Source organism: Abramis brama (assembly GCF_963993115.1).
Source record: "Abramis brama genome assembly, chromosome: 7".
Taxonomy (NCBI): Eukaryota; Metazoa; Chordata; class Actinopteri; order Cypriniformes; family Leuciscidae; genus Abramis; species Abramis brama.
Genome location: NC_139969.1, coordinates 6839775 through 6911863, shown reverse-complemented (window position 1 = coordinate 6911863; position 72089 = coordinate 6839775). Strand labels below are relative to the sequence as shown.

General features: G+C 38.9%; 3 protein-coding genes and 4 long non-coding RNA genes across 9 annotated transcripts; 5 read left to right on the top strand and 2 right to left on the bottom strand.

Moving 5' to 3' along the window:
* Nucleotides 1-8628: 8628 nt before the first annotated feature.
* LOC311086753 (uncharacterized protein) lies at nucleotides 8629-11473 on the bottom strand. 2 transcript variants are annotated; one of them, XM_084119803.1, is made up of 5 exons: nucleotides 9996-11473; nucleotides 9864-9911; nucleotides 9480-9776; nucleotides 9300-9389; nucleotides 8629-9221 (listed from the first exon to the last, which is right to left on the bottom strand). In XM_084119803.1, exons 1-5 carry the CDS (start codon nucleotides 10081-10083, stop codon nucleotides 8680-8682), a joined length of 1065 nt encoding a protein of 354 aa, XP_083975929.1. In that variant the 5' UTR covers nucleotides 10084-11473; the 3' UTR covers nucleotides 8629-8679. The 2 variants fall into 2 exon arrangements, with proteins under 2 accessions (XP_083975929.1, XP_083975930.1); XM_084119804.1 differs by having other exon boundaries at nucleotides 8629-9218.
* A 6000-nt stretch (nucleotides 11474-17473) lies between these two features.
* On the top strand, nucleotides 17474-21153 carry LOC311086763 (uncharacterized protein). Its single transcript, XM_084119816.1, has 5 exons — nucleotides 17474-17746; nucleotides 17898-18017; nucleotides 19549-19589; nucleotides 19972-20028; nucleotides 20211-21153. The coding sequence occupies exons 1-5, from the start codon at nucleotides 17575-17577 to the stop codon at nucleotides 20337-20339; spliced, it is 519 nt and encodes a 172-aa protein (XP_083975942.1). The 5' UTR covers nucleotides 17474-17574; the 3' UTR covers nucleotides 20340-21153.
* A 5021-nt stretch (nucleotides 21154-26174) lies between these two features.
* On the top strand, nucleotides 26175-30135 carry LOC311086994. 2 transcript variants are annotated; one of them, XR_014607159.1, is made up of 3 exons: nucleotides 26175-26233; nucleotides 28438-28762; nucleotides 29099-30135. It is a non-coding gene; the product is annotated as an uncharacterized lncRNA (long non-coding RNA). The 2 variants fall into 2 exon arrangements; XR_014607160.1 differs by lacking the exon at nucleotides 26175-26233 and adding an exon at nucleotides 28017-28283.
* Nucleotides 26191-27771, bottom strand: LOC311086995. The gene is made up of 2 exons (XR_014607161.1): nucleotides 27655-27771; nucleotides 26191-26636 (listed from the first exon to the last, which is right to left on the bottom strand). It is a non-coding gene; the product is annotated as an uncharacterized lncRNA (long non-coding RNA).
* A 3022-nt stretch (nucleotides 30136-33157) lies between the features above and the next one.
* Nucleotides 33158-55693, top strand: LOC311086758 (CD48 antigen-like). Its single transcript, XM_084119810.1, has 8 exons — nucleotides 33158-33175; nucleotides 33389-33464; nucleotides 33570-33716; nucleotides 34197-34463; nucleotides 34621-34749; nucleotides 36034-36077; nucleotides 54561-54686; nucleotides 54899-55693. The coding sequence occupies exons 2-7, from the start codon at nucleotides 33410-33412 to the stop codon at nucleotides 54648-54650; spliced, it is 732 nt and encodes a 243-aa protein (XP_083975936.1). The 5' UTR covers nucleotides 33158-33175; nucleotides 33389-33409; the 3' UTR covers nucleotides 54651-54686; nucleotides 54899-55693.
* Nucleotides 55694-62209: 6516 nt separating this feature from the next.
* On the top strand, nucleotides 62210-64383 carry LOC311086267. Its single transcript, XR_014607033.1, has 3 exons — nucleotides 62210-62408; nucleotides 63033-63074; nucleotides 63512-64383. It is a non-coding gene; the product is annotated as an uncharacterized lncRNA (long non-coding RNA).
* Nucleotides 64384-65954: 1571 nt separating this feature from the next.
* On the top strand, nucleotides 65955-66780 carry LOC311087562. The gene is made up of 4 exons (XR_014607298.1): nucleotides 65955-65994; nucleotides 66297-66338; nucleotides 66436-66492; nucleotides 66594-66780. It is a non-coding gene; the product is annotated as an uncharacterized lncRNA (long non-coding RNA).
* The last annotated feature ends 5309 nt before the right edge of the window (nucleotides 66781-72089 follow it).

Here is a 72089-nt window from a genome sequence, read left to right as displayed (position 1 = left end):
AAGACGATCAGAATAAAGACGTACGATTCACCTACGGCAAAGTTGTGACGAAGCTGCACTTTAGACCAGTGAGAAAACATTTGTTTTAAAAATGGCTTATCTCACACCGTACCAGGACGATCCCCACCGCTACATATCATATTATCAGGCCCAGACGGGTCACGGAATGCCGGGCTATGCCGGAAGCGGAGTCATGTACGGTTCCGGTTTTGCGTCAGGGATCGGGGGTCTCTTTCGTGGATTATATCGTATGGCAATACCGTTTCTAAGAAGGGGTTTTAGTATTGCAAAGCCACACATAAAAGCTGCGGCAAAAAATATAGTAAGTGACGTAGTTACCAGTGCCTTGTCAAAATCATTTAATAATAATGATAACACCGAGAGACAGAGCGGCCAAGGTCTTATGGTCATGCGCAGAGGGTTGAAGCCCCCTGGGACCCGTATGAGGAGGGGGCGTGGTCACGGCGTAAAGAAGACTAGACGCGTCACGAAGAAACGCCCAGTTGCAAAAAAGAGAGGAAGAAGCCGGACGAAGCGTGTAAAAAGATCTACAAGTTTGAAAAGACGAAGCAACACTATCTTCTAAATCATGTCACTGATTCATGCAATGTCGGACGAATGTATTAAATCCGAACTGGATATTTTTACCCTTCCTTTAACTCAGACAGCTATTGAGAAAAACACTTATGTGGAAATCCCCCCTATGTCAGCGATTAATGATGCTTCTCCGATTGAGTTTTTCATTGCAGGGACTGGTGAAGATTACACTGATCTGAATAATACATTATTATATACTCGTGTTAAAATAACGCTGCCAGATGGGACTGATCCCCCGCAGGGAGCTCCAGTGGGACTTCTTAACTATCCTGGTGCATGTATTTTCTCGCAGGTGGATGTGTCGCTAGGAGATCGGTTGGTATCACAGTCGTCCAACACTTATCCTTACAGATCCATTCTGGAGATGCTTATTAATTATGGAAAAGATACCCTAGAGAACAACTTTTCAGCAGGATTGTTTTACAAAGACACAGCAGGGCACATGGATGCTACGGATCCGGCAGGTGCAAATGCAGGACTGACAAAGAGAGCTGCGTTTACTGACGGTGGCAATGTTGTTGAGTTACTAGCTCCGATACACAGCGATATATTCTTTCAGCCAAAATTACTTTTGAACGGAGTTGATATTCGTATTCGTCTAACTAGAGCAAAAGACGAATTCTGCCTTATGCGCGGGGACGCGATCGATTATAAACTAAAAATAATCTCCGCCTCTCTCTTTATCAAAAGAGTGTCTGTCTCACCATCGCTCAGATTAGGACACGCCCAGGCTCTGCTGTCAGCAACAGCAAAATACCCGTATGATAAAGTCTGTGTGAAATCCTTTTCTGTGCCGGCAGGGGCGCGCGTCTCAAATCACGAAAATCTCTTCCTTGGAACTCTTCCGAAATCCATTATTATAGCAATGACGGATAACGATGCTTTCACAGGATCATACGAAAAAAATCCATTCTCGTTCAAACATTTTCATCTTGAATATTTAAATCTCACCTCAGACGGTGGTCATGTCCCATACCGTCCGCTACAGCCACAATTTAATCTAGGCAACGCGGTAAAAGAATATTATCAGCTGGTTACAGCCACGGGGCGGCATCTGAAGAATCAGTCTCTCGCTATAGACAGGGAGGATTTTCTCAACGGATACACGTTGTATGCCTATAACCTTACGCCAGATTCAGAGTGCGAGCAGCATGTGTCTCTGATTAGGTCCGGCAATATCAGGTTGGAGGCCCGTTTTAGAGAGCCTCTACAAAACACAGTAAACATTTTAATTTATGCGACCTATGATTCTCTGCTTGAGATATCACACAGAAGACAGGTGTTGGCAGAACACTACTGAAGAGTTTGAAATGAATACTGTAGAGCTAACGGAAATTATGGATAACATTACGTGTAATGTAAATTTTTTAGGAGTACTCGCTAGCGATCATCTTCCCAAAGAACCGCTGACAGATCTCCCGGCTCTATTAATTTGTAATACGGATCGATCGGACGAACCGGGACGCCACTGGTTAGCTATGTATATGGATCGAAACGGATACGGATGTTTTTTTGACAGTTTTGGGAATCCTCCGGATTCAGATTTTTTTCCACCGTCCATTCTCACCTTTCTAAAAAACAATTCTACACAAGTTCATCATTCTACCAGACAAGTCCAAGATTTTACATCAGTCACCTGTGGACAACATTGTGTCTTTTTTCTGTATCATATTTCACGGGGTGTTGAGTATAAGGATATAATGAAATTTTACCATAACAATAATCTATTAAGAAATGATACTATGGTGTCTCTTTTTGTGAAAAAATTGAAACCGATGGTTTGTGTTAGTAAAAGATTTAAATGTATCCAATGTGTACAGTCTGGTAAAATGTTCCAGTCTTATTAATTCCTGTGTAACGAATAAATAAAGAATATGTAATGAATAAAAGCGAGTCGTAAGCAGATGAATAATTTCATTTTCTTTCTTTTATTTGACATCAAAAACAATAACACATGGATGTTAACAACATAATAACATACATAGTTTTAAAAAAAAATAAAAAAATAAAACACAGATACAAAACCTCTCACACGGTTATATTTTGTTAAAAATTCATCCATTGGTAGGCATCTACTCTGGGGGAGTTAAATACGTTTTCATCAGGATCGTGTGCATGTGTGTGCGTGTGACGTTTTTTCAATGACTTAGTAGGTACAGCACCAAAGTCATCCGCGTGTGTTTTTGTTTTAATCGTTTCAATCATCCGTCTTACATTATGATTGGTTACAGTCGAATAAGGAATCTTTAATGCCGCAAATGCATCCAGAAACTCATACCATCCTGGAGGGTGTCGACTGTTATGTTTCATTTGTGGTGAAGTTAGAGTTTTTACCAGATCAAATATATGGGATCCTGAAATGATTCTCCCTTTATAAATAAATTCTCCATCATCTGTCCATGAAGACACGTGTTTGGCTTTGGACATTTTATCCATAATATATTTGACATTTTTTAAGCGTCTCTGAGGAATATTGTTTAAAACTTCTGAGACAATAGGGTCCTCACTGACGTCATCATTCCTAACATCCGGGGTATGGGGGATGACAGGTGTCTCATGTTCCGGGGATGTAAGAGTTAGAGTGCTACTTTCCATATCACCATGTTTTACCACGTTTAAGAATCGTTGTAAAACACTAGTGTAGAGCTTGGATTTTTCGTAAGTGTTCAAATCATGCCTCTGCAGTATATCTCTAATGGATGAGTCCAAGTCATTCTCCACAGTCGTATGAATATTTTCACGAGGCTGGGCAGTTCTTAGTCTATCCAGCTGATGTTTTGGCACGAGATACAATTTCTCGGCGTGTTGCATTTTTTTCTCTTCAGATTTAGTTTCTAGTTATTAGACTAGAAATGAAAGGAAGTGCTACGCTGAGTAGAGGGAGCAGAAAACCCCCTTTTTGATTAATCATACGTCTCTTCCTGCTGATATTAATCTTTTTATTTGCAACGTATTTTAATTCTTTTTTTCTTCTTTTTAAAGTCCCGTGTTGTTTCGCAGTTAGAGGGATCTTGCCATGAATAATATTTAGAGCCACTTCACATAGAGCTAATATTAACTCGTCGGGTGACGATTGCAGAATAACACGTCGCTGCTTGGGCGAACTCTTGTATAATAATTTTAAGAGGTAGAGATTTCTGGAAAGCCGTGTGCTCATCTTCACTTTTGGAGGTAGACCACCGGATAGTCTGACAGTAAATCCGCTCTGAGCCGGAATTTTTCAGGTGTGTGTGGTTTATAATCGATTAACAAATAACTGTGAGGTCGTTCAGTTGCATCGTTATATGCTTCGATAAAAAACCTAGCATTACCAGGAAACATTTGCCGACCCAAAATACCGATCTGCTGCTTATCGCGAGGATTTTTAAATATTATTAAATAATTAGTATTTAGACCGATTGTTCTGCTAGATTTACCCTGGAAAAACAGATTCTGTATTAATAGCAAACAGCTAATCTTCATATGATGCACTAGTCGTGTAAAAACGTTTTCGACCTCAGGGCTGGACGCTGCTTGACTCATAACGTCGTCCATGATAAGGATGGATCGTTTGGCAGGGGGGAATAAAGACTCGTCATCCAATTTCTTTGGTATACCTTCAATGAATTTAATATCAAAAGCATGTGACATTTCATCATACATCGATTGCCAGGATGTATACACATACACAAAATTGTCAAACTTGACAGAGCACATTTTCTCTGAATTATACATTAGATTTTTCACAAGAAAAGTCTTCCCAGAACCACTTTGTCCGGCTATTATAGCCGAGAAAGGATGCTGCATTCTGTAGTCAAACACATCTGTTTCACACATTTTTAAATATATTACTAGAATCCGTAAGGTAATGTGGTATAGTCCTGCTGAAGGACTCTCTTATCGTACACTACGGAGAATTTTTTCACATCTGATCTATTGTGCAGTGTGAATCCCCTCTTGTTTCTTGTGATGGTGTCTGTTTTTGCTAACAGATGTAATTTGACACCTGTTTCGACATAGTCTCGCACAAGTTCGGTCAGACTCTGTAGTGTAACTATTTCTGCATTCTTTGCATTGAGTGTAATACCCTTCGCTTTGAGACACGAACGGCCATTGACTGTTTTAAATGCATATGATTTTGGTCCTGATGAGACGAACTGCAAAATGCTGTCATCAGGATCTAGCTCGTTTGTGAGCTGACCGAGATAAGATCCTGTTTCTGGCATCCAATCATCTTTTTTTGATACAAAAACCACTGAATCTGTATCTGAATAAATCGCACGCCTGTCTAACTTCTCCAAAAGATTATATAATTCAAGTCGACCCCAACAAGTCGTGAAAGCACCCACGAACAAATTCACGTCGTGCGTGGGTGCTGGGTCTTGCGTTAAGCTAGAGCACTGAATCATTGCCACTGTGTCAGATACGAAAGAGAAATGACGTATTACGTGGGCGTGGCTAAAGAGACGTTGAGTGAAGTCTTCCGGATCTGTTAGGAGCTCTGTGGTTGGCAGATGCGTGCGCAGAGAGAAACGACCCCATAATGTGTTCAAGATGAGCTTAGCAATGGATCTTTTTGCCGGATTTTTTATTATTTTAGAGACTTCTAGCTGAACACCCTCTTTCTCGAGATATTCATCCACGTAAGATTGTTTGTCTGTCTCTGTCACAACATGAGAAGGAAATCCTGAGGCTTCCTGTTTGAATTTTAGGAATGTTTTGACATAACCGGTGAATAAGCTGTCAGATGTGTGTGGAAAATGCCAGATCTCTTGTATTTTTATTATGCGATAGCCTTGTTGAACAGCCTTCTGGAGCTCCGCGCTTACCCAAGTGCCTGTAATACATCTATCAGCCTCTGTGTGGCAGCATTGTGTATCCTGAATCTGATTTTCGGCACACGTTCTACAGAGAGGAAACATTAATTTGCCCCCACATCTGTAAGGCAACACGGGGTGATACAATCCTCGGGGCGGTAGAACTATGGCTTTGACGAGACCAAAATAGCTCTCTATCTCTTCAAAGTCCTTGAAGATAATTTTAGGGTGACCGATAGGATACGTTTTAGTGGCCTGAACAAAAGGGTATAACGATGTGAAATCATAATAATCGATTCTCTCATCTTCAGCTGCTTTGTGATACAATTTGTACGCATTTGTTCTCCCTCCGTAAATTGCATCACGAGGTTTCAGTCTCTCGGGCGCGTCATAAGACTCCATAAACCGGATGACGTCAGGATCTGTCTGTTTTAACCCCTCCCACTCACAATCCCAAATACAAATGACACGCATGCCATACACTTTATCTAGTGATTCTAGTTTTGCATCAGTTTGCCTCCTAAGAGTACCGAAAGACACTTTTGATAAAGGGTTAATTTCATCTGATTTAAAACGACAGTCGTGACCGTGGAAAAAGCATCCTAAGTACTCATATGCAGTTTTTAACCCACAATCAGATTCATGAAATCCATCGAGGTGATATGGGCCTACCGCACGTTCTCCGTGATTTAAGGCATGCTCTATATTAATGCCTTGACTAGTTTTGATATACTCTAACCACTGTATGGATACGTTTGAGAACGTTTTATACTGATTTATGTATGCGTGGCTGTGTGTTAGAGCCAGCGTGTCGCGAGGAAGAAAATTGGTTTTGAACGTTTTCATGCATGTTCCTGCCAGCGTTATTGATTTAAAAGGATCAATGTTTGTGATAGTGAGGAATTCGGTTCTGTAGCGTTTGCACGCTTCTCGTAGAATAACAACATCGTTCCGACAGTAGAAAGCGAGTTCTTTTTTGAAGTCAAATACGTCACCTGCTACACCTGCATACCACTCATTAAACTGTGCGCGCTCCTCTGTATGCATCGAATCATATCCGTAAAACTCTTTTGCAGGATATGGTCCGATATATTCCTCATTTTCAGGCTTATTGAAACGATGTGGAAAGAAACCCTTTTCACCGACACTCAGATTTAAGGCCTTGGGTATCTTTGTGAGTTTAAACGGGATGAATTGCCACGAGTCTATAAAACGCTGTTTAAACACCCTATCGTACATATATAGAATTCGACACCCCTGCAGAATAACTTTAGGAGTTATTCCTTCGTTGCTAAGATACTCTAACAGGATGTAGGAATCAAATCCCGATGCGTTGTGAGCTATGAAAGTGTATTCTGCATATTTTGGACGTCTAAAATGCTTAATTAGACGTGCCACACAATCTGTACCACCGGCTTCAAACGTCTCTCCTCCCTGTGTCATGGCGCAAACATAGTTAGCCACATGTTTATCATTCTGATACCTAGTCTCAAAGTCATAATATATGTATTTCTCGACACATAGTTCGGGTTTTAGAGGCTGTATGTAGCACTCATGAACACCTTCACTTACCAAAGCCTCATCACAGTGCATGCACCTGTCAGATTTACACTTGTGGGGTTTTCCACCTGACGGCCTATAAATGGTGTGACATTTTGAGCAGAATTTGATCGTGTCACATTGAGATTTTTCATTAGATGTGCCCTCTTGTTTATGTGTTTTGTAGCAGAAGATGTTTTTACAGAATCTGAGACAGTCTGGACACTGTCTACTTTTGGTTGGATGTGTTCGACACTCGTTTGTCATGCATATTTTACAAACAAACTTGCAATTGTGTGTTCTCCTATCTCTATATCCTTTAAAACAGTATGGACAGACGTATGGAGATCCAAGAAAACCCTTCAAATTTTTTATTAGATGGAAATGTCCTTCGTGATTAAATAGATGTACGGTCTTTGGGTGAATTTCGTCTGTGTTTTTGTAAACCTGCATCTTTCCTGAACAGTCTCTGTGGAAAACTACAATTTTTACTCCTAATTCTCTTTCGAAAATGTTTAGATCATGAAATCCTATTTTATCATACGTTGTAAAACCGCATTGTGTGTGGATTTGAGTCGCCGGTGTTTGCAACTGTTGGTCTGTGAATTCAGGATTCAAAAAATAGGCAAGACAGTAGCTCAAGCACATTTCATTGCCGATGTTTACAGGACTAAATAAGTGCATTTTATTCCGACTAATACTCTCACTTATTGCAAGGTCTGTGATTTTCCTACAACCACCTGCAGATTTATCTCTCACAATTGAGATTTGTAATGTCAAGGTCGAATCTGTCGATACGTCACGGTTGCTTTGAGCTGCTTGTTCTATCTGGCTTATGAAAACTGATGCGTCGTGGTTGCTCTCAGGTGTTAAAACAGCATTTACAGAAGTTGCAAGTGAATCTCCAGCTAATGATATGTTCATATACCCTGTTCGCCCTGCAAACTGTTGAGAGAAATCCACAACATCATTCAAGATATTTTGCAAACGCAAATTGTACTCTGCAAAATCACAAGCCTCTATTCCACGGAGATCTAGCGGTCTGTGTAACTGCACACCATTGAAACGCGGTCTTGGTGTTATTGTAAAATCAGCCACCCGTCCTCCTTCGATCATTAATCTGTCTATTTCCTCCTGACTTAGTTCCATACGCCCCATATTCGTTTGAGCTGATCCATCACCACCTGTCTGTATGGTCTCATCTTCATCATCCACGAACGGATCTAACCAGGATCGCTGTTCAACTAAGATATTATTTAATCTCTCTCTATCGGAGAGGTCTGTAGTATTTAGCGCTTGTAGTTGATCCCGTATTAAAGAGTTGAGTCTGTCGTTATTTTCAGTGGTCGTACGTCTTACTCTTGTTCGAGATACATTTTCATTTTCAGATTCGGGATGTGCTCTTTTTGAAAGCATTTTGATGTTTTTTTATTTTAAAATTGTGTGAAACAGAAGCGTAACATCAAATATAGATCATAATGTTGTTAATATGTATACATTATAAAAGTAGGCTATCAGTAAAACAAAATCACACGCACGTAGCCTATAAAAGTATCACTCAAATGAATTAAATGAATAAATGAATAAATGAATAAAAAAAAACAATACCAATAACAGTTCCAAATGAATAAAAAATAATAAAAAACGACAGAGAAAATCATTTAAAACTAAACTAAACACAGATGTATATAATGAAATATAAAATCTCACACGTGGTAATATTTGTAATATTTGTTAAAAAAAAAACCTATCTTCTTGGATTTTGTGAATTGGTCCAATTCCGTTGAATAATGTTCAATCTTTCAGAGATCAGAGATAAAACAGTTGTACGTAATGAATCATCATTCCTCACCTCTGTCAGCTCTTGTTGGAGTGAAAACACATCATTGCTTATTTGTCTGATTTCGTCCGATGTTTGATCGTGACATCTCCCAAAAAACTCCACAGCGTTTCTTAATTCATTCGTATGGTGAGCTTGCTGATCTGAGATTCTGTGGAGCAGCGCTATAACTTCTCTTTGTGACTCGGAAACGATCTTCTCCGTTTGATGATATGATAGTGGCGATGAAGCTATTTCCAAGACACGTTGAAAGTTTCTGTTGGCTATGCGTAATGTGGTATAATTTAGTCTTTGAAGTTCTCCAACGTTGAATACTGGTGTGAAGCAGCGTTCATCGTCTCCTTCATCATCACTGCTATCTGAAGATTCCCTTTCAGAATTGATGGTGTTCAGAACGGCTTCTTCGGATTCGAAAAATATGTCTGCGTCTCTTTCGTCTGAGATTTCTTCTAGAGAAAAAAACAATCAAACATGTATTATACGGCTTATTTAATATAGATAAAATATAATGACCCATGAAATCTTACCGTCTTCCGAAAAAATCGGACTCTCGTGAGAATAATCCTCAAATCGTTTTTTGCCTCCAGTTGTTGATGAAACAGAATCAGTCTTTTCTTCTAAAAACAACATTATTTTTTTTAAATAAAAAAATAAAAAACCAACAAATAAAATATTATGATTAGACAAAAAAATAGTTTTTCCCTTACCGTCGTCCGGATAGATGAATTCTTCTCCATAAATTTCCCGAAGACGTTTCACCCCTCGTGAACCATCAAAGATGTTAGCACCTCCACTGTTTATCAAACGGATAGGAGAATTCTCTTCGACCGCTGGTGAAACTTGTTCGATGCTCTCTGCCTCTCTGGAGGCTTGAGGTAGAGGTGTCGAGTTTGGGGTAATATCTTCGTAAATCTGATTGGTCGGGGTTGAAATATTATCCAATGGGTGTGTTGATGGCTGCGTCGGAGGGGTGGTGCTATGAGTCGGAACGTTCTCTGTAATTTCTGTTGAAATAATGAGTTGGTTTTTTTTATTTAAAATATTTAGTAATTAGAAAATATTAAAAAGACATGACAAAATATATTTCGTACCTTGTAAAAAGTCGTCTGCCGATACTCCATTTGGAAATGATGCATCATCTGCGAATAAAAGCATTTATTGAAATATCTTTTCAATATTGTGGGATATAATGTATAATGTATAATTTATGATGAAAAACTCACATATTTCGTTCAAAATCTCGGCTAATTCAGCATCAAAATATTGGTCAGGTATAGCTGCTTCTTCTGTTCCCTGATAATCTGCAGACATAATGAAGCTAGGATTCGCAATTCGACGTTCAGTCTCCTTCGATGGTTTGGTGCGTGAATGAATGAATTACTTTGCTTCCTTTTAAAGATTGTGCGAGGGATTTGAAAAACACATTTCTCCCGCTTATTTTTTTCAAAGAAAACATCCCTTTTTTTCACAAGCGTGAAGTCTTCGTCGTGATTTCTACAACTAGAACAACATATGGTCGTTTTGTTTACATGTCCGGATAATCTTTCCCGGATACAGCCTGTAATAAAAACTAATTCTCGCTCGACAAAGCATAAAACAGCTTGATATCAGCGCAACTGCAGACCTGATGGATCCGACCATTTGTGTGTGTGTGTGTGTGTGTGTGTGTGTGTTGTATAACCTTAAAAACTATGGCCTAAACTTTAAAACATAGGATAACTTTGTGACAATTAGACATTTCATATGAATGTTCAAAGTGATTAACAAATAGCATTTCACTGTAAGTTTGCGCTCCTTTTTAAACATCTCATGTGACTGTGACGCTGTGGGAGGGGGATTCCCGTGAGTGATGTCATTTTTTACACACACCCTTAAATCGAAATTGACCACTCACTTTTGAGAGGGGTGTGTTAGGGGGTGTGGTCTCTTCGAGCCGTTGCACCATGATTCTCTGGTCATTTCCAGCTTGGACTCTGAAGTGACCGGTCGCTTTTTCTATTTGGGAGCTTGAAGGGACTGTGGGAATTTCCACGGTGACATCTGTTGTGGGTGGGGGTAGAGGCGGAGTCTGACTGTGTCTCTCTGTAACCTTCAGAAAATGTCACTCCTGACAAATCTTCGGCGTGTGTGGACATTTTTTCACTTTGCTCCAGAAAAATTACACAAGGAAAACACTTTTGTCTTTAAACCCCCGAGTCTTTAACAAATGGTATGTAAAAACGCAAGGCTTTTTAAACTGTGTTTTATGTAAAAGTTTTACAAAATACTATGTGAAAGTTAAATGCTTACAAATCAACATTTTAAAAATGATCTTTTTTTTTATGTTTTTAATAGCTCTTTTTTAGAGAAAAATGATCTTTTTGTAAATGAAAAAGTTGTTTTAATGTTTTAATCTTGAAATAACATCTTGAAATAACTCTTTTAGAGAAAAATGTAATTTTAACTTATTTCATTGATGTTTTAAATGTACATATGTCTTCTTTAATAAATAAAAAACACTGATCTCATCTCTGGCTATGTCTTTATTGTACATTTCTTAAAAAGTTTTAATATACACCCGTTTAGAACTACTGAGCATGGGAGATTTTCCCACGCTTCAGATGTTCAACCCATAAGGAGGCGTGCCACAAGTCCGATTTTCCCACGGTATACTGTACAGTCCATAAGTGGGAGGAGCTAGCGTGGGAAATTCCCACGGTCAAAAAGGGGGCGGGGCTTAGAGGGTCATAAATCACTCAAAAGTGACAGTTTGTATCCCTCTATACTCTCTAGTGAAATTAAATGTAAAAAATAAATATTAAATATATAATAAAATAAAATCATAATTTATCTGCCAAAGTTTCAGTCTGTACATGCTGTAAACAGCTATAGGAATTTGACAGCTTACAATAGAGTGATGTATGATGTAGCAAATTAGCTCTATATGAAATATTAATAATCAATAATAACTGGTTATAATTGATTATGAATATTTCATATAGAGCTAATTTGCTACATTTATGGTGGAGAATGAATAGGGCATGATTAAACAAAGGTTATGAGCTTAAACCACTGTCAACCTAAAAGTGTGTATTTGATAATTCTAGTCAGAATAGGACACAACATGCGATACCGCATTAAGGTCGCTAGTTGCTGGCTTGTTTAAATGCGGATAAATGATGATTTGAATTGACGTCTCTACTGTAATTGAAAAAGTCTTAACACATTTAAGCATATTTTCAAATGGTATCAGTGTAAGGTTAATATGATTTTAGCGAAGAAACCCTAATTTCAGTATTAAAGCGTAAGTCTGTTTTGACGAAGGAATCTCAGCTCAGCGGCATATAAACTGTACCAGAACTGATTATTCTGCTTTGGTTAAAGAATTCCAAATGCAGTATTGCTTAACCTGTTTCTGATGAAGGAATCTCAGTACAGTGTTATATAAATGTAAATATGGGCGATGCTCCCCTTTTTACAGTGTAGAAGCCTTACAAATTCATAGCTGCCAACTCTCACGCATTCACCGTGAGACACACGCAATTTACACTTTTCACACGCTCTCACGCCACACATCCATTTTCTCACGCACAGAAAAATCGCAAAGCAAAGAGGACCGACATACTAGACAGAGCAGGTTACTTATGATATAAAAAATCTCAGCTCTCAGATTCTGTCACTTTTATTACGAAATTCAAACAATAAATACCGTTTTGGCGCTTGTAAATGTGACGCGACAGATCCCTAGCAGCACGTGAACCGATCATCTCTACTAGCTAGTAAATAAACACGAATGAACACCGTTGAAAGATACAGTACAACTTACCGAAATGTATATTCCTCATACATAATATCGACCAATCAATCAAACAAAGGGGTCAATAAAACAGCTGGAGAACAATTAGGGTAGAGTGGGGGAAAACGCCCCCCTTAAGGAAAATGTGACCTTACAGTGAAACAAAACATAAATGTGAATCTAGAATTGCCATCCCGGTTTTGAGTGACTATGGCAGGAGTTATTCACCAACTATTAAAATTGCTCAGCCTTCATAATTAATTAGCATTTTGACTGAAAATATTTTTGTACAAAGGGGGCGTTTTGCCCCAGCAGTGGGGTAAAACGCCCCCCAAGGTGGGGTAAAATGCCCCCTTTCTTACAAACCAGTTTGCTTGATAGATCAACAGCAAAATTAACAGACAATAGTTTTTAATCTCTAAAAGTAAAAGGCAAGTAATGTATAAACATGTATATATATTAATATTTATTTCAGCAATGTCCAAAATAGCCAAATTTAACTACCTTCCATCAGTGAGCTAACTTTGCTAGCAAGCTAGCTAGTTAATGTTCACTTGAGGTAATTTTTTTATGTTTTGTTCAAATATTTTGATTTTACCACCTAGTGCATTAAGTGTAAAACAAAGGATTTGATAGACAGAAATATTTTATTATAGTAATTATGATAGAGAGAAACTATGCTCCCAGGGGGGCGTTTTACCCCTCAGCGTAGGGGGCGTTTTACCCCACAAGCTATGACTTTTTAAAAAAAATGTTTAATTTTTTTAATATAATTATATTCCTTATAAATAACATATGATCTCAAACTACAGACTTCACTATTCATCTATCATACATCACTGTGATATCATGCAGAACAATATTCTCTTAAACACTTGTTTACTAATATCTGAAAATTATAGCATTTACCATGTAATCCTCTTCTCTTCAAATATGTTGCTGGTATCAGCTTCTCCATAGAGATTTGTATATCCCCGTTATCAACGTAGTGCATAGCAACAGTAAAAACCTATATTGACTACTTTTAGTGGTTATTTTGGGAAAAACAGGTGGGAGGCGTTTTACCCCAGGGGGGCGTTTTCCCCCACTCTACCCCTATGTCACATAACATTTACCTCAGGAAAGCCATTTAATGACCATAGCACGTTAGTTGGCTAGAAAAAAAGAGCTATAGAGAGTATTTTGCTAAAAATGTGTACTATATTGCATATTTATTATATTTTTACTTATATCATTAAATAAAGTTGTTATTATATAATAAAAAAAGCAAAAACATTTTTTGTTGTTGTTATTTTTTAAATTAAATAATACTGCCAGCTGATAGGGCTCTCTGTATGTTTACAGCATTAGGTGAGTTGTTTTTTTCTTGAGAAAAATGAATGCCTATCTTGTGTAGCCTACCTAATATTTATCCAAATGAGTCAATATTAAATCAAATCACAATAATTGAATTGAAATAATAAAAAAGCGTAGCTTACCAGAAATTGAACCATGTAAACATTGTAACATGTTGTCACTAAACCTAATAAAATTCAAATTATAGTTAGATTGATGTCATTCATCTAAACTTTATCTGTGCATTTAAAAAGCATAGCTACCTGGTGATCAAAACTGTGTCTCACTCACTGAAACTCTGAAGTGCATTGGTTCCCATGACAACGACTTGTCACAGGAAGTGCTAACTCTAGATAGCACGTGTTACCTTCCGACGCCATTTTGTAAACAAACAGCCGAAGTGGCTAAGCTAACCCAACCTAGCAGCCCTTCAGCTTAGGCTAAGCTAACTAATAACTTCAACAGTTAGTTGTTAGCATCATTTACATGAAGCCTTTAACTACAGCTTGTGTGTATGCACTGTGAATTATCTAAACCATTTTCCTTTAATCCCATTTCTGGTTTCTGAATTCTCACTTTCTCTTTCCTTAACTTTTATTCTTCTCATCTAATTTCACCTGCAGTTTTCAGGTGCATTCCTTACTGAACGCTGTTCAGCTAAATTTGCAGTTACTTTGTTAATTAAATCTAAACTTAATTACATGTAAACTGTTTAGCTATTTTTAAAGTTATTGGGAACTTTCAATGGCACGTTGACTAAACTTTATGGAGGGACAAACACATGGTATGGTCTTGAACACGCAGCAGCTGTGACCAACTATAGAATGATGTCCAAAGCAAATCTAATGGTTGATCATAAGTGCAATCGATTATTCCCAATACTAGATCATTCAGCTGTTTTAATCACTTTAAATCTTTTTATTAAATTTAATCATAATAGAAGTCAGCTATTAATTTTTTTCATTTAACCCTCTTGTTCTAGTGTGGTTTTATTTCCCCATAAAACCGCAAAAGTAACTAGACAACATTCCTTCTTGATTTGTTTATTTTCAACAGTTGCTTCAATTTTATGAGCCAGCTACACAAGTAATCCAGACGATTGCTATGGCATAATTTTGAGTACCACTAATAAACACAATCTAATCGGAAAGCTGTCCTCTTCCTCTTTCTTTCTCTTCTTCATTTGTTCAGAGATCAAGCCTGTTGTATGCTATCAGTAAGTTCTGATAAATAATTTGACCATAAGAACCATCTTAAGTCATTTATTAAATCTAGGCTCACGCTCTTCTAGCAAAGCCACTCAGATCCACACAAATCTGAGCATCCTGCTATTTGCAGCTAAGATAGTAATAATCAGGTACACATTTCACTTGCTAACCACACCTGGCAAAACCTAGCTGTACATTATACACCTAGCTGTCTCACTTTGCCTTTAGCTCCAAATTCTGTTTGATTTTGCATTAGTCTCTTGCCCTTACTCTCACCACAAGTGTGCCAGAATGTTGCAGATGCTCAGCCTAACTGCCCAGATGGCAGACCAAAAGGACTGGCTAGGTGTTTTGAAGAACACCCTTTTACCCACGGCTGCTGACGACCTTCAGCACAAGAGCCAAATGCAACTGGAAAACAAGGGAAGACAATTAATGAAAGATGACTCAAACCAGAGGTATGACCACAAATATCTGACTGAGGTTATCTTCCTGGCCCACAACCTCACAGGTTTGATACAGGAGGTAAACAACCTCAAACTCCAGATCACAGAGTCCCAAAAGGAGCTGACACATGCTAAAAGCCGCATAGACCAGCTAGAGATGGAGGCCCAGGACAGACACAAGGACCCTGGCAGAAGAGAGACACAGGAGGAAATCCACAGTCTTCAAACCGCACTGACAACTGCTAAACAACAAGAGCAGTTTGAAAAGACAGCCAGAGAGGACCTGGAAAAGGAACTCTTTCACACAGAGTCACTGTTAAAAGCAGCAAATTATGAAATCTTGGAAAAAGATGCAAGAATCATGGCCTGTGAAGGTCAACTGAAGGTGTCCAGAGCTGAAATTGAGGCACTGACCCAGCAGCTGGACAACACCAAAGATGAACTTGACATGGTCCAACGAGAACTGAGACACTCTTACCTGCTGCAAAAAGAACCACAGCAGGAGAGACATCTCACTCCCCCACTTGCAATCAGCAGAAAAACCTCCCCCAGCCAAGCACAGAGTTACCAAGGGGGGAGACAAACCCCTCTGCTTAACATGTCATCGGACAATTTCCTTAAAGCTTCTGCAGCCGCAGAAGGAAAAGGACTGATTCAAATAAATCCTGAAACGACACATGTAGTGACACTCAAAGACCTCAACCGAATGGCCAGACAGATACAAGTACATATTCAAATGCCCTGCTAGAACACAAAGGGTCGTAAAATTTCCCTCCAAAGGGAAATCTTCTCATTGGCTCTTGCACCTCCAGAGGTTGTGCCATCTTCACGCTTTAAAGTCAGTGGCTGTTTCTCAATTCCAAGAACGCAGAGAACGGACTTGTGTTCTCGTGGAGACCGGTCTTGCCAAGCTTCCTTGGAAGAACGAACTCGGAACCGGCCGCAATGACTTCTGGGACACCAGGCAAGTACTAGCTCAAGTCTGCATTCGATGCATCCTCGGTATCAAGAACACATCCGGGTTCTTTCATGCGTCCTCTGTACTTGCGTTCTTGAGAATTGGGTCTGAACTTCGACGGTTAATGATGACGTAAAACGAGAACACAAGGACGCAAGATCGCTGAAGAACGCATATTGAGAAACACCCACTGATCAGCTTTTAGCTCTCTCTTACTCCCTTTCTGAAATGCTGACGTGAAGAATTTGCTGAACTAGAAGCCTCTAAGGACCCACCAAGCTTGTGCCAGGCTGCGGCCTTGTCTTTCCATTCACCAAAGATACTCTGACTACCACTGGTTCTCTCTCATCAAGACCACATCAGCAAAGATCAACTGGAGCCTCAACAAATTGCATCAGGACGGTTTAATTCAAATGGGCGAGACATGCAAGTATCAAACTTAGTCTCATTATTTGATACATTAAGTACCCTTACCCCTTTAAAGAAAGGCGTGTTAGAACTAAACTGATGGTTTGCTCAAGGCTGACAATGCTATAACTTCTTGCTTTCCTGTATTCTGCTTCAGCTCTTTTTCCCTTGGTAAACTGTATGCATGTATGTGTGTGTATGTTAGAGTAGTTTAAGTGTTTAGACTAGTTAATAAAATCTTGTTCATGTTACACGTAAAGTTGTCCGTGTCTCAAGCTCATAACTGGAGTCACTAATCATTTAGATCTTGGTTACTGCTCTTAGTAGTATTGTAAATTAGGAAAGACATTTCCCATGCCCCGGAAATGTACATTTCTTAGAGTTAATAAACAATTGATCCTGAGTGTTCATGGGACAAATAGGTTCATTGATTGTAATATTAATTTACGACAGTAAATTAATTATATTAACTAATCCAAATATTCATAATCAATTATAACCAGTTATTATTGATTATTAATATTTCATATAGAGCTAATTTGCTACAATGATATTGTTAAAAAATAAATGTGTGTTTCAGACGCTGTTGATGCTCCTGTTCTGACTGTAAACTCACACTGGTCCAGCAGTGACTCCTGTACTGTGAACTTCACATGCAGAGCTCATGACCTCATGATAAACTCTAGCTATCAGAACAACAGATGCTCTCCAGAGGAAGTGACATCACAAATCAACACTCTCATCCTGAACTGCAGTGAGGAATCCATCATCTGTAACTATAGCAACCCTTTTAGCAGCAAAAAATTCAGAATAAACATTACACAGCTCTGTGTCAATAATAAAGGTATACACACACACACACACACACACACACACACACACAAAAATCTAATATTTAGTTTTGGTTGACTATGTGTAATCTAACTGCTGAATTGATTGACCTCAGAATACCTGAACTGTCAACTGTAGTTCTTAATAATATGTCTCATTTTCAGAGGACAACAAAGGTGACGACGAGACTAAGCCACCTCTCCTTTTTTGGCCATATATTTTGGTGGCAGTGTGTCTTTTTTTGGCAATTGCACTAGCATTTCTCTACAGCAAGTGTAAAAAAGGTATGTTGCCTTGTACATATTTTCCATATGAAAAACAGATCTCACCATCGATTCATCAGTAAGATCAAGCACTTTTGTACTGAAATAAGCAATTGAAAAGTAAGTTGACAATAGGTTAACAATTTTTTTTTAAAGTTTAATTCTGCAGAATACTGTGTGCGACACATCACCTTGAGGGGCGCACACCTTTAATACTTATTATCTCTACTGAGTATTTTTAGATCCTATATTCACCTGAACACAATGCAACCTTTTCAGGTTTAAATGTCACAGTGTTTTGCACAAACCTAGGTTGAGGACAGAAATTAATTTGTGCTTGGCCAAAAAAGAAGGAATGACAATAATTATTCAAAAGTTTAAGCAAAAGAGCATCAAAAGAGTAGCATAAGATCAAATGTGATGCAAAGGATTACTAAAAACTAATGTAATAATAAGTATCTTATATCTGAAATGTTTTACAATACACCTGATACATGATGAAACCTTTTTCTATAGACCTTATGCACCAGAGAAACGAGGGTGCCGCCATCTTTAGAATATTGTCTTTGAACTTCCGGTTTAGCGGTCGCTCTGTATATTTCTATGGCATTGCTGTCCAGAAGTAATTCGCTTTTGAAGTGGATTTACTTAATGTAAAGTTAACGAAAGTTATCATGAGGATTGTAATGTTTAAAGCAGATGACTTAACAAATGTCAGTCGACCGGGAAGATTTTAAAACGAGCCGTTCATTAATAAACATCCAAGATCGCTGTGAAAATACAGACCGGAAGTCAAAAGACAACGAGCGCAGCGCTGAAAAAGGGGCGGGGCTACATAAAGTCTATACAGTCAGATACAGAGGGACAGTGGACTACAACATAATACTACAGAGAATCAGTTTAGAATTCACAGCCAATATAAAAATCTCTTTTGTGTGTACAAAAATCAATGTAGCATCAGTTCTGGCAGGTCACGTTAGTCAAGCTCGCATCAGCTGACTCTCAGCTGATCCATGTCTACCTATAGGAATACGACGCCTATCACGGTATACATATATAAGCTCCTTCAGTATTATCAGCAGCTATCACATTTCTCAGGAGCTCATTACCCTAATTTCCCCAGTTCCTCCTCTCACCCAGTCAGGTTTTGGCATTCTGATTCCCCTTGAATCAGAATAAATTCTCGATTATGTTGTACATTAAAATCTTGAATTAATGATATCTGCATTACATTCCTGTTGGTTCTGTTCTGTTTACCCTAAGGGAGGTTATTGCTGCTCTCCCTGCTCATATCCATGCTAGGCTGCATGGATGCGCAGGGAGTTCTTGCCCAGAACAGAACCATACGGCCAATCCAAACTGTATGCTAATTGTCATTCGTATATGACAATAGTGGTCCTGACAGAACTGCATGCTAAATTTAATTGAATTTTAATTAGCTAAAAAAAACAAAACAACAACATTTAGCTTTTTTTAATAAATTAATGTTCTTTTTTATTTGATACATGTCTTTGTTTATATACTGTATTACTGAACATTCTAAACCTCATAGGTGCTCAAGAAGCAAGTAGTACAGTCTATGCTCAAGTTGAGGTAAGATTCAAATTACTATTCTTTTATTCATGTTGGAAATATCTTGGGAGAATATATCATAATGCATGCCTTTCTGCAATATTTAGTTATTTGTTTGCCTGGAGGTTTTTACACATAAATAAGTGATTCTCAACCTTATCAGAACATATGCTGTATATCCTTATTTTATTTCAAATCACCATACATACCATCTAAACATGACATAAATATGGCAAATATTTGGCAATATTTGACTGTTTGATAAATACAGCAGATGTTTAATAATGGATCACAGCTTAATCATGATCTTATGTGACTTTTGTGCATGCAAACACTTGCTACTATTTTTTTTTTTTTTTTTGATAGAACATTATAAATAAAGTTTTTCGTTTAAATATTTCAGGCTCAAGAAATGCAGAAAAACAACAGTGATGGTCATACATATGATGTTCCAGAACGGGTGAGAATAATCTAAAAAGTTAACAGGCTAGATTCTGAAAAAGGCTTTTATGAAATGCTTGTTCTATAAACTGTAGGTTAGTGAATGCTCTATTACATTTTCTTTATTTAGTTTAGTAAATGTTCAGCTAAACAGGATTATTCAGGGGACATTTAAAAACAAAATTATTTGTATTTCATAAGGTTCAAGACCAGACACAAGAGCAAACGGGAGATAATCGACCCAACACAATCTACTGCACAGTAGGACAACACCAAAAACCTGCAGTCCCTGTCGAAACAATTTATTCAGTGGTGTGCAAACAGCCATAACCAAACTCCATTTGGAACCTCCAAACACTATGCTGATGATGCATAAAATGAAACTGTGGCTGCTTGTCTCATGGGGAAGTTTCACAAGGGCTGATCTTAAATGGCACCCTATCTTATCATGTCTGCCATGCCATTATATTATAGAAAAAATAATAAGAACAGTATGCATTTAGTAAGAACTGTTATAATAAGATAATAATAAGAACTGTTCATACATGCAGTATGAACAGAGCATTTATTTAGTTGTGTTGGTTTCAAAATCGAGATCCAAACTGTCTTTATTCTATTCTGAATTTGATTTTGTACACATAACTTCCAAACTGAGGTAAAACTAACCCCAGTTTGCCCCACATGAAAATCAGTAGAATAAAACTGAAGATGGATATAATATTGACCTCATCACCTTCCATATTATATTTAACAAGTATGCATTTCAATTTAAATAGGTATAAAGCCAGACAAGTTAATGCAGTACAAATGCAAATCCAGTAATTTAGCCATACGCTGCATTTACCTGGGTCACTGTGGATGATTAGCGATCCAATAGCAATGTACAGAATTTTAGTTGGATGTGGTAGATATGTGAACTCCAATTCAACATTTAATTCGATAAATCACGTCATAGGACAGAACCGTTTCAAAGGAAAACGAAAATAGTAATTGCATCTTAAAACTAATGCTTATTTTTTTTCTATAATGTGTGTAGCCTTCTAACTTTTTTAAATGTGTATTTGTGTGAACTGTTGTTTTAACTCTAATGTGAAATGTTTTGTAGAACTGAAACTAAAACCAAATAAACACTTTAATAAATAAATCATGTAATATTTTTTTCTAGAAAGGAATGCAGAAATACTGCACAGAACAAACTTAACTGCTTAAGACAGCATGTTAGAAAAAAAAAGTAAAGAAATCTAATCATTTTTGGGGTGCAAAAATAGTAGTATTGTCTTCATCTCATTAATGAAGAACAAGAAAATCAGTACAAACACAACCCCTCCACTTAGGCTACACCAAAGTCCCGTTCAAGTCCAAAATCACAAGTATTTTTAGTGCATTTTAACATAACCACTAGATGGCGACATTGTATCTTATTTCTGCCATAGGTAGGCTTATGTGGAGAGATTGTTGCCTGCTCTCAACACTGGATATGAACCGAGATGTTGGAGGTGAAATATGGCCTGTTAGTGTTTCCATCAAAAGGAGATAATGATAATGAGATAGTGTGTGAGGTGTGTGAACTCTAAGTGAAATGTTTTTGACACTCTGATTTTTTTTGTGCGAACCCAGTTTAGCCGGACAGCGGGCCTACGAAGACCCGTTGTCTCACAGTCATACAGAACTAAACAGAAAGACAGACAGACAGACAGATGGATGGATGGATGAATATAATTGCGGACAGTAGTGACCGGTGGGATTAAATGGGTTAATTCAATATGAAAAAAAAGTGTGTGTAGTTGGCCACCAGGTGGAGACATTACAGTATCATTAAATATGAATTAAGGAGTATTGTACAGCAGGCTATATGGACCTGTTTGATTCCACCTAGTATGAAAATGCGTTGTTGGCTATTCAGTTTACAAGTGTTCATCGCTAAATACAGGTGGAAACGGGATCAAAACAAACTAAATTTAGAAAATTAACTGAGATCAGCAGCTTTGAAGCATCAGCTAGGCTATATAATGAAAGCAATGTAATCTGAAAATACATGACCAAATGTAGAAACACTCGTGTCACTGACCACATGATATGATCTACCCTCAATACAGTTATGCTGAAAGGTTTTGAACTTAAGCAACACTTGATGTCTTCATGTCACTGCATTAGATAGGCCTAACAGAATATCAAAACAGGTGGCATTTATTTAAAGGGACACACACACACACACACACACACACACACACACACACACACACACACACACACACACACACAAAACCTTTCAATTTTTTATCCTTTTTTTTATACATAGCATTCCTGTATTCAAACATTAGAGCATTGTAACACTATAAGGTCATGGGTTTGATTCCAAGGGAATGCAAGATCTGATAAAATGTACAGTATACTTTCAATACAATGTAAGTCAGTTTGGATAAAAGCTTCTGCAAAATGCATTCATGTAAATATACTGTTCAAAACACAAGACTAAATTTTGTACCACTTTGTTGTTGTGAAACGTTAAGTAGGAAGTGAGGGCAACTGACGAACACACCCTAAACCACCAAAATAACTGACTGAAGTCACTGCTCAAAAAAGAGGCCAAGAAAATTTAAGTTAGTTCTGAAGAAAGAATTAGCATCATTTGTTTCCATATGCTGCTTGGTTTGGCATTTTATTTTGTGTGGTTTAAGTGTGCAAATCTTTATATACTAGGTAATATGACCATACATATCATGCGTGTTGTTTCCAGTGTGTTTTCTGTTTTTGTTGTAATCTAAGTTATGAGGATATTTTAATTTCTCTTCCATTCATTCTGATCAACTTTTGTTTCATTTGTGTAATAGTGCACTTACACACACTGCTGTTGCTGCGTATTCTTTGTGGATTCATTAAAAACTGTTTTTGATCCCTATTCCTTTTGTTGTGCGCTTCACTACAGAAACCATACTGTAAACGACAGCGTCATAGGGGCCATTTGTTCAGGAACTGACACCCTGTTGCACTGAATATTTTTGATGGGCTAAAAAGAACCAGTTCATAACTATAACTTGTTCATAAATTCAATTTCATTATTTATATTAGTTTTTCATTTACACCTCAAAAAAAAAAAAAAAAAAAAAAAATGCATGCATCCACAGACATCCCAACCTGCAAAAGGTCATTTCAGGGCCATTCCCTTTTTTCTAGGAAGCACTTCCTTTGTGAGTTTGCAGAAGGAAGATATGGAGAGCAATTTTAGTCGACTATTACTGTCACGACCGCCAAGGTAATAAGCACAGGATCCAAAGTGCAGCAAAGTGAGGTGTTTAATATCAAAAGGGTTATCCAAAAAGCGAAATCCAAAACAGGCAAAGGTCAGAATCCAGGTAGGCAAATAACAAAAACCAGAAACAGACAAGGCAGGGCAAAAACTCGGGCAACAGACGCGGTGTAACGTTAAACATTGATTCACAAAGAACACAAGACAAACAGGGCTTATATACATGAATGACAAGGGGATAACAAGAGACAGCTGGTGATACAAAATACAGACACCTGGGTGCAAATCACAGACAGAATTGTGGGAGATGAAGTTCCTAGTGCAAGACACCGTGGGGGTAAGGAGGACATCTAGTGGGTACCCGGGGAAACACAACCAGACACTGTGACATGACCCCCTCTCTACGGAGTGGCTCCCAGACACTCCAAGACGGAACACAGAACAAACCAAGAGATCAGGAGGGAGGTAACACGGTGGAGGATCCAGGGGAGGGACGGGGGACCAGGTCCATGCAGGGGAACAAACACGGGGGAACTAGGATAAGACAGGGGCCAGGGAAACATGGACAATAGGATGGGGAAACAGGGGAAAACCAAAAGTCTCTCAGGTGGCCGGGGCCAAGCGAACAATCCATCGGGCGGTCGGGGCAAAGCGAACGACCCCTCGGGCGGCCAGGGCGGAGACCTTCCCTCGGGCGGCCAGGGCGGAGACCTTCCCTCGGGCGGCCAGGGCGGAGACCTTCCCTCGGGCGGCCAGGGCGGAGACCTTCCCTCGGGCGGCCAGGGCGGAGACCTTCCCTCGGGCGGCCAGGGAACAGACATCACCGGCTCGGGCACTGGAACTCCCACCACCGGCTCGGGCACTGGAACTCCCACCACCGGCTCGGGCACTGGAACTCCCACCACCGGCTCGGGCACTGGAACTCCCACCACCGGCTCGGGCACTGGAACTCCCACCACCGGCTCGGGCACTGGAACTCCCACCACCGGCTCGGGCACTGGAACTCCCACCACCGGCTCGGGCACTGGAACTCCCACCACCGGCTCGGGCACTGGAACTCCCACCACCGGCTCGGGCACTGGAACTCCCACCACCGGCTCGGGCACTGGAACTCCCACCACCGGCTCGGGCACTGGAACTCCCACCACCGGCTCGGGCACTGGAACTCCCACCACCGGCTCGGGCACTGGAACTCCCACCACCGGCTCGGGCACTGGAACTCCCACCACCGGCTCGGGCACTGGAACTCCCACCACCGGCTCGGGCACTGGAACTCCCACCACCGGCTCGGGCACTGGAACTCCCACCACCGGCTCGGGCACTGGAACTCCCACCACCGGCTCCGGCACTGGAACTCCCACCACCGGCTCCGGCTCAGGAACAGACACTGGCTCCGGCTCAGGAACAGACACTGGCTCCGGCTCAGGAACAGACACTGGCTCCGGCTCAGGAACAGACACTGGCTCCGGCTCAGGAACAGACACTGGCTCCGGCTCAGGAACAGACACTGGCTCCGGCTCAGGAACAGACACTGGCTCCGGCTCAGGAACAGACACTGGCTCCGGCTCAGGAACAGACACTGGCTCCGGCTCAGGAACAGACACTGGCTCCGGCTCAGGAACAGACACTGGCTCCGGCTCAGGAACAGACACTGGCTCCGGCTCAGGAACAGACACTGGCTCCGGCTCAGGAACAGACACTGGCTCCGGCTCAGGAACAGACACTGAAGGTTTGAAGGGCGTCTCCAGGATCCGAGCTAAACGCTCTAAATAGCCGATCAGTGCCCCCCCGGCCATGAGAATGGGCATCTCCCGATCTGTCTCCGACTGGGCAGACGTGGCTTGAACCATCTCTGGCTGGGCAGATGTGACCTGAACAGTCTCTGACTGGGCAGACGTGACGTGAACAGTCTCTGGCTGGGCAGACGTGACGTGAACAGTCTCTGGCTGGGCAGACGTGACGTGAACAGTCTCTGGCTGGGCAGACGTGACGTGAACCGTCTCTGGCTGGGCAGACGTGACGTGAACAGTCTCTGGCGTGACAGCAGGCTGTACAGGCATCATCTCGGACCCGTGGTCGAGGCCGAGAGGTTTCCTCCTCCTCCGCCGTCTCTGATGGTGAGTGGACGGCTCTGGACTAGGTGGAGCCTGCTGCGGGGAAACCTCTGGATCGATGTGCGGCCAGAACGGGTAATGGAACGGGATCTCCTCCTGCCCACCTCCACCTCCTCTGCGACCTCCGCGGGTACCGCGAAATTTTACCAGGCGGGTCCCCACGAAAGAATGTTCACGGGGGGGAACATTAACCGACTTGGTTTGCCCGGTGTTCTTGCGCTGTGGCTCAGGGGAGTTGACCGCCATTCTCTCCTCCATAATCGGAGCCCACAGTGCAAAGCATTCAAAAATGCTCATTCTGGGTTCAGGTGCTGATGGTCCTCCTTGTTCCCCTCTGGCAGCGGGGAAATTGCGGCGGGCGCTCATACTGCTTGGATCCTAGAGGGTGAATCAATCTGTCACGACCGCCAAGGTAATAAGCACAGGATCCAAAGTGCAGCAAAGTGAGGTGTTTAATATCAAAAGGGTAATCCAAAAAGCGAAATCCAAAACAGGCAAAGGTCAGAATCCAGGTAGGCAAATAACAAAAACCAGAAACAGACAAGGCAGGGCAAAAACTCGAGCAACAGCCGCGGTGTAACATTAAACATTGATTCACAAAGAACACAAGACAAACAGGGCTTATATACATGAATGACAAGGGGATAACAAGAGACAGCTGGTGATACAAAATACAGACACCTGGGTGCAAATCACAGACAGAATTGTGGGAGATGAAGTTCCTAGTGCAAGACACCGTGGGGGTAAGGAGGACATCTAGTGGGTACCCGGGGAAACACAACCAGACACTGTGACAATTACAATGGCTTTTATTTCAGTACTTTTTATTTTTTCAGCAACTGCTCATCTGATCACCACTACAGGTACCATACCTTTGTATGCTATTCGTATTACAAATTTGCAGATTAATAATGATGGTAAACCTGTAGAATTAAGAGTAAGGAAGCATTCAGAACTTTCTGTATATGCTTGCTTTATATTCTCATGTAATAATCATAAATCAGGTTCAGAAACATAGCTTATTTGTCATATTTTGCTTATTACTATGATTATTATTACTACTGCTATGATTATTAAAGAGAAATGCTTTAAAAACATTGATTAGATATTTTTTGAAAGTGGTGAAGGACTTCTGGTTGGCTGTTCGGGTAGGGTTGAGAAGATCATTTTTGTTGAAGATTACTGAAGATCAGGAAAGTGATTTGGTAATGCAATGTGTTAGTGCTGAGGTGTTGTTCACTCCATTCACTTTGTGACGACAGGCCTCTGTAAGTAACAATAATTTGCATAAGGAAGTGTAAAAGAAGTAAGGGTTAAATTTTTTTATTTTTTTTATTTTTGTCTTATTCTCTAGTATAAAAACACACATTTAAACATCCTTAAAACAACTACTTGTCTACGGTTTGTGCAAGTAATGCTTCATCATGTGACCAAAAAAAACAAAACTTACATTTTAACTGATGATGAAGCACACATTAAACAATGAGAATTTCAAAAAGTCGTGTCCACACTTGTGCTTTTAGAAATCCAATTTGTTTTCTGGTTTTCTTTGTTTAGTCAATTTTGCCTCCATTTATGAAATGTAAAGCACTTGAGCAGGGACAAGTGGAGGTGAACGATTACCAATCGGTGGGCACTTCAAAACCAGTATGGGCATTTTTCATTACTTAGAATCCAATAAGGTAACTGATAAACTTGATTTTAACAGCAACAGCAATAAACGAAGAAAAAAAAAATAGTAAAGGTAAATAAAAGTAACCTCCACACTTAAACTGAAAAGGGTAAATGTTGGAGACACTCACCACAATACAATTAAAATACAATACCACAGAGTAGAAAGTTAAGCAGTTATCATGTTCTACAAAAATTGACTAATTGATATAAGTCATACATTTGCTTTTTTTTATGCGCATGCTCATACTAGTAGTAATACTTACTTATAAAGAAGTGTAAATTGAGCTATAATTCATTAGGCTATAAGCATGGGTTTCATAGTGTTACCAATTTTTTTTTATAAAATGTGATTAGTAAAAGTGTTGTTTTTTTTGTTAATTCAACATTTTTGTATGAATGAGGAATCCTCTAATAGATGGTATGGTCCACACAAAAATCTGATTTCACCATCATTGAGCCCATCTGGGATTACATGAAAAGACAGAAAAAAAACTAAAAAACTAAGACTGAGTCCATAATAACTGTGGCACCATTTTCTAGATGCTTGTAGAAATCTTCCTACAAAGCTACCTAAAAATGTGCGCAAGTTTTATAATTATAATCCTCTGACCTTTTCCTCTTTGGTAATATCTCAGCCATCTCTCTTTTTTACTAATCTCCCTCTTGTTCACACTCTTTCTCCTCTACCATCATGAGTGTATAGATCCCCTTCTGCTGATTGGCTACATGGTTTCGGTGCTCCGTGGATCAGTTTGATCCACTTTGTTTTTTCTCCTGTGTTTTCCTCTGTGACAGCACAGAGCCAGGACTATGTACAAACACAATATCTATTTTTTTACAGCACACAAAGACATCTAGCAAATATTCAGTAAATTATAAACACTGTCTTTGCTATGCAGAGTCTGTCCATCAGTTTCTTGTCAAAAGAAACATTACAAATAATTTCAATATGAAATATCAAGACAAATGCACTTTCAGGGTCGCACAGCCATACATGACAGCAGTTTCTAACCTGCAGCGTCAGGCCAGGAGTCTCAGACAGGAAGTTTGGGGAAGAGCTGACGAACACTTAAGCCACTCCTCACCACTAACCTTAACATAGCTAAAACAGCAAGCTCCACCCTAATGAATGCATAACCTAACCCCTGCCCGCCACTAAAACTATCCCCACTGAGTGTCTTGCTACCCTAATGGCTAGTCTGAGGCTGCTGGTCTGGCATTGCTGGTAACTGCTATAAGGTCTGTAGCGCACATGGGTAGTAAATCTTACTTTCATTATGACAACAAATCCACTAGGATTCATGTGTGTCAGTATACCAGTATACATCATCAAAATTCCCTACGTAGTGGACCTGATCTATTACAAACTAAGTTTCCTTTTCTCTCCCTGCAGTGTCCTTTGCTGAAATCCAGCCCACAAATCTGTCTGTGCATGCAGGAAAGCTTGTTGAGCTTGTTCAGAGAGAACCGCTTCCAAAGTTTTTGCTGCTAATGTGGATGAAAACATCATTTGGCAGCAATATCTCAGAAACCATCATAACATACGATAAAAAAGAAATCGAACTTCCTTATTCTTACAAGGACAGAGTGGTGTTTAGTAATACAACCTTCTCTCTAACACTTGAAGAACATCCAGAAGACAGACAGTGGACTCTACTGCACAACAACAATTGGGGAAGAAACTAGAAAAGTTTGTCAGTACAACGTATCTGTTGTTGGTAAGTGTAGACTTTAGGACCTCACAATACACAACAATAGAACACTATTCAAAGCAGATTCTGCTCTAAGAGGGTAGTGAGATTATTTGAATCTGGACTCTCTTACCATCTATTTTATTTAAAAAAAAATGTTGCTGTTATCTGTAACAGTTGCATCCCAGTCAACCGAAAGATTCAGCTGTGTGCCCATTAATGTTAATCTATCCCCCACTTGACAACAGTATATTGTTATCCTGTTGTGAATCACTCATAAGACATCTCTCAGCTTTTTTGTTAGAATGTTAGATCTTATTTTCGATCTGCAGTGTATAATGATGCATCTTTTCTTTTTTTCAGAAAACCATGGATCACCCACTACTATTGTACCTTGGATATTGTTCACTTCTACTCTCAGTACAATGATGATGTTCTAAATTTGGCTATAAAATTTAGTTGCATGTTGCAAAATAAAAATGCAACATGAAATGTAAGCTTAGCGTTAAGTTCTGCCAGGAAGACTCAATCAGCGCGTCATGTATTAACTCAGTTCTAACCAATCACGTGTTAACACTCTCAGTATAAAACATTCGTCTGAGTTCGCAGATACTGACGGCGCCAATTACCTCCATCCTCCCCAACCACCTCCAAGATGGTCCTCTCCCTCCATCCTCCCCACCACCACCAGGATGGTCCCTTCCTTTACCTCCTGCCTTCATCTTCAGGCGGGATTTGCAGATTCCGTTACCCTCGCATTGCTTGCTAAGGACGGGGCCTACGCCAAAGACTTTATAAAATTATGCTTGCTGAGCTATTAATAAATTTACACTTGTTATATCATTTTATCTCCCGAGTCTTTCTGGTAGAAATCCAATGCCTAGAAATCCCCAAAAAGTGTCTGTGTACTTTTTTCGCTGAGTTAAATATCTCTGGACCGGAACTGACAGATGTGAATCCAATAAGGCCTAATTGTTGCGACAAACACAACAGATACTGTATATTCATCTCAGAGAAGAATGTACATGGATTGCATTTCATATTGGGTTTTTGTTCATCTTGATTTCCCACAACATGTATGCTTTTTCTGGGTGAGGCAGAGTGAACTGCAGCGCTAATAGAATTCAAGGGCCAATGGCCAAGGTAAAGATTTTCATAAAATAATAGGCCTGCATTAAGTTTGTTTTTCACCAAAACCTTTCATGTGCCTCCAGATTACTTGGGATATACGGCACATATTGCATGGGATCATTCTGTGATAATTTTGCGTCTCTTTTAAAAAACTTGATCCAGCCCAGCCGGTACGGATATGGTAATAATTTCAAAAATAATTTTCCACTGTGGGACCTATAACAGAGCTCTTTGGAATGTAGCCTAATACAAATGCACCAGGCCTTGGTAACATAGGAGTTTACAGACTGAATGAGATGCAAATAGTGACCGCATTATTAATTAAGATATATATATTTTTTTTAACTACCCCCACAGTGTATGATTGCAGAACGTGTGTATCTTTTTATTGAACGTTGATGGAGCAACACATTTTGTTATGAGGTGGCAAGAGGGGCTCACCAGCATGGGGCATAAGGTATTCAGTATGAATACACATACTTTAGCTAAAGTAATATGTTTTTCATCATATCTAAATTAAAACTTTTCAAAACAATCACTTCAGCAAAGTTTGTACAATTTTATGTTTAGTTTGATAAAATAATTTTGTTTAATAAATACACAAATTCAATAAATATTAAAATATGTTAATTTATAAAAATACAGAAAAAAATATTATAAATGTTTGTTCAGCCCAACTTACACCTGTCCTGAACACCCAACTTAATAAATTATACTGACCATCTGAATTTACCAATTGGCTTTATGCCCAGCTGCACTACTTCCTGAACTTCAGCCAGCTCCTTTGTTTCCTGTCTGCCATTATTGGACAAACTGATTAATCCAGGTGTGCCTGACCTCAGTAACAATAATCAGACACACCTGGATTAATCAGTTTGTCCAATAATGGCAGACAGGAAACAAAGGAGCTGGCTGAAGTTCAGGAAGTAGTGCAGGACATAAAGCCAATTATATGCCAACAAATGGAAAAGTCAGCCTGCTTTTTATTACACATCTATGACATAAAAAAAAAAAAAAAATCAGATCAGGTTTCCCAAACATCCTCCGATGTCACTGGTCAGATAAACAGATAGTCATGCCTCAAACTCCCACCATTAATAGTTTTAAATGAGAAAACCAGACCTACTAGTCAAGCTCACATCAACTGACTCTCAGCTGATCCACATCTACCTATAGGAATACGACGCCTATCACTGTATACATATATAAGCTCCTTCAGTATTATCAGCAGCTATCGCGTTTCTCAGAGATAATAAAGATAATAATAACCCTCCCCCCTCCCCAGCTCCTCTCGTCAGTCAGGATTTGGCATTCTGATTCTCCTGAATCAGAATAAATTCTCGAATGTTATGTTGTACTATAAAATCTTGAATTATTGATATCTGCATACATTCATGTTGGTTCTGTTCTGTTTACCCTAAGTGAGGTTATTGCTGCTCTCCCTGCTCTTATCCATGCTATGGCTGCACGGATGCGCAGGGAGTTCTTGTACAGAACAGAACCATGCCGCCAATCTAAACTGTATGCTAATTGTCAATCGTATTCAACGATAGTGGTCCTGACAGAACTGCACATTTGTCCTTCTCTTTGCACAAATGTTGTTAAAACTAATTTGCAGGGGCTTAAGTATTTTTTTTTTAATACATTTTCCAAGTTTTACACATGCTTTATCTCATAATTAGAACAATCAGTTGCCAAACTCACAGCCTACCAGGGTTGCCAAGTCTCCGGGTTTCCCACGGAATTATAATAATAAACTTTTAACAAACAATACCTTGCAATAGGTAAAATGTGTAATGCATAATTGTGGCTGTAAAATATGTATTGTGTATGGGAAAGTTAGTTTTGATTGATGTCTACAGAATCTATACTGTATATATACAATATATATTGAATGTAGCCTAAATATTGTATTAATACAGTTAAAGGAGAGCAATGCGAGTTGCTTTTGTAATGTCACAATCATGTTGCATTGTGGTCTGTGGAGCTGCTCAGCTGCCTGAAGACTGTCAAAATCAAGGGGTAAAGCATCTCTCCAAATAAACTTCCCTCATCCACTTGAAGAAGGACCTTTCCAAATACTCACACTTGTGGTCTTGGCCACTTGAGAGCGCATGCACGCGGCAGGAAGTAAGTGCGCAAGACTGTACCATGTCTAAAAAATGCCAAAGCACAGTGCCCTTAATGCACACTAAACCCACGCTTTCTTGAATACTGCATTAGAGCGGTATTAGAGGTCAAGCGTATCCCATCATGCATTAGGTTCGGGAAATCGCAAGCCCCAAAATCGTGAGATTGCAAAGAAAATATTTCACTGTAAGTTAGATTAATCATATATTACATGTAGTTTGGTAGTAAAACAAATTGTTTAAGTGTTATTTTATTGGTGAAAAGATGAGTAGGCTATGTGTATATTGTACAACATTTGCAACTGCTTTTTTTAGTAGCACCACAATTTTAAATTGTGTCTTCTGTTACAGGGACTACTGACCAGACACTTAGAAGTTTCTAATTTTAATATGAAAAGTATTGAAAATCAAAATAAAGCTCTGTAATCGTTTGCATTTTTGCAACACTATAAGTGTGTCCTATCGGGTAATCAAAAGTTCTGCACACATTTGCAGTCTTCACGCCTAGTTGAACACTTGGGCCAAATCCAGGAAATACGTCATGTAAGTACCGAAAGGCCCGAAATTTAACGCACTTCAAAATGGCGGTGCATGGGGATTCCTCCGAGAGGAAGTGCTTAGGGAGGTTCACAAGTGCATGTCTAAAAGTGGAGTAAAACGCAGCCCAGGAAGTGAAGCGGCATGATCACCTGCATGAAATAAATGCGTTTTTTTATGTTTTATTTGTCAGTGTGATTTTGTTGTTTGCAGTTGTAAAGCACACGAGATGCACCAGTTACAGTACATTGAAGCTTTTATGCACAGGGGCTACATAACATAAAAAAACTCATCCAATATAATCAGATCACATGTATTTTCCTTTTAAACACAGTAGCTGGCATTTATTGCTCACTTTAAACATGATATGCATTTAAATTAAAAATAAATGTTTAGTTCATTTAAAGTTCATCTTAAAATCTCATATTTTTTCCAAAGAATACATATGAAACATCAGATCTATGAAGTACAGAGATAAAGACAAGAGCTTAGATCAGTATTTTAAAGAAACTTTAAGATCTGAACTTAGATATACATAGCCACACTTGCTCTCACAACTAGAGCTAGTTCCTGTGGTAGAATATCTGGTCACGACTTGAAGAACACAACTTCCTCTCTCTTTTTTCAGCAGGTTTTTGACACGGTTGGTAGCAATTCTGGTTATTCAAGTAACAGCACTTTTCAAACATATATGATGCTTGAAAAGAGTTTTAAATAGGCTCAAAATTTTAGAAAAGACAACATATGTAGATGTATATAGTTGATTGTATGTTATATATTCCAAGGTAAGTGACACTGCCTGGACAGTTTTAATAAGGTGATATAAAACGCTCAGTTTTCTCTAATATAACCACAGCAGGACAGGCAGTTTATTGCAATGGCTTTTGGTCATCTGCTCATGATCTTCACGGCCATGCTGATCTTCAACACAGGTACGAAAATCCTTCTATTACTGCATAAATGGACACAGAATATATACAGTAATTGGATGAATGAAAAATTAAAAAATATTGTGACATTCATTAACAAAAAAACAGTGATTCTTAGGGACAATGTGGTTTTCAACCAAACAACCTTCTCTCTAACACTGAAGAACATGCAGAAGACAGACAGTGGACTCTATATAGCAAAAATATATGGATCTCAGAATGAAGATTTTGCTGAGTACAGAGTATTTGTTATAGGTGAGTCTGAGTTGCAATTAAGACCATATTTAAAACCAATATCAAGCCAAATCTCATTTTAACAAATGTTTTCGGTTCTTGGATATAAAAGAACAGCCAAAAAAGTGTCAGTGTTTGATCTCTCAGTAACAAGAGAACAAAAATGCACTGAAAAGACTATGTTGTTTGATCAAGTATAGCCTATATGACTATTTTATGTGTATCAACTTACGATTATGTAAACAAAAGTTAGAAGTAAAGGGTATGTGCTCCTGGAACTGTTTAAAAAATACTGACTAAATGAAATTTTTTCTTCTAAATAATCTTGCACTGTCTCAGTGTTTTCTGAATGTAGAAAATGCACATTATCTTTGCAGTCCCTAACGAGTAAGTTGTACAGTCACACCTTTAAACTAGCTACACAAAAAAGTTAGTAAAAAAAAGAAAAAAGAAAAAAAGCAAGGTCTGTAATGCAGCAGTTTTCTTAAATATGTGTTTCAGATCCAGTGGATTCTCCTGTCCTGAACTGGAACATCACCATGATCAGTGTTAACTCCTGTATTGTGAACGTCACATGTAGTGGTCATGACCGTGCAATCAGCAACAGCTACCACAGCAACAACTGCAGTCAGGAGGAAGAGACATCATTTGAAATGCAGGCTCTAACCATGTATTGTAAAGAGGACATAGTTATTTGTAACTATAGCAACCCAGTCAGCTGGAAGAATGACACAATACAGATTAAACAACTCTGTACATCTTATGAAAGTAAATAACCGAACCACCAACCACATGCAAAACCTATACATTTTAGACAATTTCTAGTCTCTTATAATTAGTTTATTAGCTGTTTATTCTCACTGCTGTACCTAATATATGAGTGTGCTGATGACTGTAGTTATAAAATTGATGTCTTTTGTTTCAGATAAAAGTATTGAAGAAAACAACAGTTCTTTTCCTCTCCTTTGGCTCATGGTTATTGTTATTAGTGCTTCACTGATGATTTTAGTTGCAACTGGCGTACTATACTGCTTTTGCAAGAATCATATCAAAGGTATGTCTGTCTTATCTCAAATATTGTATCAAATGAACAAAAGACAGTGCTTTATTCTTAAACCTGTACCCTCAGAATAACAGATTTTTTTGGAATTCAAAGTTGTTGGTCATGTGATATGAGGTACCATCCATCCATCCATCCATCTTCTACCGCTTATCCGGGGCCGGGTCGCGGGGGCAGCAGTCTAAGCAGGGATGCCCAGACGTCCCTCTCCCTAGACACTTCCTCCAGCTCTTCCGGGGGGACACCGAGGCGTTCCCAGGCCAGCCGGGAGACATAGTCTCTCCAGCGTGTCCTAGGTCTTCCCCGGGGTCTCCTCCCGGTGGGACATGCCCGGAACACCTTCCCGGGAAGGCGTCCAGGAGGCATCCGGAAAAGATGCCCGAGCCACCTCAACTGACCCCTCTCGATGTGGAGGAGCAGCGGCTCTACTCTGAGCTCCTCCCGAGTGACCGAGCTTCTCACCCTATCTCTAAGGGATCGCCCAGCCACCCTGCGGAGAAAGCTCATTTCGGCCGCTTGTATCCGGGATCTTGTCCTTTCGGTCATGACCCACAGCTCATGACCATAGGTGAGAGTAGGAACGTAGATTGACTGGTAAATCGAGAGCTTCGCCTTGCGGCTCAGCTCCTTCTTCACCACGACAGACCGGTACAGGGACCGCATTACTGCAGAAGCTGCACCGATCCGCCTGTCAATCTCCCGTTCCATCCTTCCCTCACTCGTGAACAAGACCCCAAGATACTTGAACTCCTCCACTTGAGGCAGGAGCTCTCCACCAACCTGAAGCGGGCAAACCACCCTTTTCCGACTGAGAACCATGGCCTCGGACTTGGAGGTGCTGATTTTCATCCCAGCCGCTTCACACTCGGCTGCAAACCGTCCCAGTGCATGCTGGAGGTCCTGGTCTGATGAGGCCAACACGACAACATCATCCGCAAAGAGCGTACGAGGTACCAGTTAATTCATTTTTTTCTTGCACATAGATTACACACTGAATACAAAAATGGTGAGGTAGTCATATTTAAGTATACTACTGAATACTCAAATATGAAAAGTTGATATATATCAGTGTCAAATACAGAACAATACACCTACACAACATATATTTGATTAATTCACATATGTGTATGCAAGTGCTTCATTTAAAGCAGTGCTTCACTATGCTCCTCATAGTGAGGAAAGCAGGGACCATGTACAAATAGTCATACCTACACTTTCTGTAGTGACAGTAATGGTCAATTGATTATTTAAAATGATACTATTCTAAATCTCTTATAGGTGCCCAAGAAGAGAATGATCAAACAATTTATACACAAGTTCAGGTAAGCTTCAGAATACTTCATTATATATTTGTGCAGCCATTACAATTCACAATAATGCTCTTAATGGTAATACTTTAGAATAATGGTTAAAAATGTATAACTATGCAGGAAGTGATGCAGGACAAATGAGTAGTAGTACATTAATACTCTAAGCTACTATTAACTAATATAGAAACAAGATTTACTAATAAGTAAGTAATAGCTGAAGTATTAAAGGGTTAGTTCACCCAAAAATTAAAGCTCTGTCATCATTTACTCACCCTCATGTTATTTCAATAAGACTTTCGTTTATCTTCAGAACACAAATGAAGATCTTTTTGATGAAATCTGAGTGATTTCTGTCCTTAATTGACAGCTACGCAACTACCACTTTGACGCTTCAAAAAGTTCATAAAGAGATAGTAAAACTAATCCATATGAATTGAGCGGTTTAGGCAAAATTTTCTGAAGAGACATCATCGCATTATATGATTAACAGATTGAATTTAGGCTTTTGTTCGCATAGACGTTCATCAACACACACATCAGTTGTGGTAAACAGAAGCTCAAGCATGTTCGCTTTATGTGTAAGAACCAATGAGGTTCATTCTCATGTTATGCAGCACTTTTGAGCTCCAGCAAGAACCAATGAGGTTCCTTCTCATGTTACACAGCACTGTTGAGCTTCCACAAGAACTATTGAGGTTCATTCTCATGCAGCACGTTTGAGCTTCTGCAAGAACCAATGAGATTCATTCTCATGTTACACAGCACTGTTGAGCTTCCACAAGAACTATTGAGGTTCATTCTCATGCAGCACGTTTGAGCTTCTGCAAGAACCAATGAGATTCATTCTCATGTTATGCAGCACTGTTGAGCTTGCCCCTCCCTCGAACCCGGGTCTCCGGCGTGAGAGTCAGACGCTCTAACAAGGAGGCTAAAGACTGCAGCCTCTAGCGTCTGTCACTAGGCCTCTGTTACACGTTAATCAAAGTTTACGTCCGGCTGGAGCAACAACAGGAAGTATGATAATCTCAGGTATTGTTTATGTGCTTTATGTAATGTTAAAAGCGTCTGTGTGCTGTACTGAAAGCAACTCACCTCAGACCTTCAAAATAAATAAAAAGTGAACAAGAACGTTCAAACTGTCAACTCACTGTTAACAGACAAGTGTATTCTATGACAACGATTGTTTCAGTAACTTTAACATTAATAATGTTAAAATGGTGTAATATTCATGAATTTGATTATGTTCTTATCCATTTTGTTGCTGTGAGCTTGCTGAGACAACCCGCCCACACAATCTTCTAATTGGCTGTGATTTTTATCACATCCCATAGTCGCGTCGTGTCTGATAAATTACAGACACGGACAGATAAATTATTTGTTGCTGGAATCTTAACTCATTGCGTCTGGTTAGGACACGGTGTTCCGCAGCAAGAACCATTGAGGTTTGTTCATACATGTCAAGCAAGTTTGGTTGAGCTTCTATTTATGTTTGCTGATCAGTGTTTTATATGTGAATAAAGGCCTAAATTCAATCTGTTCATCATATAAAGTGATTGTATCTCTTCAGAAAATTTTGACTAAATCGCTCAATTCACATGGATTGGTTTTGCGATATCTTTATAAATTTTTGGAAGCGTCAAAGTGTCAGTTGCGTAGCTGTCAATGGAAGTACAGAAATCTCTCAGATTTATTTAAAATATCTTCATTTATGTTTAGAAGATGAACGAAAGTATTACGGGTTTGGAACGACATGAGGGTGAGTAAATGATGGCAGATTTTTTATTTTGGGGGGAACTATTCCAATCCTTTAATGTAGTACCACTCATTTGTCCTGCATTACCCCCTGCATAGTTACCTAATGATGGACCATTATTCTAAAGTGTTACCTTCTTAACTCTTTCCCTGCCATTCATGGACATTTCTGTCATTTTTGAGAAAACGCTTCCCCGCCATTGACAGACATTTCCGGCTTTCCGGGTTTTCACTATTATACGGTAGGGGGTGATACGCATCTTCTGAAAGAGTACTAAATCTCCTGATCAAAACACATGCGAAGAAAATGCAGGAAAAAAAATGATCTTATGTGTAATCATATGCATATGTAAAATAACGCGATCAGCATTAAACAGCATGTCACGGCAAGAAATGTCGACCCAGGACGAGCTATAGGACTGTGCAGGCATGAGGGGTGTTGATGGACTCGATTTACTCCATCTATGTTTTGATCATCGTTCTGAATCCGATCTGGATGTATTTTTTTTTAAACAAAAACTTGGTTTTCTCAGCTTTTTTCTCAAAATGTTGCTTTTTTATTAAACTTACCCACGTTCAAGTGTTGATGAAAAAATAATAAATGAAGCTAAACATGTTTTTTTTTTTTTTTTTTAAAGCAGAGGGTCTGTTCTTCTTTTGATATATTGCATGTTCAGATATTCATACAACAAAATATTCTGGGAGCCATGCAAATTTGGTGAAAATGATCAAAAACGCTGGAGGTGGCTGGCAACTTTTCCCTGCTGACGGGGAGAGAGTTAATTCATAAATGGATCTTCATGTGAGTAAAGAGAAGATCCAAGGCACTCTTCTTCAGAATTATTTAAAAAGCCTTTATTTCATAATAGAAAATTTAAAAGACATGGGGAAAAAAAACACAACCCACGCGTAGCGGCACAAACAGCCTTCTTCAGGGTATGAGTTGGAGGTGTTGTGGCCAGTAGCTCAGGGGTGGTTTGAGGCCTAGAGTAGAGGCCTCAAAGTCATCAACATACTATAATTGTACTTGTATTAAGTGTATTGAAAACTATTCTCATAAAAACATCTACTAAATGACTACTAATATTTACATACATATTTTTATTTATTTAATTTGTTGGCAGTTTAATGCAGTCAGAATCTAAGCAATAACTGTTTCAGAACGTACAATATTTATATGGCCCAACTTATGAGGAAAGTGCAGCTGTACAGTAGCATGTGCTTTCTGAGCATTTCATTTCATGGGACTTAATGGGTGGCTGGTCCCCCTAACAGCCTCTTATCTTATAGAGAGGTTTCTCAAATCTGCAACAACAGGCAAAACTTGATTTTACATCAACAGTGCAGAAAGTGTATAAAGGTGAGCTTAAAAATAAATAAATTGCAGGCAGGCAAAATAGTGGAAGAGAAGATGCTACCGCTGCATACTGTAGAATCTCCATTTTTTCCCAGAGAGACTCACATTACAGGGACAGTTCACCCAAAAATGAAAATGACCCGATGATATAGTTATATTAAAAAATGTCCTGGCTCTTCCAAGCTTTATAATGGCAGTGAATGGTCGTTTCTGTTTCCCCAACCATAACCATAACCCTAACCCCATAAAAGTGCAACCATCTTATAAAAGTAATCCACAAAAATATCCATATTTAAAACTTTATCGACTAAAATAACTAGCTCCCCAAGCAGAAAGAGTGGATTAATTTTTTTTTTGTGTAGAATCATACATTTTTTTTTAAACATGAACATTGATGTTACAACATTACATTAATATTTTATTTTCTAAACGAGATTAAACAAACATCTTTACCCGCGAATACGTGCACACGCAGTGTTCATGTTCAAGTGTTCATGTTCATGAGAGGAGCAACTTAAAGGGCACCTATTATGCAAAATTCACTTTTACATGGTGTTTGAACATAAATGTGTGTTGGCAGTGTGTGAGCAAAACTACCCTAGAATGATAAAAATCCACCCAGTGCTTTTTAAAAAATCCCCATAAATCATAAGCACTGTCTCAGAACGAGCTGTTCTCAGATTTGGGGCAATGTGACGTCACTTTGCACAGGCCCCTCCCACGACTGTTGATTGACACTGCAGTTTTAGGTAGACCCGCCCTGAGTACGCTGGACACAGTCCGCCATGTTTCCACGCCGGAGGAGCTGTAGACAAGAATGTCTCCTAAGCGATTGAGGTGTTTTGTTGTTGGATGTAAGAATGAACATATCAGTCTTCATTTACTCCCATTGTTACTCGAGGATGGATCTCACCAACTGTTCGTGATCAAGCTTACAGTCTCCAGAGCGACAGGCCTAACGTTACTGATCACGGAAGAAATGAAAGTGAGAGCTCGCTCTTTATGACAGCTCATGGAGTCGTTTTACGGATATAAGGTTTACCAGTTTATTTAGCACCCACTGAAAAGGTGTGTATATATCTGTTTACTGTTAGTTGTTGTAACAAGTGTTTTTTGTACTTCGCTGTGTATGTTCCATGCTAATGAAATGGAGAGAGAGAGAGTTTATGGATAAGACTTTTAATGCGCACTTCTTTTACTGTGTTTATTCAGGTCTTACAGTGATATTCTGAAGTAAAACTAACGCTTCATCTTTTGTGTGATGTACAATAAACTTCATTGAACTCATCAGTATATTTTGGTCATCATTTGGACAGGGTCTACTACAGCAGGCTTGTAATAGTGGATAAAAGCAGATGACAAATAAGTTATAACCGTAATTAAACTAAACTACCTGTTCTATCTACATACAGCATAGTCTCTGGCTCTGTGGGCATTATTGTCCGACTCCGGGTCGAAATGAACCCCGCTACTGAGAGTTTCTGTTTTGATATTATCAGATGAGATTGTCCTGGCTCTGAGCATGAGTTCGTGAGGCTCTGCCCTTTGGGCCGGCAAAAAATTACAATTTAAACATGCTGTAAAAAAAAATTCTGTAGGGTATTTTGAGCTAAAACTTCACATACACACTCTGGGGACATCAGAGACTTATTTTACATCTTGTGAAAAGGGGCATAATAGGTGCCCTTTAAAGCTGCAGTCCGTAGCTTTTTTGGGTTAAAAATTATCCAAAATATTTTTTTGAGCAAGTACATAACAAGCCAGTGTTCAAAACTATCTGCTTGCCGTAGCTCGATTCAAAACGGTAAGCTTGTAATAATGTTTTTAATTCCAGTGGTACTGGTGGATTTCCGCGGGAAATGTCAGCATTCACACCAGTGCGGTGATTGACAGCTGCACATTCTCCTCAAAACATTGGATTCATCCGCGCTGTGCCATGCCGAGGCACAACCCACGTAAAGTTGATAATTCCACGAATAACTGCAATTGCAGATTTTGAACAGAGATGGCAACAAAGAGGAAAAACTGCGGACTGCAGCTTTAAGCAACAATTTAAGAGAGACTAACTTCACAAAGTAACGTTAAGTAAAATGTAGTTCATTGTATGTTTTATTTACCTTATATAGGCTACATATGTCTCATCCCGTTTTGTCACTAATCAGGTAATTCATTACTCTTCGGTAAACTGAGTTTTGGCAAGTCACGTTAAAGCAATATCTGCTTTAATTTTGCTATTTTGTATTTAACGAGTTGATCGATCACTGTTTGATTTAGTAGATTAATTGATCTCTTTCTGTAGTAGTTTACATGTTGATCGATTACTAGTTTTGTGTCAATTTGAGATGTTTACATATACTGCAACAGTATAATGAGGTGCTCCTTGGATGTTAACTGTTAACTGAATTGTGCATCCATGATCCATGAGTTTATGTATAGGATTATTTTATTTATTTTTGTGAAGTTGCAAGACTTGCACCTGTTATTTTTCTTGATTTTTTTTTTACATATACTGCACCAGTATATTGACTGTTTTTTGTTGAAGTCAAGGTTTAACATCCATGTTTTCATGTGTTTACACTCCAAATAAATTGTGGAGTCTCTTTTTTCTACTTGCTTATCTTTTATTTTTAATAGTAAAATTCGGTCCGATTTTCCCGTGGCGTCTGTCGTTGTTATGCAACCATGCACTGCGCTCTCTTAAATGACAAAGAAGTTGTAGTAGCTAATTTCCTTGCTGTAGCTCTGCAACAAGATTTATTTACGGAGAAGAGAAAAACACCCGTAGTGTTTGGGTGCACCCCCATACTGAAAAGTTTAGATTTTTCATCTCGCTGCCCCTGGAAAAAGGGGCTTCCCGCCCGCCTACATTTGAAATAACCAACTCGAGTGCACAAAAGACGCGATATGTAAACGGCCCCTTGGCGAGTTACCTCCAATCAGTCCACGAGCTACTGGTAGCTCTCCAGCGACGTGTTGGAGACCCTTTCTCTATACAGTGGATCCCCCGTTGTTCCCCCTTGTCCGTTCCATTTGGGAGAGATCCAGAGGTGAACTGTCCCTCGCGCCCCCCTCCCCTTTCCCCTTCTCACACACCTTCTGTGCACAGCACCTTCTCAGCAAGCATGGGGCGCCAATTTGCCAATTCCCAACACTGTGAAATGATAGATAATAGAAAACTGTTTCGCGTCGCAGAGGATTTTTTTTTTTTTTAACTGCTCATACCACATGAAAATGTGACATGAAAAAATTTCACATTCCATGTGACATGAAAAAATGCCACCCTGGGCAGCTGTCCGGTTCGCCCATGCCAAAAACTGTACTTTTTCCAAAAAGGAAGCAGCGCTGTCCGGTCTGTCCAGTGTGTGTTCCCTAACAGAAGCTACATACACCATTACAGACTACATAAATGAGCAGACTTCTCCCTCTTGGCGATCTGTTATATTCCTTCAAACAAGATGGCCGCCCCCTTGCAGCCTACACTGAGGAGTTACTAGAGCTGGCTTCTGCGGGTCTTCCTCTCCAGCCATCGTGGTTGAGCCAGGAGTCAAGACCATGGAGGCCAAACCGCCCTGGGTCCCTGAACTGCTGGCGCCTCCCTCTGTCCCTGAGCTGCCGGCTCCACCCTGGTCTCCAGAGCTGTCGGCCCTGGTCACCTGCACTGCCGTCACCTCCCTGGTCACCGATACCGCCATGGAGGCTTCTTAGCCTGCCAGCACTGCCCTGGTTACCCACCATGACTCCAGGACGACCGCCCTCCCTCCCCGGTTAGACTCCTTTTTGGCGCAAGGTCGTGCCTTCTGGGAGGGGGGAAGTACTGTCACAGTCACCATCCAGCACTAAATTTCCCATTATCCCTCCTTATGCTCACCTGCACGGAATCACCAGGCTTCATCCTCACTCAGTCACACCGATCACCATCACCTGAATATTAATCACCACCAGTTGTCACCCATCACCTTAGCACTAGTTAAAAGGACTTGCCACACACACACACACAGCTAAGTGACAGCTTACATATGTCTCATCCCGTTTTGTCACTAATCAGGTAATTCATTACTCTTCGGTAAACTGAGTTTTGGCAAGTCACGTTAAAGCAATATCTGCTTTAATTTTGCTATTTTGTATTTAACGAGTTGATCGATCACTGTTTGATTTAGTAGATTAATTGATCTCTTTCTGTAGTAGTTTACATGTTGATCGATTACTAGTTTTGTGTCAATTTGAGACGTTTACATATACTGCAACAGTATAATGAGGTGCTCCTTGGATGTTAACTGTTAACTGAATTGTGCATCCATGATCCATGAGTTTATGTATAGGATTATTTTATTTATAATCCCTTTATCCCTTTATTTATAAAGGGAGCGCTATTGACAATCTGAAAAATAGAACAACAAGTTGGTGCTGGGAGGAGAGAGAGCAGGAACAGAATTGAAGAGAATATTATAACCCATCTGAGAATAGGTCACACAGAATTGAATAGCACATTGTTTAAAATTGGCAAGCACCCAACAGGGGAATGTAATCACTGTAGTCAGCAAGAGACAGTTGAACATGTAATACTTCACTGCAGGAAATACAACAATGAAAGACATCATTTTATTCAGTCACTAATTAAAGCTGAGCATAAAGATTTTTCTATAATAGGTATACTAAAGGAAAAAGCTATATATATGATAGTATTATTAAGTTTATTAAAGAAACGAAATTAAGTAAAAGAATTTAGGCGTTTTTTTTTTTTTTTTTTTCGTTTCCTCATGAATTCCCATACATACAGTACCAGTCAAAAGTTTGGAAACATTACTATTTTTAATGTTTTTGAAAGAAGTCTCTTATGCTCATCAAGCCTGCAGTTAAAAAAAAAACAAAACAGTAATATTATGAAATATTATTACAATTTAACATAATGGTTCTCTTTTTTAATATACTTTAAAATGTAATTTATTTTTGTGATGCAAAGCTGAATTTTCATCAGCAAGTACTCCAGTCTTTGGTGTCTTATGATCCTTCAGAAATCATTCTAATATGCTGATTTATGATCAATGTTGGAAACATTTGTGCTGCTTAATATTTTTTTTATAACCTGAGATACTTTTTTCAGGATTATTTGATGAATAAAAAGTTAAAAAGAACTGTATTTATTTAGAATAGAAATCTTTTGTAACAATATACACTACCGTTCAAAAGTTTGGGAACAACAACTATTTTTTTTTAAATAAATTAGTACTTTAATTCAACAAGGATGCGTTAAATTGATAAAAGGTGATGGTAACGATTTATATTGTTAGAAATGTTTTTATTTTGAATAAATGCTGTTTTTATGAATAAATGCTGTTAACGTTTTACTCATCAATGAATCCTGAAAAAAGTATTCCAAAAAAATATATTAAACAGCACAACTGTTTCCATCATTGATAATAACTGAGTATCAAATCATCATATTAGAATGATTTCTGAAGGATCATAAGACACCAAAGACTGGAGTACTTGCTGATGAAAATTCAGCTTTGCATTACAAAAATAAATTACATTTTAAAATATATTAAAAAAGAGAACCATTATTTTAAATTGTAATAATAATTCATAATATTACTGTTTTTTTTGTTTTTTTTTAACTGCAGGCTTGATGAGCATAAGAGACTTCTTTCAAAAACATTAAAAATAGTAATGTTTCCAAACTTTTGACTGGTACTGTATGTCGCATTATGTCAATCCTATAAGCATGTATCCTGTCCACACTCCAGTCCAGTCGGTGGCGGTAATGCACCTACAAGTTGGTTTGCCAACCGCCAATAAACACCAAAGAAGAAGAAGAAGAAGAAGATCTGAAAAATAGTTTTGTTTTTCATGCTTCTAGAGGACCAGTGGTTATGTTCACACTGCAACATTTTAGAAGTGAAAACTGAATTCCAATAGGACTGAATCTGTTACATTATTGTTCTGTTTGAGTCATGAAATCTATATGATTGACATAGTAACAGCAAAATAAGTTATAACATTTTTTCAAAACAATTTTTTTTATTTTGTTCTTAAACATTTTAATTGTTCTTAACTTGAAATGTTTGAGTACACTAATTCATACAGTTAACTTAAAACTTTCATGTAATCTGTGAACACTTTTATTAGTATAAACTTAGCTAGCTTTAACAAGCTAGTTTACTAACATACTAGTGCATACTTGGTGGTTCAATCCCTGGTTCCACCTGACCAAGTGTTGAGGTGTCCATGAGCAAGACACCTAACCCCAGCTGCTCCTGACGAGCTGGATGGCGCCTTGCATGGCCGACACCACCGTGTCACGGTGTATGAATGGGTGAATGTGAGGCTATATGTGAAGTGCTTTGGTGGCCATAGGTCTGTGAAAGCGCTATATAAATGCAGTCCATTTACCATGATAACATTTTAACAATAGTATGTTATACAGTGGCACTTACTGTATGAGTGCAGCAATTTAAAGGCTTTCTTTGCTCTCAAATCAAGCTGCATGCACCACTTGTCATCATGATGGTAACTATCCTAAAACCAAAATTAACAGAAATTCTTCTAAATTAGCATAACAAAACATGAATCACTACTAAATCTCCCACTTAGCATTAATCTTGCACAAAAACAAACCACTATATTACACTTAATTTTAGCATTTACTCTCCCTTTCAAGTGCCATCTGCAAAGCATGCTGGGAAATAGACATCCCAGCCATTTCTGTTAAACTTAAGTTTGTCTAAATTAGTTCTTGAAACACGTCTTCAGATGCACCTGAACACATCATCAGTGATGTAACCTGGGGTCCTCGGGTGTTTCGGGTCTTTCAACATCAGACACCCTCGCCCAGGCGACCCAGCCACGGCTGATCAGACCGCGACTTGTGTTCAGGTAGCACTCGCTTGCCCCCATGGTGCTCCTCTACGGATCCAGAGCCATCTCGAGGCTTTCTCGGCTGCGTCGGTGGTGTTCTTGATGGCCCTGCTCCTTGTTGTTCCTGCAATGCCCAGCGCAGTAAAGGCTTTGTGGAGGGAGCGCCCCACAAATCCTCTGCAGCCAACCTCGATAGGCATGCATCTCGCCTTCCAGCCCTGTGCTCGGCAGTCTGTGACCAGATGTTCATATTTGGTCATCTTTCTTTCGTGGGCTTCTCCCAAGCGGTCCTCCCATGGCACGGTCAGCTCCATGATGATTATATTCTTGGTGCTCTCTGAGACTAGAGTGATATCTGGCCTCATAGTTGTGCTGACAATGTGCTGGGGGAATTTCAGCTGCTTCTCCAAATTCACAGAGAGTTTCCAGTCCTTGGCTGAAGCCAGGATCCCTGCTGGTGCCTTCCTCCCTGCTTGTGGCTGTTCTCCTGCCCTAACAAATGCGATTGAGCGAGTGGTGTTGCTCCCTCGGCCGCCTTTGCTGATCTCTTTGCTGATCTCTTTGCTGATGGTGTCTGCAATAGATTTCAGCACCTGGTTGTAATGACCCTGGCCGAGCGCTGTTGGGCAGGAGCTCAGAATGTGCTCCAGTGTTCCACGAGCTGGGCACAGTTGGCAAGTTGGTGTGTCTGCTTTTCCCCACGTACAGAGGTTTGCTGGGCTAGGCAGGACGTCGTACACTGCCCGAATCAGGAAGGTTATGCGGTGCGGCTCCCTTTGCCAGAGCTCCGTCCAGGTGACCTTGCGGTCCATGGCCTGCTCCCACCTGGTCCAGGCCCCCTGTTGCCCCATTCCAGCTGCTCTGCTCGTCCTTCCTTCCTCCACAGCAGCTCTGACCTCTTCCTGTATTCGGCTGCGTTTCTCCTTCCCCTTCAACTCTTTATGTCGAGGAGGTGTTGGGAACATCCCCAAGCCTGCTCTGCCTCGGGCCACCACTCCCACAAGCTCTTTGTACCACAGTCGAGCCTATGCATCCAGCACAGCGGCTTGGGCGCTCCACTTCCTCCCTGTCTTCACCAGCACTCCTGCCTGGGCCACCTTTGGGTCGTTAAGAGTCTCTATACATCAGCACCTCACGTGCCCGAGTCACTTTAAACTCCTCTTCCAGGGATTTCAGAGGCAACCGGAGCATTGTGGTGTTTCCATAGAGGGCGATGTTGCTGAGACTCCTGGGCAACCCTAACCATCTCCTGAGACAGCTGCTGACCTTTCTTTCCAAGGTCTCCACCGTGGAAATGGGAACCTCATACACAAGTAGCGGCCAGAGTATTCTTGGCAGGATACCATGTTGGTAAATCCACACTTTAAACTTGCCAGGGAGGCCAGAACGGTCTGTTGCTCTTAACCAGCTGTCCAGCTCCTGGCAGGTTGACTGGACTAATGCGGAGTCTCTGAGGCTGCTGTCAAAAACCTTGCCCAAGCTTTTCACCGGCTGTTCTGACAGTGATGGTATCTTTGCCCCTTTGATGCTGAAATGGAACCTGTCTGTGACCTTGCCCTTCTTCAGCACTAGCGAACGGGACTTGGCTGGTTTGAACTCCATTTGAGCCCACCGGATGAGCTTTTCCAGCCCTTGGAGTATCCACCTGCCTCCTGGCACTGACTCTGTGGTGACTGTCAGGTCATCCATAAATGCTCTGATTGGCGGTTGGCGGACCCCTCCTCTGCTTTGGGGCCCCTGACACTCAGGCTCTGCCGATTTGACAATCATATTCATAGCCACCGCAAACAGGATCACAGAGATGGTGCAGCCTGTGATTATTACCACCTCCAGTTTGTGCCAATCTGATGTCACACCTCCTGCAGAGACTTGCATCCTGAAATGGTTGTAATAATCCAAGATCAGATCTGCAATGTGATGTTTGGTCATGGTAATCTGGACCAGCTTGTGGGGGATAGAGCCATATGCATTGGCTAGGTGGATAGAGCATTGGCTCCTCACTGGCTTCCTTGTGCTGCTTCTTGAGGGACTTCAACTCCTGCCGGATTTTGTGGATCTTCGCTGCCCTGTGGTTCATGGAGTAGGTGGTTGTAGTTGATCGCTTCTCCTCGCCACCGAACCTCTCCTGAGCTAGGCTGGAGATGATGGTTGTCATTGCCTGCAGCCTTCGATCCACATCTCCCTTCTCTGTTGCTTCAAGCACCTTGTCGACGTCCTCGTCGAACTGCCTCCAGACTGCCGTTTTACAGGCCTGTGGCCACTTATTAAAAGAAATAATTTCATAAAACTTGTAAGCCCGACTCGATCGGCCCAATGGAGGCATCTGGTCAGCAGGTGAAGGTTTTTGCGCATTACTGTCTTTCCTCGTGGCAAAGTAATTTGATTAAATTAAATACATTTTTTCACATGTATTAACTCGTTATTTCATCTGACTAATTTCATAATCAGTTCAAAGATAATAGCTACAAAACAGTAAATGCTCTGGAATAAAAAGAGAAGTTGCGAACCTTGACATTAGGAAATACATAATGCTGAAGTCCTTGAGGTCCTTCAACATTATGGGCTGATCTGAGTTACAGAATCGCCCTGAGCCTCTTATTTCATTATATAGACAGAAACTTCTATATAATATATATAATTCACATGGAAACATTTGCTAACAATGAGAATTTGCATTCAGAGTTAATACCCTTTGGGAGCAGAATGCCATTTGCCTGGAAGACCCCCCCTCTTTTGTGTGCATGTTATCTCTAAACTCTTAAAAACTTTATTACCTTTTGTTTTACTTCTTTGGGAATGAGACTTTTGTACCAGTCGCACAAACATTTCAAATGATACCAAACATGTATAAAACTTTATGATAATAATACACATTTAAACCATAGATTTTTGGGTGAATTTCAGGTGATCTCAGCATGAGATAGGGCGAGTGGGGGAAGAGATGTATCCTGAGGTGAGACTTGCCTTCAAATGGTGATGCCAATTTCACAAGAGTGAGTTCAAATGTTAATTTCCAGAAAGATCCTTTGTCTTCTCGGGGAGTGTTTTTTTTTTTTGGTCATAGTTCTACTTCTACATGTTCTACATATTGCCTTCCTCTTTAGAATTTTATTTTTGTTGTTGTTGCTTTAAAACCAATTTTTGTTTGACAGGAAGGTAGTTGAGGTGCTGATGACAATAAATAAATAAAATAAATAAATAAATGACGATGTAATAATGTTATGATTTCTGTTACATTTACACTTTTGTGTCACATAACAGATGTTTACGTTTAGCGTGTGATGGTTGTTCATGAGTCCCTTGTTTGTCAGTTTATTTATTTATTTATTTATTTCAGGTTTATTTAACAGGGACAATGCACACTAATAATACATAAATAAATGTATAGTGTGCCAGAATTAGCCAAAAGGCTATTTTACATCTGCTGTCCCTTTACAGATCTTAATATGTCACACCTAAATTAAAAAGATTGAAATAGTACATACAGGTTAATATATATATATATATATATATACAGTGCAATGCATAAGTGAATACACCCATGCTAAAGTTGACTAAAAAGAGGAATAAAAAATCATATTTTGGAAATTGAACTTAATGCCTTAATTTAAAAAATGAGGAAAAATCCAACCTTTAAGGACACCAATTTTCTTTGTGAATGAATAATGTATCGTAAATAAATAAATGTTCTTCCTTAAAATACATGGTGCATAAGTGAGTACACCCCTATGTTAAATTCCCATAGAGGCAGGCAGATTTTTATTTTTAAGTATTTTTTTTAATTTTTTTTTAGGATACTATGCATCCTGATAAAGTTCCCTTGGCCTTTGGAATTAAAATAGCCCCACATCATCACATAGCCTTCACCATACCTAGAGATTGGCATGATTTTATTTCAGTTAGCCTAAAAGCTAAAAAAGTGGAAAGTACCCCATGCCAATCTCTAGGTATGGTGAATGCTATGTGATGATGTGGGGCTATTTTAATTCCAAAGGCCAAGGGAACTTTATCAGGATGCATAGTATCCTAATTTTTTTTTTTTTTAAATACTTAAAAATAAAAATCTGCCTGCCTCTATGGGAATTTAACATAGGGGTGTACTCACTTATGCACCATGTATTTTAAGGAAGAACATTTATTTATTTACGATACATTATTCATTCACAAAGAAAATTGGTGTCCTTAAAGGTTGTATTTTTCCTAATTTTTTAAATTAAGGCATTAAGTTCAATTTCCAAAATATGATTTTTTATTCCTCTTTTTAGTCAACTTTAGCATGGGTGTATTCACTTATGCATTGCACTGTATATATATTATACATATATATATATAAAATTACTAAATCAACATATAAAATAGAACAATTGGTCAAACATTTTTTGGACATGCACAAAAAACAATATAGCTGGAACAACGAACAACAGAGGTTTAACCTATCTAAGCAAAAATGTGCCAGACAACCTCATCGGCATAGCGCAAGAAGCACAAACAAACAACAAACAGGCAGGACAGAGAAGACAGAGTAGCAGCAGGATTTCATGTCAAATGTAATGTTGACAGTCCTGACTACCTGTTAGCCACTTCTTTAAGTTACATTTAAAAGAGGCATAAGTTTTAAGATTCCTGTTGTGAATTGGAATGAGGTTCCATTCACGAGCAGCCCTGATTGAAAACGCTGTTCGACCAAGTGCACTCTTCCTCAACGGGACAATGCAGTCACCTCTTGCTGCACTCCTTGTAGATCTGTAAGCATTTGGTGCCGTGTACAGTAGGAGCCAGTCCATGTACAATTTTGTACATAAGACAGAGATCGGTATATATAATCAAAATTTCTAAACTTAAAAGATTATATATTTTTAAAACATGACAATGATGATAGTATATGGATTGTCTATCAAGTACTTTAAGAGTTTTTTTATAGGGAGAATAGTGGTTTTAGAGAGGTGTTACTAGCTTGTGACCAGGTTGTCAATCAGTAGGTGATATGAGATAAAATCATTGAGTGCATGAACATCATAGCGGCCCTTTTTGACATGCAGCTATACGGACATATCTAAAATTTGCCAGGTTATACTTGATGTGATTACAAACCTTCTTAATGTGTAATTTAAAAGTAAGATTGTTATCAGTGTGTAGCGGGTAACATAAATTCTATAATTCAAAATTAAGTGTCTGAATTAGTTAGCAGACACTAATAACAAAACAGCATTTAAATTATTTACACTTTGGGCTATATGTTTATATAAACGGACCAATTACGCACCAGAAAATCACAGGAACGGCTACTGGAGGTAGTGGATATCCACTGAAGAACACAGGGGCCAATAATGCGGTAAGTACTTTACTTTGAATAATTTCCCCAAATAAAAGTAGGCCTTTTTAAAAGAAAACAATTAAATCAACAATAGGAAAATAAAAACAACAAATAAATCACATTTTTCCAATGTAAAATAAATAAAAAACTCTTCAAATACAGCCAGTTATCACTGGTTAACAGTCACCTGTTACCGTCACAGTGAATTAACCCTAGTAATACCAGATTCACTGTGTATAAGATAACCCTCTCCTCAAGGAAAACTCCTTGAAAGCAAATCTCAGTTCAATCAGTCACTGATATCAGATTTCGTTCAGTCACTTATCACAAATCCAACGATGCATCTGTAATTCACAGTTCCATTCAGAAAAAGGAAAAACATCCTTCCTGAAGAAAAGAATGAAAAACCAACTTGATGTCTCTGTTGTCCTCTTTCCTCTCCTAGCGTTCGATTGGGTGGCTCGCCATCAACGGAACTGGAACTTTCCGATGAATTCAAAAAACCTGACCACATCCAGTATTTCCAGACGATAATACTTCAAGATTAACATCCACACGAACATAAAATTAACTGGATTCTTTCAACACAACTGTCCCTTCATGAAATCCGAACCGTTTTTAGACAAAAACAACAGTTTACACCTATTTCCTTATTTTTAGAGAATACTTGCTCTAGCTTATTGCTCTCCTCTCTGTAGCTTCATTAGATCGCGCTGCTTCTGCTGACTCAGCAGGGCGGAGTTTTTCAGTCTTCTCTCATTGGTCAATTCTATTATACATCTTATTCGAATTATTCCTCTTCCACATTTATTTATTTATTTTTTCCTCTTACATTATATTTCAGTTAACAATCATAACTATACGTTATAATTAATTTCAACTATATACAATTCTTATTATTAATCCTGAAATTAAGTCAGGGTTACAAGTGTCTACTCCAAGGTATTTAAAATCTGAGACGACTTGTAGTCTCTCCCCTGCTACGACTACATCCGGTTCTGCACAGCGGCTTTTAGATTTACTAAAAAACATACATACAGTTTTGGATACATTCAATTGAAGGCAATTGTGATTTAACCATTCTGTGATCTTTTGCATCGAGTTTGATAGCAGATCAGCAGCTTGAGCTGCACTGTTAGCATGTACAAAGATTACTGTATCATCTGCATACATCTGGGTATTGGCATTAGGACAAACATTTGGCAAGTCATTAACATACAAAGAAAATAAAAGTGGACCCAAAATAGAGCCCTGTGGGACACCTGCAGACAAGGAAATAACACCTGATTGATAATTCCCAACTCAAACAAAAACTGAGTCTGATGTGTTAAATACGATTCTACCCATTTAATAGTGCCTGTGGCAAAGTTAAAAGTTTGTTACTTAAATAGAAGAACTCCATGATTAATGGTGTCAAATGCTTTTTTTAAATCTAGAAAAACAGCACCAACAACCTCTCCTCGATCTAACAGTGACTTAACTTTATCAACGAAATGGCAATTGGCTGTTTCTGTTAAATGATTAATACGGAAGCCAAATTGATATGGATGTAAAGAATAGGAACTAGTATTTAAATGATTTGTCATTTGTTCTGAGAAAAGTTTTTTGGCCACCTTGGAAACCACCAGCAGGATACTAATAATAGGTCTATAGTTGCAGATGGACAAACAATCACCTCCTTTAAATACAGGAAAGACTGCAGCCAACTTCCACACATTTGGGAACAATCCCTGAGCAATTGAAAGGTTAACAATTTTCGTAATTGGGTATACTAATGATTCAGAGAGCTCTTTCAACATAACAGTGTTCATACCAATGACATCTTTCGCTCGAGGGGGCCTCAGTGATCTAATCACTCTCACAACATCTGCCTCAGTGATATATTCTATGTTGAAAGCTGGCTCTGTCTCTTCGACTAGGCAAGGAGTGTTCTTATATTCAGAGGAAAAACACTTGATGATATTTTTCAATGAAATGATTATTGAGAGCATCAGCTACTTCAGCTGGCTTGTCTCTTAATTTTCCACCAACAACAAGTTCAATTGATTTGGCTTTGTTAACATTATGTCCCATTAGTTTTCTTGACTGGCTCCAGATAGTTTTAGTATTACCTCCTGCTTTTTCAATTATGGTCAAAAAGAAGTTTGCTTTGGCTATCCTTATCTCTTTGACTACTCTATTCCGTAGCAAAGTGAAAATATGTCTATCACTGCTTGCTTTAGATTTAACGGCAGATTTTAAAGCCATATTCCGTTTTTTTCATTAAATTTAAGATTTTTGTGGTTAACCAAGGAATGGTGTTCTTTTTTTTCCCTATGCAGTTGTCTGCATGTAAATGCATCAATTGATCTCTGCAGTTGTTGTGTAAATCTTTGACTGTCTTCTTCCAAAGATCTTCCTAAAAGTACGTTATCCCAGTTGATGCTCTGGACAGCACCTATAAACTGACCCTGCATATTTTTGGGGGTATTTAATATGGGGGGTTTAGTTAAACTGCCCAATGTTATTCAATGCTCCACCTCCAGCACATTCTTTGGTTTTCCAGCACCTTTTGCATATTTGACCCCTTACTAGCATTGATTGTATGATTTTGAGATCCATCTTTTCACACTGGTGACTACTGAGGGACTCATACACAACTATTACAAAAGCTGGAAACATTCAGTGATGCTCAAGAAGGGCATGTGCAAACTTTTGAATGGGTTGATCGGTGTAAATTGTTCTTATTTGTTAAATTCATTCATTTGTTTAGTACTGCCCTTCAGAGGCTTAATCAGATATTCACATGCAAAATTTAAAACATGAAAAATGTACTCATCACCATCAACTAGCTCAAAAGTTTACCCCTGGCTCTTAATGCATCGTGTTGCCTTCTTGAGCATTACCTTGCAGATTCTGAAAGGTGTACAGTAGGTAAACTTATGACTGCAACTGTACATTGTAATCTAACTAAGAGGGGTGGGTCTTTGTAAAAGGTCAATTTCAAATAATTTAAGTCTTTCTGGACTCGGCTGGACTTGACTCGGACTCAGATGTTAAGGACTCGGACTCAAGTCCGACTCTGCCCTCTTTGGACTCAAACTTGGACTTGGACTCAACCCGACAAAGGTGGACTCAGACCCAACACTACTATTAACTATGTAGTGTAAATGTAATTATGCATGTAAATATAAAGCTGTATAGAAGGATTTGTATGACTTTTGTATTGTTTGATTAGATGGTTCTACAGCCAGAGATGGAAGTACAAAGATCCCTGGTTGGAGAAATCAGCAAATACTCAAACTGGTTTACAGGAGAGCACAAATAAACTCACAATAGCAGTCAGAACATGCCTAGTCCTGAGGTAAGAAACATACATGTATACACACAGTTTCACACAGTTAGTTAAAAATGGAAAAATAAGTTAACGGTAAAAATATCTTGAGACTGAATGGTTTTCCTAATTTCACTTCAAGGATTTTCTGATTTTGTACATTGCAGTGTTACTATGGCTTAACAGATAGCTATTCCTTGTCTATTTTTCACATATTTACTATGTATTATATACATTTACAGATACCGGCACAGATGCAAACAAACAATCACCTCTGCACCACCTACAGCACAATAGGACAACACCAAAAACCATCATTTGCCACCGAAACAGACCATACAGTTTATTCAAAAGTGTGTAAATCCCCACATGGTAGACCACATGTCCATTAATACAGTCAGTGCTCGAAGTGGATCTTTAGTGTACCTTCACTTTTTTACCGCCATTTCTCACATGTTGCCGGCACTTTGTCACTCAGAGTCAAAGCATAATTTCTTCACTATAGAAATTTTAAATGTGATAATGATTTGCATATGCCAGCCGGTGCACGAGAGAGTACTGGAACTTTTTTTCCACTTCAAGCACTGAGTACAGTAGCTTATGCACAAATTTATAGCTAAATTTTTTGTGTGATTTTAACAGTAAAAGGGGTAAAAATCCTACAGTGAAAAACTGTTAATTGGTTAACAGAAAGTTTGGTTTCTGGCAACCACAGCTGACGTTTTTTACTGTAAATTTAACAGAATTTTTTTACAGTGTGTAAAATGAGACTGAAAACAGTAGAAATTGTTTTAGACACCGTCTTTTTTTGTCAATATATATCTTAAAAAAATATATTTTTAATTGGCAATGATGGAGGGTGTTACTGTCTCAAACAGGACCTTGTTCTGTGCTGAGTTTCATTTGTTTTGTTTTTTTGTTATCATGTGTAGAGTTTCATGATTTTGATCATGCATTGCAATCTTAAAAGTTATGTAGAATATCCATGAGTGTTTTAAAAGTAAAGTGTGCCATTAAACAGTTTTATAAGATCTGTACTCTGACTTCATGCATATTTGTTTTCCATTGATACAGCTAATGATGGCAATTTTTTTCATAAACACTTTATTCTGGTTGAAGCTCTCTTCACATCCTGATAGCAATCAGTAATATTGATTCAATAAAATCAATAAAATTTTCATCCAATAATTGCATTCAGTCCAAATTGCAGTGCATTGCATTAAGCTATACAGAGTTGTAGACAGACGTCAGTCACCGAGTGTCGCAATCAAACGACAGAGCCTTTAACAGTTCCCCCTGAATCAAAATAATGAGCTTATGCTGATTTCACGCCATGTTGTAGCCGTAATCTAGAAACGGCAACCCGTGACATTCTACACGAAGCTGTTCAAGTCCTCAGACTTGATATCTGCTTTTCTATGTCAACGGTGAAATGAATCTGCAAATAACAAGAGCTCTGTAAGTTGTTTACGTTCATTATTACTGTAATGTTATGTGCTTTCAGACATGAGGTAATTTAATGCCATCTCATATGATGCTTTGCTGAATCTGCTCTGGCTGTACGCGACCTGCATTTTGTAGGAGGTGTGACTTTGTAGACACTCTAAAGGAAGGATGGGATCTAATGCATGCAAAGCTAACTTGCTAATGCTAGCCACTCTGAAATTACCTACCCTACCTTTAATTTTATTGATATAATCACATTTTACATTTAATCATTTAGCAGATTACACATATAATTACTAGAATATAAATAAAGGTGAGATGCCATGCCTCTCTCGCTCTCTTCCTCCGTATCTGTGTAGCGAGTGACATAAATCATATAAATTGAAAGTACTGTATGTGTCTGTATCACATAATAACAAAACAACATTTAAACTCTCAACTCTTATTTGCATTAACATTTAATCATTTAGCAGACGCTTTTATCCAAAGAGACTTACAAACGAGGAGAGCAATAAAAGCAATTAAACTAACAATAGAACAACAATATGCAAGTGCTGTGACCCTCCCCATTTTAGTCTAACACAGAATATGCATAAAAAATAGATATAGAAGAGAAAAGAAAAGAAAAGAAAAGAAAAGAAAAGAAAAGAAAGTGTTAGTAATGGATCAAGCGGTGGTTAGGGAAAAGGAGTGTTCTAAGAGAGAGGCATCAAGCGAAAGACCTGAAATGTCAGGAGAGGAAGAAAATAAAGTTAGGAGAACAGGAAGAACTGAAGAGTTAGTCTTACTGTTTAAAGTTAAGGGAACTTATCAAGGAGATGAAGGATTTAGGGTACTGAACCCATTCAAGTTTACCATTTAAGAGTCAGATAAGCAAGGATTTTCAGGCCAAAACATGTATAATGGACTGTTAAGATATTGTTGCAAAAATAGGACACAGTATGATGATGCTAGAGATGTGGGGAAGTTGGTGGTCAGGGTGGAGATGTTGGTCCCTAGAGGAAGCAAGAAGGGAGTCAAGGGAGTGGTATATGGAGTGTTTGCTGACTTGTCTGAGAAGGAAATCTTAGAAAATGTTAAGAGTTTCTGCAGCTCTGGAAAATGTAAGAGTAGGACAATCTTGAGCTCGTCCTGACATTGTAAATGACACCCTGAGTGTGTTTTGTAGAATTAGGTTTGCTTACAACATCAGTTTTTGCTGGGTTCCCGGGCACGCTGGGGAATGAGCAGGTGGACAACATTGCAAAGGAGAGCTTAGGAAGAGAAGATGTCTCTGTATTATTGGGTAGAGTGGAACTGAGAGAAATAATTAAAGAGGGCTTAATAAATGATTAGCAGAGAGGGTGGGAAAAAGAAAATTAGGAGTAGACACTACTTTTATACAACCTGAAGTTAGGAAAATATGTTTCTGTACCTTTTTGTCCTGTAGGGACTCGGTAAACTTTGTAGATTGAGGTTGGGGCACTGTGGGTTAAATTAGGCCTTCTCTTCACTCTCAGAAAAAAAGGTACAAAAGCTGTCACTGTGGCGGTACCTTTTCAAAAGGTACACCTTTATACCTAAAGAGTGCATACAGTACAGGCCAAAAGTTTGGAAACATTACTATTTTTAATGTTTTTGAAAGAAGTCTCTTCTGCTCATCAAGCCTGCATTTATTTGATCAAAAATAGAGAAAAAAAATGTAATATTGTGATATATTATTACAATTTAAAATAATTGGTTTTCAATTTATTATACTTTAAATTATCATTTATTTCTGTGATTCAAAGCTGAATTTTCAGCATCATTACTCCAGTCTTCAGTGTCACATGTGACATCCAGTCTATCACATGATCCTTTAGAAATCATTCTAATATTCTGATTTATTATGAGTGTTGGAAACAGTTCTGCTGCCTAATATATTTGATAAATAAAAGGTTAAAAAGAACTGCATTTATTCAAAATAAAAAAATATTTTCTAATAATATAAATCTTCTTTACTATCACATTTTATCAATTTAACACATCCTTGCTGAATAAAAGTATTAATTTATTTAAAAAAAAACAATAGTGTATATTGTTGTTACAAAATATTTCTATTTTTAAAACATTTGCTTCTTTTTTTATTTTTTTTACTTTTTATTCATCAAAGTATCCTAAAAAAGTATCACATGTTATGAAAAAAATATTAAGCAGCAGAACTGTTTCCAACTTTGATAATGAATCATCATATTAGAATGATTTCTAAAGGATCATGTGATAGACTGGAGTAATGATCCTGAAAATTCAGCTTTGCATCACAGAAATAAATGATAATTTAAAGTATAATAAATTGAATTATTTTAAATTGTAATAATAAATCACAATATTACATTTTTTTCTGTATTTTTGATCAAATAAATGCAGGCTTGATGAGCAGAAGAAACTTCTTTCAAAAACATTAAAAATAGTAATGTTTCCAAACTTTTGGCCTGTACTTTTAGTCCCTCAAAGGTACATATTGGTACCAAAAGTGTACATATTAGCTCCAAAAGTGTACATATTAGTACCTAAATGGTACATATTAGAACCCTTTTGAAGGGTACTGTCCCAGTGACAGCTTTTGTACCTTTTTTTCTGTGCATTGTAGGAAAGCATGTCTCTGACTTGTGTGAATGTGTGAGTCTTGAGACAGTAGGGCATGTTTTCCTGGAATGTAGAAAGTTTAGAGCAGAAAGAAATATATTCTTTGTTAAACTGGCAGGACTTTAGGCTTTTTCAATTTTTTCTATGTTTGGACACTGTGGAGGGCAGTAATACGCTTAGCAGCGTCTACACTGCCAGAATCCTACAAGAAGAGCGTGAAACCTGAGATATCCGCCTTTGTATGTGTCTGATCCACAGTGAGAAGAGAGAACTGTCCGGCTTGGCTGCACTTTTTTCACTCCTCCCGTCACTGCAGCTGCCCACTCTCACCTAAATTTCAGGCGAGGCGCATCTCAAATAAGCCTAATGTCTGCAAGGTGGGAGCTGTTGGCCGTAATCGCCATAGACATATGGTGATCGCATTTTGGTTTGTCATGCAGGGTTTCATGAGTACATTTTGCGGTACGCTAGCTGTCTTCATGGAAATACATTTAAACTTTTGAACATACAGTCCCATACATGGGATTTTTATTTCTGTGTCCCACATATGGGATTTAGAATGCTCAGTGATGTTCAAACTGTGCTTTCGCGCATTGGCTTTCGCTAAGCCAGAGACGGATGTGCTCGGCACTTGTCATGTACCACAAATATACAGTGTTTTCAACTACATAATAATTCAGACATTTAAATACACATAAGAACTAGTAAAACAATACCTTTGGCGTTTGTAAAATACACACTGGTGTCTATGGAAGCATCAATAACAATCTATTCAAATATAATTTGCCTACGTGTTTTATTCATATCAACACAGTAACTATAAAGTTTAACTATTCTTCTCCGAGTTCACCAGCCTCTTACTTACATGTATTTCAGGAGAAACTGATGAATTCACATGCTGTAAATCCGACTGAAAGGACTCAACTGCGGCTCAAACAAACATGGTGGTGCCAATCTTGTGTTATAGACCAAGATCAAGATCATTAATAATGTTTTTTAAACGTCAAAACACACTCACTTACACATATCTGAGAATCGGAATATCATATAGATGATGACATGGTAAGCAAGTTTGTGAATATTTTGAATAAAAGGAAAACAAAATAAAAGCGATACATCTGTCATTCATTGTTATTGTGGCTGCGGAGTGTTAAGCCGGGGACACACTTAACGACTGTAAGGCCAATTATGAATGTAATTTGATATGTATGACTAATCAAACGTGCCGAGTCAGAAACTGTTGCGTTCAGTCTGTGTTCACAGTCTGTGTTTAAAATCTCCTGCACTCGTTGGCAAGTCTGTAATGGCGCTTTTCCACTGCGTGGTACGACTCGACTCGGTACGGCACGGTTCGGTTCGCTTTAGCTCGGTTGCTTTTCCACTGCAGTTAGTACCGCTTCAGAGTGGGTGGGACTGATCGTTATAGTTGCCGTCTCTACTGCCATGATATCATCATATTAAATGCGAATTTTTCATTCCGTGTTTCCCCATCCACTCCTTGGCAACCAACGAGAGGAACGTCTGCACCTCGTCCACTGACCACGATTCAGCCATTTATTTTTTTGAAGTTTATACTTTTAGAACAGGCGCTACAGCGCTGGCTGTTGTCTACTGGCTATTTAAATCTAGCGGGTTTAGTGTCTCGTGTCGTAAATACAATGACGCTGGTAGTGATGATTCTGTCTGACCAATCAGTGATCTGCAGTGTTTTCACGTCACATTTTAGTATCGGTACGGTACGCTTGGAACCTCAACAGAGGTGGTACCATTTAAAGCGAGCCGAAGCGAGCCGTACCGTACCGTACCATGCAGTGGAAATGCGCCAAAAGTGAGCCGTACCGAACCGAGCCATACCGTACCATGCAGTGGAAAAGCGCCAAAGCGTGCCGTACCGAACCGAGCCGTACCGTACCATGCAGTGGAAAAGCGCCATAAGTGTGTTCAGTTCAGTCTTAGAATGTTTCAAGCTGGTCGTTAAGTGTGTCCCCGGCATTTATGTGACAAGTATGACGCGTCGCCATGGAAAAATAAATAAGGGGAAACATTTTAAAATAACAGTCGTGTTATTTTACGTGTTATCACAACGTGTGAAAAGTTTAATTCTGTGCCACGTGAGTCGCAAAACAACAGGTATGTTGTTGTTTTGATTATGAGCCCATAACTGTATGATCGTTAGCGGCCTGGCTAGTTTTATTTCTTGTGTGTGCTGAATCTCACATTTAAGGTGCGGGCCAATGTGCAAGGGACGTTACAGTGGGCTTTGGTTCTCATTCAAACGGCTGTTTGGATGCCTATTTTGCTTGTCTGCTTCGCTTATATCATTGGTTGGCTATTGGACCGTGTTACCGTGACTGTTATCCGGGAACAGGATAACAGTCACGGTAACACGGTCCAATAGCCAACCAATGATATACATGATTATACGATTTCGCTGCTGGATTGGACCAGACCAGCACTATTAAAGGGGACCTATTATGTATAATTCACTTCTACATGGTGTTTGAACATAAATGTGTGTTGGCAGTGTGTGTACACAACCACCCTATAATGAAAAAATTTAAGTTGTAATTGTAAATGTAGTTGTAACGAGTGTTTTTGTGTAATTCGCTTGTGTATGTTGGTGATAATGGAAGGGAGAGAGTTCATGAGTTTAAGACTTTAATGCGTATAGTACAATAAACTTCATAAAACTCATTAGTAAATTTTTGGTTATCATTCGAATGGGGTCCGCTACAGCAGGCTTGTACTAATAGTGGATAAAATCAAGATGACAAATAAGTTAGAACCGTAATTAAACAAAGCTATACCTGTTCTCCCTCCATACAGCATAATATTCTCTGGCTCTGTAGACATTATTGTTATCCTACTCCGGGTCAAACTGAACACGCTGCTGACAGTTTCTGTTCTGACATTTTCATTCCGTGAGATGAGATTGTCCTGACGCCGGAGCACGCTCTTGAAGCTCCACCCTCTTCCTGAAAGGGGGCCGGGAGCAGCAGCTCATTTGCATTTAAAGGGATACACAAAAAAACACTCCAAAAAGTGGCAATTTGAACATGCTGTAAAAAATTATCTATGGGGTATTTTGAGCTAAAACTTCATAAACACACTCTGGGGACATCAGTAACTTACATATTTTATTGTAAAAGGTGCATAAAAGGTGCCCTTTAAAGTGGTAATGAATTGATAAATCAAATTTCCATTGATAGTTTGACATATAAAAGGTTGTTGTTGTGGGATATTCTGCACGCAGTGGGATGGTTGGAACTCAACTGGCCTAATTCTTCTGTTAGAAAGAACTGCAGCTACTCCAGAGTTAACTTGTCCATCTTCAACATTTATTAGGTTTACAATTGCAGGTTTTGTGTGGTTATATGTATCAAAGTGGTTTCTGTGCACTGTAAGCCCGAACAGTACTACTAGCTTATAAGGACTGAGGTCACTACAGTTAAAAGCTCTTGCTGAGTTAATCCACCTTTAAACTATTACTGTCTATGAACAAAAATGTATTTTTATGGTTGTGTACCTCAGCATTTCTGAGTGAACCCCGCTGGTTCACTCACTATTTTTAAGTCTACTGTCGATCACGTGATATGACGTCACGACGTGCGGACCTAGCTGACGTTATCTGAAAAATCTATTCAAGATGGCTACCCTCTCGAGCGAAGTGGAGCTGCTGGTTTATCAAGCATGAAATAACTCGTAAGTAAACCAAAACACTTTAAAACTACTTTGCTTGTTGTCATATTGTAACAATATCATGTTACACATGATATTTGACTGTTAGACTAATATTTGACTATTTAAGTTGGCGCGGGCGCGATGACCGTCCTGTGCACTGTTAATGTCGTGGCAGGGCAATAAAGTTAACGTTAGTCAATAACCATTTGCAGCAAGCGATAGTCCTTCTGTTTTTGAGTGTGTTGCTGCTGTTTGTGTTAAGCGCTCTGTGATATTTGACTGTTAGCCTAGATTCGTTTTTTTTTTTAAGCGCGGAGCTTCACGTTGGCGCGCACGTGCGCGATTAACGTCACCGTCAGCCCGCGTGCTAGTGACAAGGTAATATAATGTGTAAGTTTACTGTTAATGTCGTGTCAAGGCAATAATGCTAACGTTAGTCAATAATTCTTTTCAGAAACGATAGTCATTGCGGTTTTTTAGTGTGTTGCTGCTCTTTGTGTTAAGCACCCAGCTCTGGCCCAAATGAGCTAGTGGCTGTTAGCTTTAACTTTTACTCAAACAAAGTTAAGGTTATAGACATAATTGTAACCGAATGAACTCTGCAAGTTTTTATTAAACATTTAAAAACATTTTTTTTCATTATAGGTCGAAGTGTAAGGAGTAGAGTGATCATCCGCCAAAATCAAGGTAGGCCTACCTCAAATGTTAATTTAGGCTGTAACCTATTTTTCACCGTTTATTTAATTTGGCGCCAAATTCAGATTAGAATATAAATCTAGCCATACAATATCTCTTTTGCTATTATTTGTGAATAACAAGTTAGCCACCCTCTTAAGTGTAACAAAATGGTTTTCTGTGTTGTCAGACAATTCATTTAACTCTCCTGTTATGTTGGAATTCTGTGCACTCCCTTTATGATCCGCAACTTGGGTTGAAAATGTTAAACCACTGGCCTCAAACTGTTAGTCTGCTATGAGATGGAGAGGAGTGCTAGAGTAAATCCCTGCCCTCTGTTCAATATTCCCTTTCACTGGGAAATCCGTCACAACACAGGAGAAAAGTCGTTTGCAGCTTCCGGTTCACAAGGACTTTAACCTAACATTTGCACTCTCTGTGTCTTTCAGGTGGTGTCGTCAGATGAGCCAGGCATCATTGAAACTCCTGTTGCTCTTATCACAACAATCACAGAAGAGACTGCAGATCCAGTGCATTTCAGTCCTACAAGCATCTCTATTGTTGTGGAAGACGATGTTGTGATGAGTGATATCCCTAACTTGGCTGATGCATTTGCATTGTTGCTTGGGTTGATGTATGATTACATCTGGACTATCCCAAGAAACTCATTAACACTTTTACATTCATCCAGAAAATCATAATGGGTCTTGATGATGGTAAACCACTTAAACCCTGCCTACTGAGTCTAAAAAATGACCTGTTAATGAAATAGTAGGCTAACTTAAGAGTTGTTTACAAGAAAATACACTTGTATTTTCTTGCCTACATGTTGTGTTTTTGGGGTTCCCAGTATGGTCACTTTATAGTTTGTTGTTGAACAAACAATATAGTTTGTTGTTGTTGTTAGTCAAAGCATTTGGAACTGTTTACATTTGGCGGTTTATGTCTTGCCTACAAAATCTAACGTAGCTGCTGTTGTTTATAATTATTGGTTGTACACCAACTTGGTGCTCTAAATCCTAAAATGATGTGAGATGTGCCTTTTTTATATTTTGTTTTTGTAGGTTTTTACTAACAGGACAGATTCGATGTCTTGGTTTTGTGTTTTGATATGTTTTATTTATTTATTTACTTTTTTTTATTCTCTTTTATTTTTTTACTTATTCCATTTGCACTTTGATGGCTGTTACTAATGCTGTTTTAAAAAATGTAGGCCATGCGTTTTACATTAAGCATTTTAAGATCCTCAGTTCCTAATTATATTGTTTAAAACACGGAGTCATTTCAGAGGTAATTTTACTAGTAATTTCTGACATGTTTGTATTAAACAATTTAAAGACTGAATAAAAAGAAAAAAGAAAATGTACAGCTGAAGTATTTTTTTTTTGTACCGTAGTTTTAACTTGCTTGTGGGTTATAAAGTATATTTTTTTGAGTTAATATATTTCTATTTAAGTTCCATTAGATCAAAATAATTAAGTATGAAAAAATTAAAACATTTTGAGTGTTAATATTTTTAAGCACGGTGCACTTAAAAAAAATAAAAATTAAATCAAATTTTTTAAGTTTGATTAGATTGTAACTTTTTAAAAAATAGAACTTAAAAAAATTAAGTTAGTTACCTCAAAAGTTATTATGTAATCGGTTTCTACAAAAGTTTTGAGTACTATGACCTTATTGGGGTTTACAGTGTGAGAGAACAAAATAAAGATGATAAATATAAATGATAATATGACATGACAGAATATACACAGATAAGTTAAAGTTATATGAAGTAACAGCAAACCAGAGCATATTGCAATATTGTAAATGCAGCTACATTAAACAGATCGGGCTGCCGCTGCAGCTAACAAAAGGTGTCAGATTACAAATGTGTGTGCGCTGCTCTAGCACTCCCGTGCGCTCGTTTTCACATTACTAATATGCCAATAACGGATAAATATTTTAATCAACATATGACAAGCAACTCCCAAATGAATAAACATAGTTGACAAAATACAACAGGATGACTTGTACACGCGCGAGCACTGTGCTCGATAGCTATGTATATTGACAATAATATTTCTGAGGTAAAATAAACTGAATCACGCTCTGACACTCTATGAAAAACATCTACAATGACATGAAATATTTTTACTTACATAGTTATGAACGCACAGCAATACCACACAAGGAAAATACTTTTAGAAAGAAAATAAACAATGCCAGGAAACTCCGTATAACTTTGGTACTGGATGCTGCCGAATGAAACTTTCTGCGCATGCGTCAGGCAAGTGTGAACAAGTTCGACTCGCGCATGCGTGAGGCGGGGAATTTTGGACAGTTGTACTATAAAAATATCCTGTAAGTTTCAGAACGGAGGTCGGAGCCAGCTGCAAATGGGTGGGTTAGCAGCAAGTGGGTGGAGCTTTAGCCGCAAGTGGGCTGTACATACTTACAGAGGATTTTGATTGGTTTATTTAGTTTCACCTGTGTTCTAGTAGCTATTGGTTTATGCTCCACAGTTGGTGGCGGTAATGTGTAAGTTTTGTTGCGATCCATCAGAAAACAAAGAAGAAAACCGCTTTCACATGTCAGCGTGCCGTTGAGATGAAGGGGTAACAGTAGGTGGCGGTAATGCTCCTTTGGAGTTAGTCGCCATTAAACAAGAAGAAGAAGAAGAAGATGAAGGGGTAAGCTTGTTGTACAGTTTTTAGTTTTGTAAAAAAGAATTATAAGTTCTTAAAAAGACAATTTAATAATGGCGTTTGTACACTGTTTTTAGTCTTGATTTATTAAAAAAGAATAAGGGTAAAGTGTATCCAAATAAATTTCTGTAGTTTTTTTAGTAGCACACAAATTGCAAAATCTGTAACGTGCATGACAAGATCTTTTCTGCATTCCTTTTCTACAATTTGCTCTCCAGATTATGGATTCTGAAGACCATAATAAGGTATTGTGGCAATGTAATTTTTGTACGTTTTAGGACTGCATTGATTTTCAAATTGTATGTCTTAAACGTTTTGTAAATGGATTTGATATTAGAATACAACTCCTAACTTAATTGTACAATGCATGCACTTCTTTCTTTTAAAACTTGTTTTCATTGTAGGCTAGTTATGCTTTTTTATGCATAATCCACAATGTAATGCAATGTAATTGAAACATTTGTTTTAATATCATAATTATTTTATAAAATGTATTACTCATAACAATCAGTGTAATAAATATGAAACTCATGTTATTGTGTTTTAGGTTCACTTATCAGTGAAAGATGTGCACGAGCTGTTGTAGCTGGTATTGTCAGCTTTTTATATTTTGCTGATTTTTTTTTTGTCAAATTAAAAATTTGTGGATAATTTTATCACTTTTTTTTATTCTAATCCTCTTTTAGAAGAAGAAGCCTGAAACCTATGGGAAGAAAAAAAAAAAACTGAACTTGCATATGAAAGTAAGAACTTTGATATGAAACAAAATACATATACTATGCTGGGTTTCAAAATAACTATAAAATTGTTCAGCTAATTTTAAATTAGGCCTACTTTATTTTAGCAGACAAAACCCCAGTTGTGCCCTCTGTTTTTAGCAAGGTATGCATAATCAATTTTAATGATGATTTAAAATGTGTATCATAGAACAATTCTAATCCACTTATATTTTTCTTTAAGGATGAGCTGTTAAAAGTCGATGACCCTCCATCATGCTTCATCTTCAATGTAGTTGAATAATGTTATATAATGTGCTTTTTAACATTTTTTAACAGCCTCTGCTAACTGTTGCTATCTTTTCAGTTATCAGGAGCAGGAGCGTTGCTGAAGAACATACTTCTTGAAGTTGTTCTTCAAGAAGGAGATGCTGCCTACATGCCCCTGTCATTGGCTTGCTCAAGGTTCAGGGACATAGTTGGGGATGACAATTTCAAGAATCAGGCACACTTCTTATGGCTAGAAAGTAATTATTGACATTAAAAAATAAAATGCATAAGAAGAACATCATTGATAATGTTAGTTTAAAAGGTCTGGACACCATTCACTTGCATGGCATGGACCTACAGAGCTGAGAAATTATTCTTAATGTTTGTAAATGTTCAATGTCAACTATAAACCCTAGTTCTTATTGTACTTCTTGTGTATCCACCAGGTTATGCTGGGAAGGGAAAGTGAGGCAAGCTCCAGGGCATTTATTCAGAAACCTTCCACCCTGGATTTTGCAGTTTTCACTGCATGCAGATCAGTTCTAATGAGCTGATATAGTGTCCTTACAAATAACAAAAAAAAAAGACTAAAAATAATAAAATAAAATAAACACTTTTGCAATCAATTCTGAGTGACTTGTACATGATTTTATTAATTGAAAAAAAATAATTTATCCACCCTGAGATTCAAATGTAATATATGTGTAACACAGAAGAACATTAGTCTGCTATTTCAAAAAAAATTATGCAGTAAAGATGGATGGTAACTGTTTTTTTTGTTGTTTTTTTTACATTAGCCAAATGTTTTTCATGTAGGCCTATTTACACATTCACTTCACTGAGTCCAATTGCATCACATTTTAATATGTTAATTTACTTGATACTGTAGAATTGTAGAATATGTAGCTAATATTCAGAAATATGCTTGAATAAAGCCTGCCCTACAGCCTGATGAATTTAAAACACCGTCACTTTAAGTATGGTAAAAGGTGTAAAGACGTGACTTCATCATTGACAGTGAGTGGTATTGGACACACACAATAATAACAAAGCTGTAAGAAATCAGACCATGATGAGGAACGTAATATTTGATTGTTTATTTTCATTACTGTCGCTACTTCCTGCCATACTCATTCACCGCCGTCCTCGGCTTGGGATTTCCGCATAAGCTCCTCCCACTTGCGGCGTAAACTCCTCCCACTTGCACATTTGTGAAATCCCTCCTACTTGCGGCATAAGCTCCTCCCACTTGCGGCGTAAGCTCCTCCCACCTGCAGGTCTCCGGGCTGCAGCGATACATACATGGAATTTTGTACAGCCGCCCCACAAATTTACACAGGAAATTTGTAAGTCCACAAAATGTCCCAGCTTAACTACTGGTGCTACGAACTAAACTTTAGGCATTTCAGGTAACACAATGAGTTTAGCAACCGGGCGGACATATGTATTGCCCTTGATGTCAATTTCGACGGCTCTTATTGCACCGTCATCGCTTGGTAGGACTCGGGTTACCCTACCGACAGGCCATTGTGCTCTGGGAAGTTGAAAGTCCACAATCAATACAACCTGATCGATTGCTAGATTTGGTGTGATGTTCTGCCACTTCTGTCGAAGCTGAAGACTGGGTAAGTAGTCTCTGAGGAACTGGGTCCAGAAGTGATCGGCGATCACTTGGCTGTGTCTGTAGCGGCGCCGTCCAAGTAGATTGCTGGGTCCATACCAGAGCATGTGAGCGGAGTGGAGCGGGAGCGAGCGGGGAGCGGGAGCGGGCGGATCTTGGACAGAGCGCAGAGCGGCATTTTTAAAAGGACGGAGCGTCGCCTTATTTCCCGCTCCAATTTCGCTCCGCTCACACCACGAGTCTGAAGCATGCTCAGTCAAACCTAAACCAGGATCCATCTGTCTTGCACAGTCATCAACAGTAGACTATTTTCAGTCAAAACTCGGCTCAATAATGGAGTTCAAAAAGTAGGCTACTTCAAAAAGGAAAATGAGAAGTCATACAGGTCATGTGTACTATTAATATAACTAACTAACAATGATAATGTGGTACAAGAAAACGAATGTGGAGACATCGTTTCAGTCAGCAAAGATTCATTTTGGAATCTCAAAAGACACATGGGGGAAGAAAACGCTGGGAAGAAAACAAAAGGTTAGCAAATTGAATACGGTAACTTGTAACAAAGTGTAAATTAAATATAGCGTAATATTCAAACAAATTCGTTTTTTCATTCAAGTAGACCTAATGGTTCGTTTTATTTAGCCGAATCTGTGTCGTCCGTAATAATATTTATATTATTAGGCCCATTTATTCGTTTAATTTTACAGCAGTTTGTGTGTATGGAAGCCAATTTAAATTTTAATCGTGCGCGTTGCGCAGAAGTTCACTTATCAAAATTCTGGCCTTATAGTTAATTAACTTTTAAAAAATGTATCATATTTTTGTTTATATAATTTTTATTTAGATTATTAGGCCCATTTATTCGTTTAATTTTACAGGACTTTTTGTGTAGGCTATATTCCTTCTTACATAAGCCTGTAATTTGAAATAAAACATTTCTATTTGAAAAATGTTGTTGTTACTCATTCTTTAGGAGGTAAGGCTGTGGTCTAAGCTAAAAGTGATATACATGTAGATTTTTTTCCTTTTTTGGAGCGACCGGGGGGCGATTTGAGTGGAGCGCGAAGCAAACCTCGTTGAGCGCTGAGCGATAACGAGCGGAGCGGCCTGATGTAGCTTTGAGCGGGGGAGCGGAGGGGTGAACAGTTCCGTGAGCGATGAGCGGAGATTCTCACCGCTCCACTCCGCTCACATGCTCTGGTCCATACACAGCCTGAGGTAGGGAAGCATCCCGCCGCCCCATAAGCAGCAAATTGGGGGTAATAGGGTCAGGATCTGCTATATCAGATGATACGTACCCCAGGGGTTTTGAATTTACAATGCCTTCCACTTCGATTAATACTGTGGTAAGGATTCCTCTGAGACGATGTGATCTTTCAGAACAACTTGGAGGGCAGCCTTTACTGATTTAATTTCCCTCTCCCACACTCCTCCGAAGTGAGGTGCGTGAGGTGGGTTGAATTGGAAGGAAATTTTTTGTTTGGCTAGTTGCTCTTGGAGCGATGGTTCCATTTCGGCAAAGGCTTCAGAGAGCTCACGCTCTCCCCCCTTGAAGTTGGTGATGATCTCAAAAGGCTTTCCTCTCCTTGCTATAAGGAGTCTGAGGGCTAGTAAAAATGAATCTGCATCCATGCTGCATAGCAAGTCGAGATGTACTGTATGCATCTTGTAGTGAGACATTTAAATATTATGCCCCATCTCTTTTCTTGCCGTCTGCCAATTTTGATTACATAGGGACCAAAACAATCAACTCCTGTGGACCAGAATGGAGGTGTTGTAAAGTTTTCTTCGTCGAAGCAAGAGACCAGGAGACGTTGGGGATCACGTTCAAACAAAGTTATTCTTTATTGAGGACTTCGCGTTGACGCGGCTGCAGTTCTTCCCAAATCAGTCTAACTAATGTAACTTTACATGGTTTCTTTATAGGCATTTCAGTGGGCTGTCCCTTAAGGTTCTGAACTTACACACAGCCTTTAGGGATGACTACTGCTAAAGACAATAGAGGCAATTACCCCCAACTGTGCTCCCCAAATGGTATAAACACAAATGGTCACGAGAACTAAGACTAGTAACATTCACACACAGTTCAACTCTTAGTTGGAAGATCAAAGGCTAACAAAACCCCTGACTATTACAATGTTTAGACAGCTGACTTAAAGCTAACTTCTGATCAGTAAATTGATGCCATCATGTTCACCTTGAATGCCCAATACAGTGTAATTCACCTTAGTTTTTCATGTGATGTTATGTAAGGAAGTAAGATCAGCAGATCTTAAACATTCTTAAATTTGGATCCTTCAGTCCCCCGTTTGAGAGTTCTTAAAAACTCACAAAATACAAATTTAAACACATAAAGTTAATTCTTGTAACTGGTGTAAGTTACAGGCACATCGCATATGTTCATTCTTGTAACTTGTGTAAGTTACAGGCACATATAACTTGCTCTGTGTTGTTCATCTGTAATTGCATGTTGACACAGAAACAAACATGCACTTAGGGTCCGTGAAATCTTACGGGTGTGCTGGACGTGAGTCATTTGCTGGTTGACACACTTGATACTAACAGGTTTCCGAACCATGAAAAGTTATCTTCAGTCATATTAACCAGGTGCAGCACTCAGATAATGGTGCAGGCTTGTAGTCTTGATCATATCGATGGATGACTGAAGGTTTTGTATTTCTGCGTTGTGTATTTTTTTTTCTTCTTTTTCTTTTGTGATTGGCTCGTTCAGCAGTGGGTGTAGTTGTCTTCTTGAGGTTGTGGCTTCATATGCAGGTGAGACGTCGTTGCATATGGATTTTTTTGGAACAGCCATCAAGTGTTTATCTGCACAGAGGAAGAAAGAAAACAAAAGACGACAGAGCAGTATTTGTCCAAACACTAGGGTTGTAGCAGTATTTGTTTAAACACTAGGGTTGTAGCATCTGCTGCGGTTGTTTCATTCTTTCCTTATTTCTTAATTGATTTGACACCTATGGACCAGTGAGGTAAGGATGGACTAAATGGGGAAAGGCCTATGAGGTTGTCTTCACCCTGGATTGGCCCCCGAACGCCTGTTGCATCAGTTCTTTCCAGGGCCCTCACTGAACCGTGTCCTATTCTGTCCCTGTTGTGTACACACTGTACAGTGTGTGAGAAAATTGGCACATTTTCATTCTCCAGTGAAACATCAGTCTTAATAGACATCATATAGAGCATGGAGGTCTGATTGTAATATTCTATGGCATAACATTTAAGGCTGTGAGTTTTCTGAATGTCCCCCAAACAAAGGCTGTGACAGTCAATAAGTCTTTCATCTTTGTTGTGAGTTACTGGGGAGATTAAGCAATCACAGCCCAAATGGTTAACACCTCAAAAAGCTTAGCCACGAGTCCAATGACGAGGGGAGGGGTTGCTTTAAAGTAGCAAACAAATGTAGTAAGAGCTGCATAACATTGTTAACTTGTCTTAAGTTATTTTTGTTTTTTCTACATTCTTTTCCAAAATGTCCGTGCTTGCCACAGTAAGAACAACTGGCTTCTCTAGGACTTTTGCGTTTCTTTGGCTTCTCTGAGTTGACCTTAACAGAAACTGCTGCAATTCTTACTCTCTCTTTGACATCAGAATCTCTTTCCCAAATCGCCAAACTTTCTAGGTTACTTCTGAGAGTTCTTTTAGCCCACGTAATATCTAGGAATGGCAAGGCTGTTCTGTACTCAGCTACAAGACCATCTGCCCAAATTCGGATTAGAGC

Coding starts and splice junctions, on each gene's coding strand:
- LOC311086763 (XM_084119816.1), top strand. CDS start 17,575: ATGATAAACTCTAGCTATCAGAACAACAGATGCTCTCCAGAGGAAGTG. Junction 17,747..17,897: donor GCTCTGTGTCAATAATAAAG/GTATACACACAC, acceptor TCTCATTTTCAG/AGGACAACAAAGGTGACGAC. Junction 18,018..19,548: donor CTACAGCAAGTGTAAAAAAG/GTATGTTGCCTT, acceptor TAAACCTCATAG/GTGCTCAAGAAGCAAGTAGT.
- LOC311086758 (XM_084119810.1), top strand. CDS start 33,410: ATGGCTTTTGGTCATCTGCTCATGATCTTCACGGCCATGCTGATCTTC. Junction 34,464..34,620: donor ACTCTGTACATCTTATGAAA/GTAAATAACCGA, acceptor CTTTTGTTTCAG/ATAAAAGTATTGAAGAAAAC. Junction 36,078..54,560: donor CAATTTATACACAAGTTCAG/GTAAGCTTCAGA, acceptor TTGTTTGATTAG/ATGGTTCTACAGCCAGAGAT.
- LOC311086753 (XM_084119803.1), bottom strand. CDS start 10,083: ATGTCTGCAGATTATCAGGGAACAGAAGAAGCAGCTATACCTGACCAA. Junction 9,390..9,479: donor ATTCATCTATCCGGACGACG/GTAAGGGAAAAA, acceptor TGTTGTTTTTAG/AAGAAAAGACTGATTCTGTT. Junction 9,222..9,299: donor TCCGATTTTTTCGGAAGACG/GTAAGATTTCAT, acceptor TTTTTTCTCTAG/AAGAAATCTCAGACGAAAGA.